This window comes from Carettochelys insculpta, chromosome 20 (genome assembly GCF_033958435.1).
Source record: "Carettochelys insculpta isolate YL-2023 chromosome 20, ASM3395843v1, whole genome shotgun sequence".
Taxonomy (NCBI): Eukaryota; Metazoa; Chordata; order Testudines; family Carettochelyidae; genus Carettochelys; species Carettochelys insculpta.
In genome coordinates, this window is record NC_134156.1 from 21,480,910 (window position 1) to 21,552,998 (window position 72,089).

The 72,089-nt window shown below is 44.3% G+C and overlaps 1 protein-coding gene across 1 annotated transcript; it reads left to right on the forward strand.

The window, feature by feature from the left end:
* The first annotated feature begins 3,798 nt into the window (after positions 1-3,798).
* Positions 3,799-53,097, forward strand: KCNJ16 (potassium inwardly rectifying channel subfamily J member 16). The gene is made up of 2 exons (XM_075014760.1): positions 3,799-3,929; positions 49,474-53,097. Exon 2 carries the CDS (start codon positions 49,593-49,595, stop codon positions 50,772-50,774), a length of 1,182 nt encoding a protein of 393 aa, XP_074870861.1. The 5' UTR covers positions 3,799-3,929; positions 49,474-49,592; the 3' UTR covers positions 50,775-53,097.
* Positions 53,098-72,089: the final 18,992 nt, after the last annotated feature.

Consider the following 72,089-nt stretch of genomic DNA (forward strand, 5'->3'; position numbering starts at 1 on the left):
ATTGTTTTGTATTTTCTTTTGATTTTAGGCGGGACGGGCTGGTTCAGTAATGCACGGAAGCACATGCCTAAATTTAAACAGGGGCTGTTCTGTTGAAGTCAGTAAGGTTATTCATAGTCTTAAAGTTATGCCTGTCGAACTGGGGCCTTAATGACATTGGAGTGAGGGGCACAGCAGAAAGGAGATGAGTTAATTGGGTAAAACAGTGAAAGGGGACCTTTGTGGAAGCCTTTAATACAGTGGAAGGATGGTCCAATGGTTAGGGAGCTAGCCTCAGACGTGAGAGAGTGGAATTAATTCCCTGCTCTGCCACTGACTTACTTGATGACCTTGGGTGACTCTCTCTGCACCTTTATTTTCCATCTGTAAATTAGGTGTAATAGCTCTTTTGTATCTCCGGATCTGTTAACACTTAGCAGAGAGCAGAGCACGTAGCAAGCCTCTCCTCTGGGTATAAACAGAGGAGAGGCACTGCTTAGGTGCGTGGGCTAAAATCATACCAGACTCTCAGAGTACATGCATTACCTGGCCTTCTACATTGTCCTAGTAGTGTATCCCTTGCCTACACTGCCACAGGGAAAGTCTCAGACAGGAGGAAAAGGTTCTGGCAGTGGGGAACTTCCAGATCCTTTCTCCACTGCTTCCCTGCCCCCAAAGCCTTCCACTGCCACTTGTAGCTACTGTCCACAATATGGACATAGACTGTCTTTTCTTGTGGTGTGTAGCTACACTTACCTTCATCCCACTGTCAATATAGACAAGGCTTCACAGGGTTCCTGTGAGGATAAGTACAGTAAAATTATGGGCCTCTCACATACCATGGTAATTATTTTTACCCCACTCATCTCAGGTTGATAGACTAGAGCCTAATGGAACATGTGCATTCTTTCATGGGTTTTATGAACCATCCTTTAGCATTTAATATCATAGTTCTGCTGTAGAATTCTACTGGAGAGCTGAAAAAACAACAGTAGAAAAGAGTCCACTCTCTATTAAATGGTCTGAATGTCTAGACCGCGGTCAGCAACCCGCCGCATGGGTGCCAAGAGTAGCACACGAGCCAATTTTCACCAGCACATGAGGCGGGGGGAGCTCAGCCCCTCCCACATGCAGATGGGAGCTTGCTCAAAGCCATTCCATGTATGGCTTTACAAAAGACCAGCTAACGCTACCAACTACCAAATGTTAAGGCTCTGCATCTTCATTTATTTATTACTGAAGCTGTTGGAAATAGAATTGTTACCGACTCTAAAAAGTGGCACCAGTGCTCAGACCGTACATAGCGGTCCCAAGGTCAAATGTCAGCACTCTGTGTTGGAAAGGTGGCTGACCCCTGCTTTAACAAGTAAGATTTTAGCCCAGCTGCGGAATTCTATGAGGGGATTTAAAAAAATAGTAGAAAAGGGTCCACTCTATTAAATGGTTGAAATGTCTGGAATAATTCATACCAAGCCCTGTGATGTTTGCCTAGTACACCAGTGGTTCACCCCCATGGCATTGAATAGGATTTCTCCTTCGGGATATACTAGAGGAATGAAAGGCAGGTGTGGAGGGTGGGAAGAGATGGGATCAAGGAGGGAGGGAAAGGTGAAAGGGAGGCAGGCCCGCCCACGTGGGTGGGCAAAGGGGACAAGTGCTATGGGGCCCTGGGATTCAAAGGGGCCCGGGGCTCCTGGCCGTAGCTGCTGCTGCTTTGGTGGCTGGATTCCTTTGACCTTTACATCTCTGACAGCAGCACTGAGAGGATGCAGCACCCCTTCCACCTGAGGCCACGCCCCACCTGCCTCCACCCCTACATCTTGCCCAGGGTCTCAGGAAAGCTGTGGACTTGCATAAAGGTCAAGGAGAAGACGACTGAGGCCAGACAGCAATTGGAGATTGGAGAGGGGAGAAGGGGATCAGACAAATAGCCAATGGCACAAAACCTCCCCCTGGCTTCATTTCCAAGAAGTGTGTTATATAAACGTTGCTGATACTCCATTCAGTGAGATGGGGACAGTCATCAGGATCTGTTAACACTTAGCAGTAAGCAGAGGAGAATAGAATTCTGTGTTCCCAACTTTAAGATGATTCGGTGTTGTCCCTCGAGCACGCAGCAATATGCAGCAATTAAACCCTTAATAGGCCATGCAAATTTTAATTATTACTTGTTTTAGTGTCAAAACCTGCCCACATGAGAGAGAGTCTTTGGTTCCATTGGAGCCTGAAATAAGGGCTAACACATTTCTGTAGAGCCCCAAATATTAAACAGACATTTATTTGTTTTGAGCTGACTAGATTTTAGATACACATAAATCAAATTGTGTAATGGAAGAAAAATCTCCTCCATATGTTGGAAAGCTGAAATGAGGCACTAATGCTAAGTGATAAAAGTTCACAGCTGCAATAAAAGATGATTAGAGTATTAGTTTAACATTATGCAGAATACAACTGATTGTCATCTTTGTTCAAGCCAAGCAAGGACTGCTTTTCCACTGGGGAGGCCCCTGTGTTTCAGCAGCATTCCCTGTCCGGCTCCTAATGTTCTCAGGTTTCCACTTATTCAAAGCAAAAGCTAAGCATTGTCAATTTTTTCGTCAGTGAGAAGGAAGTTGAATAACACTTGACTCTAGTAGACAAAACAAGACTATGCTCAGACTAACTGGAAACATCTAGAGTTTAAAATTACCTGGTAGAGAAGGGGGGGAAAAATCAAAGCCGTGTCAGGAATGAAATATTCCCTCCCTAGTCTCTTTTTATACTAACCAAGGTAGGATTAGGTTTCCACTGACAAAAGAAATAATACATGTAGAGCATGTGTGTGAGTACATGTGCATGTGAGAAGTACATGTGCATAGTGAGAGACAGTTCTTGTCTCAAAGAATTGATCATCTAAATAGACAACATAAAGGGTGAGAGAAAGATCGGATCAGTGGTTATTTTTGGGCTTCCCTGTAGCGTGGATGTGTTATTCTGGAGTAGTTTATTTTGGAATAATAAATCCAGAATAAATTATTCTGGAATAACTCTGTAGTGTAGACGTACCCTCAGTGAACATCATTAAGACTATGCCTAGACAGGGAAACTGTTGGTAGGGAATTATCAGGAGAGGCTTTCCTAGCATTTGGCCCATCCACACAGGGTCAAATGTCAGAAAACCCCTTTCGGTAGAGACATCCCTTCTTCCTTGTGGAATGAGGTGTACAGAGATGTTGACAGGATGCTCCCGGCAGATCAGTCTGGATGCATGCTCTGTTGACAAAACTTTCAGTCGACAGAAGTTTTGTCAACAGAAGCCTGCAATTTAGACATAGCCTAAAGGTTGAGAAAAGTTTCCAGAGTGAACAGAAGATTCTCTCCCTCTCTGGAGAGAGAAGGGAGTGAAAGGGTGCCTTTTTGAGACTCTCTTGAAACATTTTGCACACCCCAACTTGTACTGGTCCATATGTAACACCATATAATATTTCATCTGCCCATCTGAAAGAAGGCTAACACCCACTGAAATTCTACCTTACCCTGGGAACAAAAGATCCTGAAAAAAGACAACATACAAACTTTAAGTGCCTTAGTCCAATAATAATAGTTCCAGAAGCATTTGCCAACCAACCCTGCCTGTAAACATTTGCAATATCACTTCTATAATGAATGGTATTTCTTAGATTCAACAACCTTAACAATTCTGTAGCCCATGTTTGAAGAGCAGATGAGGAAATAAATAAGCATGTTGCTGAGTGGCTGTCACCTGTTTTTCAAGATGCCAGCAGCTAGCTAAGTAGATCCTTGGGGTTAGAGTGTAGGAGCAAATTGGGGTAAATGTTTAACTTGAATCTTTGGAGTGTGCAGCTTTTGCCTTTCTTTATTAACCCAGCTTCTTCATAGTTGCACAACTGCAGGCACGCGGATACCAACAGAGCACTTGATATAACTTGCTTATGGAAGAATGAACAAAGGTAAGGAGGTTTATGTTTTATATTGCTATCATACCTGCAAACTGTAGAGATGCCTCAAGTTTGCCCGTTGGCTTTTCCTAGCAGTGCAGCCCGGCATGTAGAAAACAATCTCATTATTGTTTAAGGTAGAAGCACAAAAGCACAGCCTAGTAATGTTAAAAGTTTCAGAATGAAGGACAATTTTATGTTGCTCTGATCATATTTTCTACCTTTTGGGTAAGTTGGCTCGGGTAATTTTAAGTCATGCCACAGTGTTGTCTGAAATATCTCATTTGTGAAGCAACAGAGACAGCAAGAAATGCTGCCCGGAGTTGTGAATTGTTGTCCTTGAGATTGTGTGGTTAAAACAGGGAATTTTGAATTTTTTTTTCTGAAAATACTGATATGTTGAAACCAAAACTAATCATAAAACCCTGGAATTTAAAAAAAAAATGGTTTGAAAAGTTTTACTACAGTCCAAACATCTGGCCTGACATTTTTGAATCAGAGAGTTTTGATTTTTTTTTCAGTTGAAATGATTTATTCTTTCAGAATTTTAGTAGCTTTACAACAGAAAAGTTTTAAAAGAAAAGCTTTGAAATTGGAAGGAAGCATTTCAAAATTAATGAAATGAAATATACTGATTCTTCTGAACTATTTCCTGCCCCCTCCCCACTGGCTTTTGGTTCCTGAACATTTTCATGGTTTTAACTTTTAATTCCAATTTGGACTGGGAGCAATTTTGAAATGTCAATAATTCTCACAGGAGGGGAAAATCACTTCCAGCCAGCCTTATTTGTGGCAGCATCTCATAGAGGCTGTCTATATTATGGAGTTATTTCGAAATAAGATATATCGAAACAGCTCTTTCTGAAATATCTTCTTTTGAAATAACACAGGTACACACAAAATGCATTTCAAAATAGCACCCAGCTATTTCCAAATAGCATTTTCCGACACATGGCGCAATATTGAAACAGTGCCATTGGATACCATTATGGCTTGTTTCAAAATATCTGTTTTGAAAGAGGTGTTTTTCCTCCTGCAAGGAGGTTTACCAATTTAGAAATAATGGATTTGCTATTTCAAAATAGTGCACAGTGTAGATGCTTGCAAAGTTACTTCAAACTAATGGCTGTCATTGCAAAATAACTGTGTAGTGGAGATGTAGCCTGAACGTCCTTTGGCTGCTTATTTTTTTTTTTACAGCAGGTCCCTGGAAAGACCAAGGTGTTTTTATGTGAATTCAATTTATATCATATTGTTTGAAGTGAATAGTAACAATGAACTCTTTAAATGTCAAATTACATGATTACAATGATCTCTTCTGCCATATTATCTGTGGAAAATCATCTACACGTACATGTATACACCTCACACACGTTTGCACAGATTTTTTTTCCCGCCCCTATTGTCTTGTCCACCAAAAATGATACCCTGTATTTTCCTTTCCCTGCTTCTCTCACTACTGTCTTAATAGATCTCCTCATTCAAAGAGATGACCTTATTACTTCTGTTGTGTTAAGGTTTCAGGTTTTCATCAGCCCCTCTGAAAAGCTCAAGCTAGCCTAATTGTTCTACTTCCTCCAGATGACTGTGTCCTTTTTGTGTTTTGTTCCCTTCTGTGGAGTTGTAGGTGTGGTGAGAGTGGTTCTTTGTGAGGAAAGCCAGCTGTTGATTCCTCTGCGTGGTACACAAAGGGCTAAAATGCTTGTATGTTGGGGCAGTACAAGTGTTCTTTTTGCATTGCTTGTGTGTATGGTATAGATTGGGGTAAGGGAACTCTTTACGTCAGGCCCATTTTTCATCCCTCCAATTAAGAGGGGCCCCCAATTGCTCTAATAGAATCCAAACAGATGGAAATTTCAGTTATGTTTATATGAAGAAAAAAAAACTTTTGGAATGTGTAAGAAAATAAATCTGTAGAATGTAAAAACTATTAACCGGTATTAAAATGTGAATACACCTACATAAAACCAGTAACAATGTTTCAACTTATTTCATGAGATGGATGAGCTTGAGACCCAGCAGCTGATCATACTGTGCCCCCTTTATGAAATTTCAAAGCCTTCCTGAGGGAGGCTGCCCCCTACTTTGCTCACCCCTGACATAGATCAGCTGAGAGCAAGTGTGAGGCTAAGAGAGCAGGGAAAGGTGTAGAGGGATCTTTGCAAAATTAAGGTAGTTAAAGAAAATTCTGTTAATAACCAAAGAGCTAGAGTTTCTTTTTAATAGAAGGCAAATTTTAAGAAACTCATGGAGAAATGGATACCTCATCTACCCACTTGTCTCGACTCTACCGTAAATATTAGATAAGGTCCGGTGAACTGTTTATTATAATAATATAACAATTAAGTTGTTTGCAAACATTAACAAATTGAGAAAGAACCAGATTCTTCCATTCAAATTGCACAGTGCTTTATGGGGAAGTGGTGGTTCAGTGGTTTGAGCACCGATCTGCTAAACCCAGGGTGGTAAGCTCAGTCTTTGAGGGGGGCTACCGGGGGGAGGTATAGCTTAGTGGTTTGAGCATTGGCCTCCTAAATATGCAGCTGTGAGCTCAATCCTTGCGGAGGCCATTTAGGAATTGGGACAAATAGATGTCAGTGAGGGTGCTTGGTCCTGCCAAGAGGGCAGGGGAGTGGACTAGATGATCTGCTGAGGTCTTTTCCAGTTCTAGGAGATGTGTATCTCCAATAATTCAATTTATGGCTATGTCTACACTAGCACCCTCTTTCAAAAGGGGGATGCTAATGAGGCGCTGCAATGAATATGCAGTGCCTCATTAGCATAACAGCAGCTGCAGCACTTCAAAAAAACCTCCTTTGACTGCATGTGGCTCATCTACAGAGGGTCCTTTTTTTGAAACCACATTCACACAGGCAGTCTAGGGCAAGTTGAGAACAGCAGTCAGCCTCTAATTCTTACTATTAGACAGTTTCTTATTCCTTCAAAGAGGAGTCAGGAAGGAATCTCCCCTCTCTGTCGTCTCCTTGACATCCCATCTCACAATGCACTCTCAGGAGTGACTTACCCTTTTCTTAAGCTACTGGGCACTGCTTGTGAGAGTTTAATGATTTAGTTGAATGACAACAGCACTCACAACTTGCTGAGCGTGGTCCCCACTCACAGAGGAGATGGATTATCGGTCTGACCCCTAAGTTCTTACCTTCCTAGCGATCAAAACCAGGGAGCAGAGATAGTCTCCTTGCTCTGTTTGTATGGTATCTAGCTCACTGGAGTCCTGCCACATGATTGCAGCTCTGAAGTGCTACAGTAATGTAAATATATACACAACAAATAGTACTTTCAAGCTTCTTTGAAAACAGAGCAAAGTTTCACAAGCACATTATAGAATATAAACAAATCCCTTTACAAAAGCTCTGTGAGCCATAACGTTTCATAATCTTCACAGTTAAGGAACTATTTCTCATATCTTGCCCCTGTAAACATTGAAAATGTCAGTTTGTGAGGAGAGGGAGGGGGAAAATATCATCTGACTCACGTCAGCTATTCTAAGTGCACTGACCTGTTTTTCGGTGCTTGCAAGGGCAGAAAGTACAATTGCTATGAACTCCGGGGTCTAGTTTGGACTGGACAGAAAATTACCTTGATCAGTGCAAGGAAGGTAGCCTAAGGAGTGGGGAATGGGACTACAGGCCAGTCTCTGGTCTGATCTGTGCTTGTAATTTAGTTAGCAGTAAGAATTGTCGTGATCATGGAGAGAGGATAATGTACAGTTGCTATGGTGAATAATACAGGTGGTACTAACAAGGCCACATCGGGCAGAATTCTGAGACTTCTACATTGAATAGTGTGGAAATGTGCTTCTGGATCATAAGCATTAAATGTAAGGAGTCAACCTGTGGCCCGACATGAAGAAAGAAATCAGAATCTGGAGGAAAAAAGTAATGCATAATGACATGAATTTTCAAGAACCTCTTGGATGTCTCATGGATTTAGCTTAGTCCTAGTCTGTTCACCAAATAAGTGTTAAGGCAGTTGCAGAGATCTGGACCATGAAATGCTACCTGTTGTAAAATAGCTGAATTCAGATGTTGCAATCCTCCGAGAGGTTACACAATCAAAACAGGTTTTCTGGAAGAGTGCGAGTCATGGCAACAGACTAAGGAACCTCCTGTCTATTTAAACATCTCTTAGATCTGTACAGGTGCACGATGCTTGCTGTTTGAGATGCGTTAGTGGAGCTCAGTTTATTTACTGATGATTTTATACAACCTGGAAATTCAGCAAAGCACCTGAGCACGTGCTGAACTTTAAGCAGGAATGCCTAGCCACTAAAATGCACACACACAGAAGGACACTGCATGTGCACACGATTGGCTGAATGGAAGGCTCAGCAGAACACTCAGGCACAGATGGGTTATTCTGAATTTGAATTTCCATCTGACCCTTAAATGTGTAATTTCTCTGGAGCAATGGAGAAACAGAAGGGGACTGAGGGAAATTTTGCCCTGCTGCTGTCTGGACTGTACTTGGTCTGTGGGTTGCAAGTCACTCTTTGTGCTTGTAGGCCATGTGCACTTCAGAGAATTTTAGAAAAGCATTCCCCATGAATGGGAAATAATTTTGGATGAGGGGCAACGCCAAGATTTTGGTAAGTGGTCTGTAGAGGTGGTGTGGGGTCTGGGATGGAGGTTGGGTGTAGAAGAGAGCTCTGGGAAAAGGTTTCAGGTGCAGAAGAAGGTGTGGGGTCTGAGAAGGAGTTTGGGTGAAGGAGGGGGTTGTGACCTGGAACAGAGGATTGGAATGCAGAGTATGGGTGCATGAGAGGAGTCCGGCCTGTGGGAGGGATGCAGGGTCTGGGAAGAAGATGTGACCTGGGACAAGGGGATGGATGGGTGCAGAGGGTTTGGATGGTGACCTGAGGCCAGGACTCGGAGGAGTAACAGGAGGCGGGGTGCCAGAGGCAGGCTCTGGTTAGGAGGTGGTCCCCTAGGCAGCTTCCAGCCAGCAGCCCAGCAGGTCCCTGCCTGTCGCTGCCCCAGGCCACTCAAAGCAGCAAGCTACTGGGGCCACATACCTTTTGGCACTGCACACACCTTGCTGGAGGATGGGGAGGAGAGACTTCACATGCTTCCTGTTTCTGGCCCATGGGAATGGCAAGGATTGTGTTGGGGATGGGTGCAGTGCAGGAGGTATTTCCCCTATCCTGCCCTGCCAGTGGAATGCAGTGCCTGGAGGTATGTGGCCACAGGATCTGGCTGCTTTGAGTGGGCTGGGGCTGCAGCAGGCAGGGAGCCTGCCTCAGCATCTGGGCAGGTTGCAGGCTGGATCCAAAGGTTTGGCAAGCCGGATCTGGCCCATGTTCTGTATTTTGCCCACCCCTGTGCTGGCTTTAGCTCAGCTTCACCAGTGGGAGCCACAGGATAGATAATAAGAACATAAGACTGGCCATACTGGGTGAGACCAAAGGTTCTTCTAGCCCAATATGCTGTCTCCCAACAGTGGCCAGTGCTAGGGACCTCAGAGGAAATTAATAAACAGAATAATTAATCATCAAGTGATTCCTCCCCTGTCACCTATTCCCAGCTCCTGGCAGTCAGAAGCTAGGAACACCATCCTTGCCTACCCTGGCTAATAGCTCCCATAATGTGTAGTCTTTTTCATGCTGCATGAACTCCACTTAATCAGCAGCAATATAAACCATAAGCATGGAGGAAGGCTTTCTCTAGCACCATTAATCCATCTTGGCTCATTGGCATTCATTTAATTAAAAGGGGAAAAAATTAAATGACGCCTTCTTTACCTGCCTTAAGGGTCTCACACCTCACGTGCTCTGTAGCCCTGGATTCAGTTGGATAATAGCAATATACCATGGTAAAATATTAACATAAAATAATATCTGCTGCTCCAAAAATGCTGGGGTTTCTTTTACAGGAAATCTAGTCATGTTAAAATAAATGGAATTATATTCATTTTCATTTTTTAAAGCCAGCAAATTCCTAAAGAGGATTTATCCAGTTGCTACAATGTGCTTAAGGTCTTATAGCACACGCTCAAATACAGTTTTGTTAGCGGCTGGAGGATCTGGCATACGGCATCATCTGGGTAAATCTGCTCAGTGCTGCTTTGCTCTGGTCAATGAGGATTTTTTCATCTTAAGCTTTATTCCTGGGACCATATGTGGTCCTGCTTTTTCCAGAGCTGGTTCAGTTTTATTACACAGAAGGGGTGGATGAGCATTTCTTGCCACCTGGGCTGACAGTCATCACAGGCACCAGGGCAAGGTGTGTGTGCAGGGAAAACTCTGCACACTTGGAAGGGGTGGGGCTTTGTTTGGAAGGGGTGGGGCTTTGTGTGGAAGGGGTGGGGCCTCAAGATGTCAGCCCTTAGCACTGCCCAGAATGTAGCATGGCCCTCTTATACTCTCCCAGGTCTTAGAGTGATATGGACTGGCACGCAGGAGCTCTGGTAGCAATTCAGAGGAATTCAGGGCTTTGGTCACTGCTCCAGCCACAGTGGTGGTGGCTGGGAACTTGACCCCTTTGAATTGTCAGGTCCTGGAGCAATTGCTCCCTTTGCCTTTTTCCTCCCCACATCAGTAGGCCCACTTCTTGATGGCACATTTCGCTAAAGACAGCAGGGAAGAGTAATCTTGTGGTGAAGTCACTGGGCTGTGGCTCTGCAGTGCGGGGTTTGAAAACAAACGCCCTAACCATTTTGCAAACCGTTTTCATTAATCATCCAAATGTCTCAGCCACAAAAGTTCTTACTCTTCAGGCAAAAGCGGTGCAGAGAGAAAACATGAAAAGCAGCAACAGAACCCAAATACGTGCTAAAAAGCTTACTGGGGTCAATGAACTCCAACCTAGTGGACTCATAATTATCAATCATTCATAAACCGCAACTGGGGTTTCCTGGTGTTTACAAGGTCATAACCATCTCCGGTTCAGAATCAGAAGATCTATGAATAGTTCAAACTTTCCTCTGTGCAGCTGGGGCCTTTGATCTCGCTATTATGTGTCAAGCGATTAGCAGATGGTAGCTCACTCGACAGTGCATAGATTCAAAAAGCTGGATTTTGCATTACTAGAGGTGGGGGATTTGAATATTTCCCTCTCGATCAAAGGGGTACAATAATTTTTGATGGGGTTTGGTAAGTAGTCAAGGGCTCTTTCTTCCATGATATTAATGGAGGAGGTGTGGGGTCTGGGATGGAGGTTGGGTGCCGAAGGAAGTCTGAGGTAAGGCTTGGAGTGCAGGAGTGAGGTCTGGGAGGGAGTCTGAGTGAAGGAGGGGGTTGTGACCTGGGACAAGGGATTGGGGTGCAGAATCCAGGAAGGGAAATGGGTGCAGTAGAGGAATCTGATCTGGAGGAAGTGTGTGGGCGGAGGTCTGGGAAGGCGTTATGACTTGGAGAGGAGGATTGAGGTGCTGTTATAGGTGCAGAAGCAGGGGTGTAGGAGGGTTTGGGTCATGACACGGGGTATGGATACAGAAAGGGGAGCAGAAGGTTGGAGAGGGAGGGGCTGGAGGGCTAGGTGCAGGCTCTGACCAGGAGCTGCTTACTGAGGTAGCTCCCTCTCTGCCCCACCCCCACATGCAGCTCAAAGCAGCGCACTGCAGGGGCTGTACGCACTGCACACCACCAGCTGTGGAGGGGAGGAGGCGGGTGTTGTGTGCTGCCGGCACTGCAAGCACAGCCCAGGCAGCTCCCATTGTCCAGTTTCCAGCCAATGGGAACTGCAAGATCGTGCTGGAGGCAGCGGCAGTGCATGGAGTCCCCTCCTATCCCTGGATTTGTGGCATGCAGAGAGCACATGGCCCCCACAGCCAGCCAATTTGAGTGGTGTGTGGGGCAAAGGCAGAAGGTAGGGAGCTTGCCCAGTGCTCCCACTGGACTGTGGGAAGGTGGCAGTGGGCCAGATCTAGTGGTGTGGTGGGCTGGATGCAGCCCACGGCCCACATTTTCCCCGCCAGTGCCCTAGACTGTTCCCAGGAAAGCCACCTCACACTTTTGTTGCCAATGTCCATTGTTGTCTGGCACATTGTTCAACAGTCATATGACCCTTCTGATCCCACATCTGTCTCAGCTGCCCCATGAGAGGTTACATACAATTCAGGACAGCAATAATACATAAATCATTCATTTAATGCAACTGATCCCAAAATATTCAAACTTAACTCGAGAGCATCTTGTAGGGATATGGCAGGAAATTGCCATATCTTTCCCCTTTCCCCTTAAAGAAGTGTGCATGGGGGCATAATTAGAATACTTGGCTGGCACCATAATGGCATCCATTGACTTACTTCCTGGATGGGTTTATCCCCTGGATGGCTTTTCTGCCATAGCCTTTCATAATTTCACAGTTCTGTTGTTCAGATAATAAACATACGAGCAGCAAGCCAGCCTACCTGCTTCAAAAATCTGTCCTGTGTGGCTTGAACAACCATCCTGTACAATTTCTGCTTGTGAACCTATGAGATGGAACGCCCACATGTCCCTTCTCACCCCATGTACTCCAGACCCTGTCTGAGAACGTGAGACCTGAATTTCCCCTCCAAGGTGGTTTCTAGAGCGTGTGCGTGTTACTGCATGCCTCACAGGATTGGCTGGACAAAAAAGGGTTGATGTTCTCCATCACCCCTGGAAATATCACAAGCAGCAGTTTTTTTGACAACTGGAAGAATTCAGGTAGGGTTGGTGTAACCCACACACCTAGGTGTGGGTCACTGTCCCATGTCGTGGCACCTAGACCACTTACACAGAGCTGAAATAAGTCTTCTCTACAGCCTAAGCTATGAGGAAGCTGGCTTTTAGCTCCAAGTGTAGAGGTGCCTGAAGAAAGGTCCCAGGTTTGAGTCTACCTGTGAGCAGTTACAGTGGCTCCTTGTGAGGCAGCTGTCAACCATGCAGTACTTTTAAAAGCAGAAGGTTCAAATAAGGGAGGACAGGAAGGACTAATGCTCCCCATACCTTTAGGATGGCCTGTTGTCCCCCCACATTAAGTCAAAGTGAGCAAAACGTGATCTTTTGAGCACGAGTTTAATGCCTGTCATGTCTCCCCCTTCAAGAAGTACCTATAGCCCTGGCCCACAATAATACATAAGACATTTAACTAATACAATGGATACCAAGGATAGGTTTACTTAATTCCATAAATTCTCCCGAGAACATGACAGGAGAGAGAACAAAGGGCACTCATGGATGTTCCTGCAAAGATGGGCTTCAATGAGCAATGGACTAAGTCCCATTCACCTTGAAAAATCTACCCTCTATTGGTAATTGATTTAACCCTCACTGTGCCACAGGAGTTGGATAAGATTTTGGTCTTCTTGAGAGGAGTTGGTCTCTTGCAAGGTTAGAGAGTGAATGAAGTTTGCTAAACCACTTCATGCCAGTCAGAGCACGGAACTTCTCTGAGAGCTCTGGAGCAAAGGAAAATAGGAAAATTAAACACAGATTAGAGAGGGCCAACTCAATTAATATTCTGCAGTCTAGTCTTCTGAATAGCATATATTTGCCTTTCACTAATGATCCTTGCCAAGCGCACAGGTCTGGCTTGATAGAACCGGTTCAAGAAGATAGTATTTATATTTTGAGTATAAGTAGCAGGCACTTATTAGTAGGCACCACATGTTTTTATGGGACTTCACTTGATAACCCATATCAATTTCCATCGCTAAGCAAACAGCTTCACATTATTCTTATATTCTGAAACATAAAGCAAATAACACACCAAGCTGCAAACTGCAAATAAGGTTAAAATTTAAATCTATTGTAATCAGAACTGAACGCTGGCCCAGAGATGCACGATAGTGGTTTTCCAGAATCCCATGATCTTGATTTCCAAAATTATACTGTTATTCTTAGGGAGCTCAGGTTACTTTCCATGACTGTTTTTTATCGAACATGTTTAAAAGATAGACTTGTGTGTGTGTCTGTGTGTGTGTCTATGTGTGTGTGAGAGACAGAATGGCTTAAATATAAGTGGGAAACTTTTGTCCCATTTGATAAGCTCAGAGAAACATCTTTTTAAAAAAAATATTACTCTGTTCTCCATAATACCATACTCTGTCAAACAGACACAGAAGTTGCAAAATTAAAATAAGGAACTCCCTTTAAGGGACTGGGTTTCTCTTCTCCAATAAACTTCTCCATCAGAATTTGGGATTTCTTTCTCAAATAAGACACTGTGTTTCTTCTCATTCCTGTCAGAAAGGATATTCCTTTTGGCAACACATGAATATATTCTAAATAATAGTAACTTAAGAGAAAATGAGGATTATATCTAGGTCTTAATTTTCAACAGGGCCTTAGCTGGCTTCCATTTTTGCCAGATCAATGTTGCTCATGAATATTTTTTGTGGGCACAGATAGACAGCTTAACATGCAATCTCTAATATTTCTCACTCTGATGAATAAAAGGCTCAGCTAATCTTTTACTGTCACCAAAAAATTGCACATACCAGCCTTGTCTACACTAGGAATTTCTTTCAAATGATATTTCGAAAGAAGGGAGCTCTTTCGAAAGATCCCATGGAGCATCTGCACACAAAAAGTGTTCTTTCAAAAGTAAATCGAAAGAATGTGGTACTCCTTTCGAAATCACTCTTTCTTTCCTGTTTTAGGAAGAGTGCCCCTTTTGAAAGCTTCGTTCAAAAGAAAACATGTGTAGATGCTCCGCAGGCCCTTTTTTTCCCCAAAAAAGCAGGCCTCATGGGTCCTGATTTTTCGATCCCTGCTCTGCTTTTTTGAAAGAGCAGGGGCTGTGCGGATGCTCACTTTTGAAAGGGCAGATCACTCTTTTGAGCCACTTTTTTGTGTGTGGTCTAACTTTCGAAAGTAGTTTTTTCGAAAGATCTCTTTAGTGTAGACGTATCCATAGGGTATGTCTACACAGCAAAGTTATTTCAGAATAACGTCCCTTATTCCGAAATAACTTTGCCAGCATCTACACAATGCAGCTACTCTTTTGAATTAATTTCAGAATAAGGGATGGCTTATTTCCAATTTGGCAAACCTCACTGTATGAGGAATAGTGCCTGTTTCAAGCTAAATATTTCAGAATAGGGTCTGTGTAGACAGGGGAACAGGGGCTATTTCAAAATAAGCCATAGCTTATTTCAAAATAACTCTGCTGTTTAGACATAGAATTTTGGATCACAGACCCTGGAAGCAGCACTTCCTGGGGCTCTAATCTGAAATAGGCACTGTTGTGTGTGGACACACTATTGCAGAATAAGTTTTGCTTGTTTCGGAGCTTCCCTGTTGTGTGGATGCCTTATTCTGGAATAGTTTATTTTGGAATAACAAGTCTGGAATGAGATATTCCAGGATAACTTCACCATGCAGACATACCCATAGAAATGGAATGTGACTTGATATGCGTTGGAAAAATGGAGCCCTAACATTCAAAGACACTTCAGAGGTTTCCTGTTGTCTATACAGGAGTCCAACAGAATTGCCAGGCTCCTGGGCAAAGCATCAGAGGACACTGGATGCACACTTCTGTAAGGGATAGGGCCTTGGGTGGCAGGGCAGGGCTGGGAGCAGTCAGCTGTTGGTGCCTCCCAGATGGTGCTGTGCCCCCCTCCCACATCCAGCCTGCAGTGCTATCTGGAGCACACTGCCTCAACCTCCGGTAGTAACTTAAAGGGCTCAGGGGTCTGGTCACTGCTGCTGTTGCAGTATTGGTGGTGGCAGCCAGAAGCTCCAGACCCTTTTGAATCACTGCCCCCTGGGGCAGTTGCCCTCTTTGTCTCCCCTCGTCATGCTGGCAGGCCAGTATCTACATGCCAAGCAGAAATTAAGGTGCCAAGGGCGCAGGACTGGGTCCCCAAACCACAGTTTGTTCAACTTAGTTATCTTCATTTGCAGTGAATCCCATTGGATAAAGGGGAGAAAATTTAATCAACATTATTTTAGAAAAGACTTTGCTTAATGAATATTAACAAAATGACAAAAAAGCAAAACGTATTTTACTTTGCGTAAAATCTTTCACAGATAACAAAATAAGTGGCTAGTTTGGCCATGTTACTGGAACATTTATAATTTGTGGCATTTCCCCCATTTTTTCTGCAGTGATCTGCATTTGGTGCTAGGATTACAGACATTTAATTGGAGATCAGGTTTGCAAAAACTCCCCCAACCCCAACCAGTGTACTTGTTTTCAGGTGCAAAAACGTATGAAACTTAGATCCGAAAAGGTTTCTTTCCTTCACAGATTTAAAAGAGTTTTGTTTTGAGATTTAGAAGAGTGAGAGACTCCTTCTTGGTCTGGGGGACCAACAAAAAGCAATCAACAACCTAAGAAAATGGATGTTGTTAGTTTTAAAACACACCTGGTTTCGCTTTAATCCTTAACATGCAAGCAATCAGTGACATTAACTAGGATGAGAAACTTGCAGAATTTCCTTGTTATCAGTTTGTTGTTTCATCTTCGAGGTCACACTGTTTCTGGCTGAAAAGAGACCTACATTTTCTGAACAACCCTGTGCTTTATTGGTCTTTGCTCATGCTGTGCTTTTGTGGTGCTGAATGGATAGCGCCCACTCAAAAACAACAGTGAGGTTCCTCTCTTTATCTTAATGAGGTCCAGTACCTAGGAGTACATGAACTTTGTGTTTGCTAAACCACAATGATTATTCAGCCTATTAAACAGCACCAGAGGGATGAAAATAGAACACATGTCTACTAGTAGCTCTCCTGTCATTCAGCTCTATCTTTCAGGTGACATGTAAAACTGAGATCCTGAACCCATGGGGTCTGTAAAGCCTCCAGGCCTTTTTCTAAAAGCAAAGTTATTGAAACATTTCTCCCCTTTCCTGCCAAGTCTAAAGTCCATCCTGGGTAATTGCATCCTGCTGACCTCCATTCCTGTCACTTGATTTAATTGATGGTCCTGTTAATTATTATTGAATGTTTATATTATAGTAGTGCTTACGGGCACCAGTCCGGGATTGGGGCCTTATTGTTCTACTGTACAAATATGGCACAGTGACATGGGCTCAGCCCGGATTGCTGACCATCTAATGAGCATCCCACCTTTGTATCCTAAACTGCTGCATGTGTAACCCCACACCTAGGTGTGATTCAGTGTCCCACCTAGGCCACTTACACAGAGGCTGGCTCTCATGTACAGCCTTAGCTGAGGGCCAGTTAGCTTTCAGCTCAAACTGTGACAACTTCTGCATTAAGCTTCAGAGGTCCCTGGTTTGAGTCTGCCTGTGGCTGGTTCACATGGTGACATCAGATATGATTAATCAACTGCACTCCATTTATAATTTATACTTGGGATAAGACCTGCATCATGCTGTTATTAGGAAAGTTCAACTATGCAAAATAATAGACTCAGTATAAGGAGCTAGATTGTGGCTGGCCCAGTGCAGGGAGAAGGGAAGGGATAGGTCCTTCTGCTTTCACCCCTACACACCCCGCCCCTGCCCGGCAGCACTGGACCACCCAAAAGGTGTGATTGGGTACATGGGGAGGGCACAGCATGGCCCTGCCCCAGTACTTACTGGTCAGTGGAGCTGGCTGGATGTAGAAGGAGCAGATGCTGCAGTCTCTGAAGAAGTGTTGAAGAGGCTTCGCTCCCCTCTGTGGCCTGGTGAGCTCTGGGAGACATCAGGAGAGACTGCTCAGCACAGCTCATGGGGAATCACCATGATTTGGGCTCCTTAGCTCCCTTAGGCACACTGGAGAAACACTCCCTCATTCTGTGTTGCTGAGAACTGATGCCTCTTGGAGCTCCTGGAGTTGGCGACACAGTTTGTCAGGGTCAGCTTCTGTCTGCTTGTCTGCTCCACTGCGCTGTGACACGTTCCTACTGAGGTTGCTTGCTTTCTGTTCCCCCTCTGCCACTCTCAGGGAGCAAGGGAAAGCTGTGGCTCATTTGCCTTGCTCTTCCTCCTGGCTGCCCTTCTCAATCCCTGACAGCGGCATTGGTTGGAATGAGGAAGTGGGGGTCAGCCGCCCTCCCCCCAAAGGGAACACTTGCCTCCTACGCTCTCGCGTCCACACACCAACCACCTGCCCTAACTCCTGCACTCCTCCCCACACATCCCAGATCTCTGTCCTGAGCCTGTCTTCACACCCCCTGTGCCTGCCACATCTCAACCTGCTGCCCTGAGCCCACCCACACCCCTGCTCCCTGGACTCCACCCCACATTTAAATTTCTTACAGGCACAGTCATATCACACACTCACACACACACACACACACACACACACACACACACACACACACTGAATTTCTTGTACTGAGCTCCCCCCCACTCCCTGCCCCCCACCAGTGTGTGGGTGGGTCTTAATACAACAGCACCTGTAAGAAATTTAATTTACTCTCACAGCAGGACATAGGATATAAAATATAGAACTACAGGGAGTGGGGAGGAGATTTCCATTTTTGATGCACTAGAATAAACCAACCCTTCAACAGGGGCTAAATTTATTCAATCATTGCCATTGTCTTTCCAAGGCTAAAGCACATGAATACTGCACTAGCAAAGTGAACTGAGAGGGACTCCATGGCACATAATGTCCCAACTCAGGAGATCAGTGTTTAATTTTCCAGTGGCTTGATGTCTACAAAGATTTTCAGGGGAGAAATGAGAACAAATTCATTCTGTGACACGTCTATTTCCATTTTATGCACCCATCCTCACAGTGAGGCCAATTCAGTAGTCACAAAGGGGTCATCTGTGTTGAGATACATTTATTAATTTACTCAAATATGACACAAATGCTGGGTTTTTAAAGCAGATATTACTCAATTTCTTAGGTATTAGTACATGTTGAACGTCTCTAATCCAGCACACTCAGGACCTGACCTGGGCCAAACAAGAGAATTTGCCAGCTCATAGGAGGTCAATATTGTCTCACAGCATTACCAACACTTCCACTGCTTACTTAGGCTCAGAAAAGACATTTAGGGGTAATTTACAGCTAAGTAACAGCAGAGGACACTGAAAGCCAGGACTGCTGGCTGTAAGCAAACTTTACAGGACCATGGGAATCTTGGTGACACCGATAGTAAATGGTAATCTGGCTAACTGAAATCATGCCAGATTATGGATGTTGCCGGATGATAGAGTTCCAGATTAGAGAAGTTCAACCTGTAGGTAATCGCTCGTACTATCGGGTGCCTGTTTGGTAAACTATGCAAAATGACTTACTAGTCCACCTCTATGTCACGTAAATCAATCCACTGATTTGGAACAGATCTGGCGTTGGGGATCTCCATTAGGGTAATATACGAGCATCTTGGAAGTATTCATTAATTTTACCCTCCCAAACGCCCTTCGAGGCAGAGTTTTATTATTATTTGTAATATGCAGCAGGGGAACAGATGGTGCACATCACACTGTGGCTCAGCCAATGTTTGAACCCATCTCACCACAGTCCCAGTCCAATGTTTATCTGCCTTCAATCTGATTTCCATAGAAAAGTTAATTCAGGCAGCGCAAGTAGCATGTGGCAGGTCAAGTGTAAAGACCTTCTGGCTTACAGGCTGGGATGACAAGGGTGTGAGTCATCTGACAATTCTGCATCATCACCAGAAGCTCCAGGGGGGACTGGAGGGAACCTCTGAAACTAGATACTACAGAAGTGTTGCCCAACAGGGCCTCAGTGATGGTGTGACTGAATGGACCATGTATTTTACAAGGAGTTGTCTGAGCAATGATGCAGACCTCGTGACCTTGTTGGGCTACAGACCCAAGGCATTAGATTCCAGACCCCAATCCTAATTCCCCCAGATTGCACTCCTTGTCTCCTGACCACCTCTTAGTAACCAGCCCAGACTTCCTAACATCCAGCACAGCTCAGCCTTAGCTTCACTACTTGTATCCTGACTGCAGCTGGGTAACTGACATGTACCAGCTGCCCATAGTTCAGCCCTGGGTTCCAATATGGGGTGCTCTTGGGTGGAACTCTGATGCACAAGAGACCTTAAAAAGAATGAATGAGCTATTCTAGATGTTGAACTTCTCTAATCCAGAACTCTCTCGTCTGGCAACATCTGTAATCTGGAATAAGTTTAGTGAGCTGGATGACCACATATCATGAATGCAGCCAAGTTTCCCATGATCCCATAAAGATTGCTTACGGCCACCAGTCCTGGCTTTCAATGCTCTGGGCTGTTATTTAGCTCTAATTTATCTCCAAATGTCTTCTAAGAGCCCAGTAAGCAGTGGAAGTGTTGGTAATGCTGCTGGACCATATTGACCTCCCTTGGTCCAGCAAATTCTCTCATTCAGCAGAAGACTAGTCCTGAGGGTGCTGGACCAGAGAGGTCCAATCTGTAAAAGGTTGAGGAAATGGATCATGATTCTGAGACACTCAAAACTGCATACAGAGGGACAAGGAGCATGAAGTAATATCTTTTATTGGACCATCCTCTGCTGGTGGAGGACACAAGTTTTTGAGCTACAGAGAGCTTATCTTCAGGTCTGGGGAAGCTAGTCAGAGTGTTGCAGCTAAGTTCAAAATGGAGTAGATTGCTTACCATAAGTAGCTAACACATACTCTAAGAGACAGAAGTGTCATGAGAGAAGTTAAATTAGAAAAAGGAATTTGTGTACTGGGAAATACACTCAAAGCCACTGGAGAGTGAGCAGAAGAATGGAAAACTGAATTTGCATGGGTGGCAGTGAAATGTTGGGAGAAGTATTATGAGCTCAATAATTAAGTACCTATGTGGAAGGGAAAGTGTGTCCTGGGCTTCCTGTATGCTTGCAAAGAGTGGGTCTTAGGGAGATGGAAGAAGAGAAGACACAGGTAGTAGAAAAAATATATTGAGGAGAATAGCAGGCAAGTTGATGATAGACAGGGTACACATGGAAAACATGAGGTGGAAGATGCATTTTGGATTTTCAGTGGCTGAAGAGAGCAGGTTGGAGGTGGGATAGATAGGTGATAAGAATGGGAGAAGAATTACCAGAAAAGGAAGCATGGAAGGATGAAGACAGCAGGAAAGATGGCAGATTGCAGGATTCTAACAAAAAGAAGAAAGGTGAGCAGAAAAATAAAGACCCTTCATTTCAGAAGAGCAGACTTCAACTCCTTGAGAGAACTGATGGGCAGGATCCCCTGGGAAGCTAATATGAAGGGGAAAGGAGTACAGGTGAACTCACAATATTTTAAAGTAGTCTTACTGAAGGCACAGGAACAAACCATCCCGATGTGCAGTAAGAAAAGCAAACACGATAGGCAACCAGCTTGGCTTACAAGGGTCATCCTTGGTGAGCTTAAACTCAAAAAGGATGCGTATAAGAAGTGGAAACTTGGACAGATGACTAAAGAGGAATATAAATATATATCTGGAGAATGCCAGGGGGTAATCAGGCAAGTGAAAGCACAATTAGAATTGCAGCTAGCAATTAATGTGCAGGGCAACAAGAAGCATTTAACAGGCATGTTAACAATAAAAAAGGATATCAGGGAGGGTGTTGAGGCCATTACTGGATGAGGAAGGTAAGCTGGTGACAGATGATGTGGGAAAAGCTGTAGTGCTCAATGCTTTTTTTTGCCTCAGTCTTCACGGACAAGGTCAGCTCCCAGACTATGGCACTTGGCAATGCAGTATGGGAAGCCCTCAGTGGGGAAAGAATGGGTAAAGAACTATTTAGAAAATCTAGACATCCACATATCCATGGGTCCAGATTTAATGCATCCAGGGGTACTGAGGGAATTGGCAGATGTCATTGCAGAGCCTTTGGCTATTATCTTTGAAAATTGTGGAGATTGGGAGAGGTCCCAGATGAATGGCTCAATGTCTGGTTGGTGGTCAGTTTCAAGTGGGTGCCCCAAGGATCAGTTCTAGGGCTGGTATTGTTCAACATCTTTACTAATGACCTGCATGAGGGGATGGATTGCACCCTCCACAAATTTTCAGATGACACTAAGCTAGGGGGACAGGAAGATATGTTGGAAGGTAGAGATAGGGTCCAGGGTGACCTAGATAAATAGGAGGATTGGGCCAAAAGAAATCTGATGAGGTTCAACAAGGACAAGTGCAGAGTCCTGCACTTGGGATGGAATAATCCCAAGCATTGTCACAGGCTGGATATCGACCGGTTAAGTAGCAGTGCAGCAAAAAAGAACCTGGGGATTATGGTGGATGAGAGGCTGGATATGGGTCAACAGTGTACCCTTATAGCCAAGAAGGCTAATGACGTATTGGGGTGCATTAGGAGAAGCATTTCCAGCAGATCTAGAGAAGTTATTATTCCCCTCTATTTGGCACTAGTGAGCCCTTTTCTGGAGTATTGCATATAGTTCTGGGCCTCCTGTTTAGAAAGGATATGGATGCATTAGAGCAGGTCCAGCAGAAGGCAGTAAAAATGATTAGGGGTCTGGAGCACATGACCTATGAGGAGAAGCTGAGGAACTTGGGCTTATTTAGTTTGCAGAAGAGAAGACTGAGGGGCAATTTGATAGCAGCCTTCAACTTCCTGAAGGGGGGCTCTAAAGAGCATGGAAAGGAGCGACTCTCAGTAGTGACAGATGGCAGACTGAGGAGCCATGGTCTGAACTTACAGAGGGAGAGGTGTAGTTGGATATTAGGAAAAAACTGTTTCACCAGGAGAGTGGTGAAGCACTGGAATGCTTTACCTAGACAGGTGGTGGAAGCTCCTTCCCTACAGGTTTTTAAGTCCCAGCTAGACAAAGTCCTGGCTGGGATTATTAGTTAGGGTTGATCCTGATTCAGGAAGGGGGCTGGACTAGATGGCCTCCTAAGGTTCCTTCCAGCCCTAGTATTCTATGATTCTATGAAAGAACATGCAAGACTGAGGATGTAATGGCAACACTGGCAAAACAAGTTGGTTGAGAAAATGATGGGAACTTTGAGACCTACAAACTCACGTCATAGACAAGAAAGAGTTGGGAAGGACCATTAGCAACTCAGACACCATGTAAACAGAAAAAGGAATCTAGAAGTGAAGTGTCTTGTAGAAACCCTCTCCACAGCTGGCACAATTCACAGAAAGTGTAGTTGAAAGCAGAACTACTTTCATATTTATATTTAGGCTCATACCTCTGAGCACTGCAGGAAGGAAAGACATGGATTATAATTGCTTTGTTTGCAAAACTCACTCCTTTTTTTGAAGAATTGAGCTTGTGTGTATTCTGAAAGTGCCCTTTCTTTATAATGTGAAATAAGGATATTGGGCTACCTCTGACTCTGGATTTTCTTATAAGAACAGTAGATGGGAATGGAACTCCCCACTTCCCTGATATTCTTCCATGTCAAATCAAAGTCCAGGTGCTATACAAGCCCATTTCCTGCCTTCGCAGTTTTATTTTTCCCAGGCCTATAGTTCCCCCACGGGAAACTAGGAGAAATGCTCGTTTCATTTTTTTTTCTCTTTTATTAAAGTAACAGCTCTGGCCATTTAAACAATCAAGCACATGTTCTTAGGCCGTCTGCACCTTCTGCTCTCCATAAATGGTGATGTGGGTAAGAAAAACTATGGAGGAAAGTAAGGAAATGACATTAACCTTTTCCATCTGATAAATAAGGGCTCTATTCAACTGCAATAATCCACATCCTTCCCCAGAGATCCAGTTAATTGAATACCTAAGGGCACAGTTCATTTACAATTATTTCCACAGCGGCTGGCAGATTTCTTGGTGAATTATTCAAGTCCAGGTCTGAAGTAGTTTCCTGATGAAATTGTGGATGAGGAAACAGGTTTTATAGATTTCCCAGTAACCTACTTCTCCTGCTAGTAGGGCCCAGGGATTCATCCAGCTCCCACAGGATTTATGACTAGCAGTTGTGCCCATTGAAGACAATGGGAGCAGAACTGGATCAATGATCCATTGGACCGCATGCTATGCTGTCCTTGCTTATAGAGAATGCATCCCTTGTTGCAACCACGATGCACCTGCAGTTCATGGAAAGTAAGGGGAAAAGGAAGCCTACAAAAGGTGGAAAACTGAAGTGTTTGTGAGTGTGGACTGTTTGCAGGCAATCCACAAATGCAGGCTCAGGTGCACCGACGTCCACGTGTTAAAGAAATAGTGGTTTGAATGGGAGGTGATGGCAAGAGGATTTGTGTTGGGCAATCACTGCTGCACTCTCCCTACGTGCCCCACAGTGCAACACACTCCTATAGGCTTAAACACATCCTTGCTCTGGAAAAGATCCAATTTCTTTTATTCTTGCAGCATATAGATTTCTCTGGTCAGGTTCATGCTTGCTCAGGTATATAAACAATAAACAGCAACAGAAAGAGAAAAGTATATATATATGATGGGATTTTCAAAGGATCCTAAGTAGTGTTCCTGGAAAGCTGAGTGCACAGGTGGCCACTCAAAAGAGATTCAGAGATTTGATGGTGCACATCCCCATATACCTTGATGAACATAATAAAATGTATTATGCCTGTGGATGAAAAAGTTAGAAGGAACTCTGATCCTTTATATACAGAGATATATCTATCTCACAGAGCTGAAAGGGACCTTGAAAGGTCATTGTGTCCAGCTCACTGGAGTGACAGCAAGACCTACCATCATCCCTGACAGATGTGGTTTTTTTTTTCAACGTAATTGTCCTGGATTCCTAAATGGTCCCTTCAAGGACTGAACTCACAAGCCTGCATTTAGAAGGCCAACATGCAAATCACTGAGCTATCCTTCCCCAATCGGTTAAGCATGATTGAAAATCTTATTGAAAATAAATGGAAAGCCCATTGAAATGAAAGGGACTCATTCCCTTCACTTAAAAGGATTTTGGATTGTGCCCATAGATGACAGGATAAGGGCATTAAAAATAAATATATGAAACAAACTAATGATGTGGTCTAAATCCAGGTGTCAAGCACTTTTATGTCTCCACAGCTAGCCTGTGGATGGATTGTGAGATTGGACTGAACTGACTAGCAAGCAAGAGAAACATTTAGGTGTAAATAAGAATTCGTACCTCCATGTGTCATGTTGTTTCCAAATTGATTTTAAAATCCCACAGCAACTTTGTTTACAAAGAATTCTGGGCCAGAGCCTCAGACGCAGTAATTGGCAGGGAGCAGTCAATGGAGTTATGTCAGGATCTGGCGGCCTAAATGTAAACCCTGCAGTGTCAGGGCTGGCTGAGCATCCAAATCAGTAATTAATTCAGGGCATTTTCTCCTTTCAAATCTATATCAGAACTCAAGGGAGAGCATGAGACAGTTTTCTGAGGGGGAAAATACAGGAAAAAGTATATAAGATGACAGGAATGGAAATAAAATTTTGAATAAACCAAAAAACAAGGTTGTATATTGAAGTTATGTATTGGGTGAAGAATGGAGCTGAATTGCCTCTCGGACAACAGCCATGGCAGCCTTCAACTACCCAAAGAGGAATTACAAAGAACATGAAGGGAGGCTGTTCTCAGTAGTGATGGATGGCAGAATGAAGAGCAATGGCCTCAGGTTACAATTGGGGATGGTCTAGGTTAGATATTAGGAGAAGCTATTCCCCAGGAGGGGAGTGAAGCACTGGAATATGTTACCTAGAGAGGTGGTGGGATCTCCATCCCTAGATGTTTTTAAGTCCTGGCTTGACCAAGTCCTGGCTGGGATGATTTAGTTGGGGTTGATCCTGCTTTGAGCAGGGGGCTGGACCTGATGACCTCCTGAGGTCTCTTCCAGCCCTAGGATTCCATGAGATGGGTCTGCCAATGGGGGCCCAAAAGGGGCAATTGCCCCAGGGCCCAGTGTTTCTATGGGGCCTGGAGCTCCGCACACTTCTGCTACTATCTTGGCAGAAATGGCAGTCAGAGCTCTGGGCCCCTTTAAATAGCTGCAGCAATACTGCTGCATGCTGCTGTGTGCGTGTCTTGGGGTCGGGGCTACAGTGCTGCAGTCTGGGTGGTGCTGAGGGCTGAATGTCCTAAGCCCCACTCTTTCTCCCTTGGCCACACTCCTTCTGGGGCACAGAGCCAGGCCCCCCTCCTGCCCGGCCCCGAGGCCTGTGGTGGCTGCCGGCCCCGCAGCTCTCAGATATAGCGCTGCGTTGATTTTATGCATCACACAAGAGGTTCATATAGATTGGAGAGGGCAAAATATAGCCCGTGAACTGGATCTGGCCTGCCACAGCCCAGCAGGAGCCTTGGACAGGCTTCCTGGCTTCCACAAACCTGCATACTGTTCAACGCGGACAGCTGCGAGGAGCCAAGTGCTCTGCATGCCACAAACCCTGAGGGGGAGGCTTTGCACACAGCACCTGTCCCCTGCGCAATGTCACAGCTCCCATGAGCTGGAAATCAGGGCCTCGCAGTGCACACAGCACCTGGCCCCCACAGCTGGCTGCTTTGCGTGGCATGTGGGGGTACGGAAAGCAGGGAGCCTGCCTGAGGCTGCTGGCTGAAGCCGCCTAGGTGTTGACAGAATCTGTCAAAAAAAAGTTGTGTGGACACTCCAGTTGGGGGTGGGGGGTGGGCTCTGTTGACATACAGGGATGCTGAGTCACTGGACAGTCCAGTCTTCTATGCTTCTGATGGGCCATTCTGTCGAGACCGTGGCCAGACAGTCTGGCTGCTGTCAACAGAGCGGATTGACAGAGTGATCCACTTTCATGTGTGACCACGATCTGTTGACAGAAGTTTTTCCAGAAGATATCTTCCGACAGTAACTTATGTCGGCAGATCACTGTAGTGTTGACATAGCCAACCAGAGCAGTGTTAGAAGGGATATTAAATCTGATGGCTTAAGGTCTAAGCCAAGCCATGGCTCTTAGAGAGCAAAATGAGGCTGAACATGAGGACAGATTACCCCACATGTGCCTGCAGGGTTCTTACACCCTCTTCTGCAGTCTCTGATGACAGCAGCATGAGAAGCAAAAGAGGTGGGTCTTGGGTCTGATGAAGTCTGGCATATCCTATGTTCCTGTCTATGGCTATGGCTACACTACAGCCCTATTTTGAAATAAGACATTTAAAAAGCAGTAATTTTGAAATACCTTAAAATAATACAATGAAGAGACTTCTCTGGAAGCAAAAACAGCCATGTAGATTGGCCTCCTTTGAAAACAAACCCCATTTTTGAAAGAGCCCTTCTTCCTATTTCATTTCAGGGGTTTGTTTTCAAAGGAACCCTGTCTACACAGGTGCTTTAGCATCCAGAAAAGCCTCTTCCAGAACTGCGATTGTGAGAATATGCAAATGACGCATGAGATATGTAAATCCACACTTCATTTGCATTTTCAATCTCATTCATTTGCATTCTACTTCCGAAAGCGGAATGCAGAGCAGCCATACCCTGTCGTAATAGCATCTGCTTTGAAATAGGAGTCATGAAATAGGAGATATTCCTCTCACTTTGAGGGTTGTAAATTTTGAAATAACGCACACGCTATTTCAAATTTATCTCGAAAATAGCATGTGTGTAGTGTAGACGACAGCTCCGTTATTCAAAACAAGTGCTGTTATTTCGAAATAAGTGGGTAGTGTGGCCACAGCCTTCCTGTCTGTCTGATTCTGAGGAGGTTTATCCAGCTTCTCTTTCTGAAAGAGGATCAGCGCTCAGGTGAAGCACGACTGATAATGTAATTTCTTAAATTACGAGGGCCAGTCAATGGAGATACTTTTAACTCATTACAGCAGGAATTGAAGGTTGCAAAATTCTGAGCAAGTTATTGGATGAAATGACCAGAAGGCTGAAGAGTCCATCTGTCCTGAAGCTTGACTTAGGTCTGTTTCTAGCCAACCAGGCCTGCCGACAGAGGAGGAGGAGGAACAAAGAGGGAAACTACCCTAGGGCCAAATGATTCAATAGAGTCTGTGGCTCCGGATGACACTTCCACAGCAGTGACAGTGGCCGAAGCCTTGGGGCCTTTAAATCTCTGCCACAATGCACTCCAGGCAGCTGAGAGGAGATGCAATGCATTCTGGGCAGTGCAGAGGGCAGGCTGCGCTCAGCCTCGCCCCTTCCATCCGAGGCTCTGCCCCATCCAGGAGCATGGATCTGTCCCTCCCTGCTCAACCTTTGCCCAGGAGCCCAGCAGGCTGTCGGCCCTGCTGGAGCCAACCAATGATTCCGTTAAGTGGGTAGAGAGGGGACTGGCAGTGGATGACTTGTATGCAGGAATTGGCTCATTTTGGCTGGACGACGGACATGGGCATGTGTGGGGCTGTTGTTGATTCCTCAGTGGCAAAACGTCCCCCAGAGTCCAGAAGACAAAGTCAGCTGAGAAAGGAGCGAAAATGCAGCTCTCCCAGCGCACCTCCACCTGCGTGTGTGTGTCTGCATTCTGTTACAGACTTGACTCTCCAGCAGCAGCTGTCCAATAGTTACTTTGCGGCGCTGAAGCCTGTTAGAGTGGGAGGGGCATTCCCTCTGCCTTAAACCTGGCCGGACAGGGCTCGAATGGAGGAGGGGAGAATACTTCCGTCAAAGACAACAGAGGTCTTTGTTTACCAAGCACTCAGAAGGACTGGAAAGTAACGTACAATATCTTTCCTGAGGGATGTGCTCTCTAAGAAGCAAGGGATTTCCTTTCCTCCCCCTTTGTTTACTGTTTGCACTTTGGCTACCAAGGCCTCCCTATTTAAAACAACCTGTCTGGTGCATCTGCCGCATCACTGTGTTTGGGGGTGGGTGAAAGAGCAACAGTCCAGTTCTCAAAGAAGGCAGAAGAAGCCAAGTCTTGGAGCAGGGCTGCTCAAACTGTGGTCTATCTGCTGACAGTCTGTGTTGAACAGACTGATCACGTAGTACTGGCTCCTCCTCCTTGTTCCCAGCTACTAACCTGCATTAACAACAAGAAGGCCTGTGGCACCTTATTGACTAACAGATATTTTGGAGCAGAAGCTTTCGTGGGCAGAGACCATCTGATGAAGTGGGTCTTTGCCCACGAAAGCTTATGCTCCAAAATATCTGTTAGTCTATAAGGTGCCACAGGACTTCTTATTGTTCTCATTGATACAGACTAACACAGCTACCTCTCTGATAAACTGCATTAAAAGGCTTTAAATACACATGGCGCATGGTCCTCAGAGAACTCTTACTTATAACGCTTGGTGACCACTATGACGGTAGGAGATTGTGAAGGACAGGAGAGGTAATTGTTGTGACTGCAAATCAAAGGGAACATGTCCCAGAGATAATCCGTTCCACTAAAATGCAGCCCTCAGGATGACAAAATAGTATGAGAGGGTTATTAACCTAATATTTTTGGAGCGGGCAGTATCACAAGGACATTTTATGATAAGCTTTTCGGGTGGTATTTTGTCACCTCCATTTTCTATTCCCACATGAAACTTGGAAATGTGGTGGCCCATGCTATGAAAAATGGACTTTCTCTCTCTCTTTCAGACACACCTGCCTACAACTGCAAACAAGTTCAGCAGGAGCATCAGATTTTATCCGATTTTAGAAAGTTGAGGTTTAGATCTGGTTTGATGAGGGACAAATGTATAGTTGTGTCTGGTATTGAAATTAGGCTGTTCACATGCAATAAAAAAGACAAAACACAGGTATGAGGAGCCTTAGCACTCAGAATCAGCGGTCACAGCAACAGTCAAGAGTGGAATGTGGCCCCACTTGTGTGATAACATATCAAGGTATGTTCGGGGTAAAAGAACCAAACCAAAGCAGTATAATACAAATTATCTGTGATTTACTGCCACTCTGTCTTTAAGCTGACCTTGTGCCTGCAGATTCAGCCCCTGGTGACAACATAACAATGAAAGTTACATGAAATGTGTATGGTGGACATATTGTAAAACATTGGCATTTGTTCTGTTTTTCAAATCAAGCTGAGATACTGTCTGCCTCAGCATGTTGTTAGCAAGGTCCTCCCAGTGGGTGAAATTCAATCTTTTTTGCACAAAACCTGAACTAATGCACTTTGGGCTAAGAACAATGCATGTTGCTGGGAATTGCGGCATTTAAGCACTGCTGCGCACAGTGTTCCAACACTTACGCTATTTAGAGGCTTACATTTCATTTTCAAAATGGATTTAGGCTCTTAGCCAAAATTAGTCTAATTTAGGACACAAAAAAAGAGATTTAGGGTTCTAAATCAGTTAGGCACTGCAACACTGAGCTCCGCAACGAACTAAATGCCTCTAAAATCTGAGTCTAAGGGCTTAATTTTGCAAGGCTCTGAGCACTCAGACCATGGTGTGAAATAGAGGCTTAACTTTAAACGTGGGATTAGCTCCCCTAGATTTCCCTTATCTGCTAAGTTAATCACACACATAAGAACTGTGCTGGCTCTGGGACAGAGTGTTCAGAACCATTGCACAATTGAACCCTAAATTCATGATGGACAGAGAAAAGAATCCAACTTCTAAGCCATGGGCAGAAGGTTTTTTTTTACCTGCTGCGGTCATTTTTCCAGTTCCCTAAGCAAGGTCTAGAGAAACAGTGTGATTGTGAAACTAGTTATTATGTCCTCTCCTTTGTGCATTGGCCAGAAGTATAACTGGGTTAAAAAAAAAGAACCGGGTACATTTTTGAAGAAGCTACGTCCATGAACGTTAGCTAAGAAAGTCAGTGACACAAACCCATTTTTAGGGTGATAGGAAAGCTTGATCAGAAGGTGGAAGTGGAAGAAAGGGTTGCATCATGTCATAATTGTCCTGTTCCACAATTTCCCCCTGAATGTTTGGTACAGACCACTATCAGAGACACCATATTGGGCAAGATGGACCAAGGTCAAACAGAATGTGGCAGCTCTTATGTTCTTCCAAGGTATGGCAGTTGTACAAAGCCCCATTCCATCGTATGCAAGATCTGTCAGGCTCTGTCTATCTCTTGTTCTGTCTACTGAAGAGGTTTATAGAAAAATATATCATTCCATAGTGAAACCCTGGCACCACCAAAGTCAATGGGCATTGTGCCACTGGCTGAAACGAAGGCAAGATTTCACAGATAGTGTATAAGTTCATAGCACATCAGTCTTTCCTCTATGCCACATTCGCATCATGTTAAGGGCTGTCTGCGGTCCCTTCACACGTGACACTTACACTAGACACATAACAACATTGGGGATAGCCTCATTCCGGGGCATTGATGTTCAAACCATTTCAATTTGGGAGGAGGTTAGATCTCCACATGGTGATTGACCCAACTGTAAATAAAGAGTATGATTATTTACTATTATTATTATTATCCCACAAGATCTTCACAGGCCTCCCAAACTAAATAAATGTATCTACTTCTATGGCAAAATACATGATATGCAAGAGTGGGAGAAAGGGTTTTTTTTGTTTCGTTTTTTTTTTTAAACTAAGAACAGCAGGGAAATTTCTGTATGCTTAGAAAAGGAAAGAAGAAAACCCCTCTCCCAGTATGAATGCAAACCATGCAATGGCGCTTTGAACTTCTTGTGAAGAAATGAGGCCTTCAGTTTTATCCACAGTGGAAGCACAAAAGGCTGGTTTTATTTCTTTAGGGATTTGAACGTGCAAACCTAGGAGTGCAGTTACGCTGCAGCTCTCTGTCAACAGAAGTCACCGTCGGAAGAGATTTCCTGACAAAATCGTTGACAGAGTGTGGCCACACACAAGAGCAAATCAAGAGAGGGCATCGCTCTGTTGTCAGAGCAGCAGGACTGCCCAGCTGTTCTTGCGACAAAACAGGCACCCGGAAGTACAGCGGACAGGCCGGCCCATTGTTGTGGGTGCCCTGTCTGTTGAGAGAATCCCCCTGGGGGTGTTTACACAGCTGTTGTGTTGACAGAAATCTGTCAATGCAGGTGTTGTGCCTCAAAGTTTTGAGGCAGAATGCTGCTGCTGAAAGTGCTGAGGTTTGTCGACACACTGTCGACAAAACCCATTTGGTGTATAAACGTGCGGCATGTTTTGTCAACAAAACCCATTTTGTTGACAAAACTCTCTAGTGTAACCTTAGCCTGGGAGTTATGTTTTCCAAACATAAGGCTCAGCATCTAACTTGAATAAAACAGGATGAGTGGACCCTTTTACATCACTTATTGTTCAATAGACCCTTGACTTGTCTAGCAGAAACTTTTAGGCAGATACAGCTTTTTTTCATTTTGACTTGATCTAAAAAGCAGAACCTCCTAATCATGAGTCCCTGGCATGCCTTTCCCTTTCACTGTTGATATGAGGTTTCCATTACAATAAAGCTTCAAGTGAGCAGCAACAGGGGGAGTTTCTCTCATTAGGATTGATATGCTGTTAAGAAGAACAACTGAGGCTGACAATAACCCAACCTGTTTCTGTCTTCCTCTGAGGGAAATGGGTTTTGAGTTTTGTGAGGGTGTTCATAAACAGCTTTGGGTGTGTAAGGAGGAGAATGACCTCAGAATTGAACTTAACATTGGAGAACAAAGAGATCTGGACTCCTGATTTGAAAAACACCCAAGGACCAAATCAATGCCATAAAGTCATGGATGTCAACACACGTCACAATGATGTTTGATTCCACTTGTTGTCACTTTTGTCTTGACACACCAAATTCCTTTCTTAATCGCTACACAGCTGTCAAGCTTTTTAACCCATGTTTCTGTCAACAATTAGTTCCAAGATAACTTCATCCCTCTAGTGTTCATATGGGCTGAAGATTCATCCTTTCTTCTTTCCTCAGGATACTTTCTGACGTCATCCTTCCCTGATTGTTTTTCCATTGTTACAGTGTCTCTGGCTCCTTCCAAGCTGCTTTCTAGTCTCCCATTATCTGTGCTTCCTGCAGTAAACACTAACTGCAATCAAATGACAGCTGCCCCTAAACAAAGGAATTCAAGGTCAGCAAACCCTTTGCTTACTCAGGTTGCTTCTTCACATCCTTCACAGGTTACATTTCTTAGGAACTTTAAACCCCCTTTGACCATGGAATGAATACAAACTTGAGCTGTGCACAGTGAATACTTTCAGATCCTGTCTCTGAGCTTTGCTAAGCCTTGAAGCAGGTCTCAGGGTTAGTGAAAGTGAGTCAGGAAATTCTTCATTAATATTTTGAGTGACCTTGGATGGATTTACATGTCAAAACTACATGAGACTCAGAAGTGCCTCTTTGGCTTTTGGCATTTGTTCAAATACAAAAGTCAATGGAAAAAAATCTAGGCACACATAGTTTGGAAACAAAATATAGATGGGGAACTAAGAGAAATAAATGATAAAACCTGCCCCTAATGCTGTTTGACTGCAACTCACTTTGATTTCCATTGATGCCAAAATTTTTGTCCACTGTTCATTTGGTTCTGGCCTAATCTTAACTGGAGTTTAGCAATATTCAAAATAAAAAAGGACGTTTTTCTACACACAGCTCATAGTAGGCCTGTGGAACTCCTTGCCAGAGGAGGTTGTGAAGACCAAGACTTTAAAAGGGTTCAAAAAAGAACTAGATAAATTCATGGTTATGTCCATCAATGGTTATTAGCCAAGATGGGTAGAAATGGTGTCCTCAGACTCCGTCAGAGGTTGGAAATGTCTGCCAGGAGAGAGATTGCTTTGGTGATTACCTATTCTGTTCATTCCCTATGGAGCATCAAGCATTGGATTCTGTCAGAAGACATGATACTGTGCTAGATGGACCTTTGGTCTGACCCAGTGCAGCCATTCTTACGTTCATTGCAAGCAGAACTTTTAGACATTGCAGTTATGTAGAGGTCAGTACAAGAATGCAAGGGCATGCTATGATCACTTGTGAGCATACACTGGAAAGTTAATCTGTGCTAGGATAAACAGTGATAATTAACTTTTATAGCTCAACTGTACCCATAAGGAAACAAGAGGAGCTGTTTCCTGAAACATACCTGAGGAGTTGTTTTGACAATAAGACCAGCCTTGTTGTAGTTTCTACTGATTTTCTCACAAGAAATCAGACTTTTATTTGACACACTTTAGTTAACATCCTGATAAGATCTGTTCATTTTGTTTGCTGGTTTGCCTTTGATGAATGAAATGAGAAAAGCATGGCCGTCTGAAGGAATTACTAACATCTCAAAATTATGCATCCGACCAAGTGGGGCTTTGCCCACAAAAGCTTATACTCCAATAAATCTGTTAGCCTATAGGTGCCACAGGACTCCTAGTGTTTATCTCAAAATTAGCAAAGCCTCCCTTCTGTAGCTCACTTGACAAAATTGCTAAGTGAAAGTCCTCCAAGAAAAGATTAACTTGGAGGGTCATATCGCTTGGGCACAAAGAGAGGAACATCCAGCACGTATTTAATAACCAGCCCCTGGGACCCCCGTACACTCTCTCACTTTTGTTTTTAAAGGCAGAATTGACTTGCTGTTTGGAAATGGGCCGGTCACTTTTGGAGACAGCTAGTTATTTTGGACAGAAAATAACATCTTAATTTTCACAGACACAGCTGTTTAGTATTCTGCTTCCATGGCCTGGGATAGGGCTGGGACAGAGAACTGCTGGATCCCTCCACTGATTCACTGTGAGAGACCTTCTGCAAGTTTTTAACCTCTTTGGCTCCAGTTTGAAAAAGCATTTTAGTATGTGCTTCAGTTTATCTCTATGAGGTGCTTAAAGTTAAGCATCTGCTTGTGTGCTTTTCTTGAACTGATGCCCAGTATCTTAGGTTTGGTCTGCACTAGGCTGGTAAGTTTACTGCCAGTACGTAATTCTAGTTATGGCAATTGCATAGCTAGAATCAACTTATGTGCAATTGACTTACCTGGATGTCTACACATAGGGAGGTCAATGGGAGAAACTCTTCCATCAATCTCCCTTACTCCTCATAATACTGAGGAGTACAGGGGTCAACTGCTGACTCCAGATAATTTGATTTCATGTGTCCCTAGCAGGCACACAAAATCAAACCTGGAAATCAGGTAGTTGGGCTGGAAATGGGAGGGACCATGGGCTATAATGGCAGATTAAAAAGAGGGACTAGGCAGGACTGGGATGCAAAAGCAAATCAGTATCTTCGATGCCTATATACAAATGCAGGAAGTACGGATAATAAGCAGAAAGCACTTGAAATCCTAATAAACAAACATAACCATGACATAACTGGTATCACAGATACTTCGTGGAATAATACTGGTGATTGGAAAATACAACTGACTCAGGAAGGATAGTGAAGGTAAACAGGGAGGAGGTGTTTAATATGTGCAGTGCAAGTGGAATATGATACTATATCTATGCGTTGATAGTGTTGCTAATAAATTCTTATTCACATGTATTGCATTTCTTGAATTATTGTTTTTTTTCTTTTTTTACTGAATTCAAAAAAATGGCTTTCCTTGCTAGTTGGGTCGCTGACCTTTGATCTGGATGGTGCTTGGTCCTGCTGTGAAGGCAGAGCACTGGACTGGATGACCTCTTGGGGTCCTTTCCAGTCCCATTATTCCGTGATTCTGTGTTATTTTTCCTCCATGTACAAGTTGGCTTTCTTGGCTTTGGGTATTCACACTTCAGCAGCGGCCTCTGTTTCATAGTTTCATAGTTTAAAGTCAGAAGGGATCAAAAGATCATCAAGTCAGATCTCCAGTATAACCTAGGCCATTAAATTACGCCCAAAAACCCCTATATTCAGACTAATGAGATAAGTTAGATGGTTTACACTAGACCTTACAGTCGACTGCAGATACTTCAATTCTAACTATGCAATTGCTGTAGCTAGAATTGCATATCTGCAGTTGACTGTAAGGTCTGTCCGCACTGAGGGAGGTCAATGGGAACATTTCTCCCATTGACCTCCTTTATTCCTTAGCAAGAGCGGGAATTGACTGCGGATCTCAAAAGGTGTTGCCTTATATATTAAAATGGTGCACCTGGACTGAGGTGGAGATGGATGCAGGAGACAGAAATGTTGAGAGTCTCCGGGTTAGGTCAAAAACGGTCAAAAAACAAGGGTGATGTCCCAGACTTTGAGATCACATATCAGTTGCTATTTAGATATGAGTTGCTCATTTTTGAGTGTTTAGACAATCATCATTTATCGAAAGTAATCAGGAGGGGTGTTTTCTACTTTGCAATTATAGCAGTGGAAGCCACAAAGAAGTCCCTAAAGAGCCACAGGTTGAAGACAGGGGTCCCTGACAGATGTTTGCCTAACCTGCTCTTAAAAACCTCCAATGATGGAGGTTCCACCAACTCCTGAGGCAATTTATTCTAGTGCTTAACCACCCTGACAGTTAGGAAGTTTTTCCTTACGTCCAACCTAAGCCTTGTTTGCTGCAATCTAAGTGCATTGCTTCTTCCTAAACAACATAGGCTATGGTTGCTTTTACACTCGCCCCCTCCCATTGGAGGTGACATGGTAATGAGGCAATTCGAAGCAGGCTAATGAGGTGCTAATGTGCATATTCAGTGACTCATTAGCATAATGGCAGCCAGGCAAATTTCAAAGTGCAGACTTCGAATTGCAGATTGACAGTCAAAATGGAGGCAGCTTTGAAATAAGCGCCCCACTTCAACATTCCCTTACTCCCACAAAACTAGATTGGAGATTTTCTGGAATAGCCTATTTCGAAATAGTGTGTCTGTTTTGGAATAGGCGCTACTCCTAATGGAATGAGGTTTACAGAATTCAAAATAAGTCATCTGCTATTTCAAAATTATTTTGAAATGGCAGCTTTGTTGTTTAGACTCTTGCAAAGTTATTTTGGAATAGCGGCTCTTATTCCAAAATAACTTTGCTGTGTAGACACACTTATAGGGATTAATAAACCAACATACTGGAGCACAAAATTTGATCCCTCTCATTTCAGTTTGCAGAACTACAGTTGTTAATAACAATTAGAGAATCATCCTATCCTTTTCTTAAAAAAAGCCAGATACATTGTTTGACTCAATATGGAGCCAGTACTTAATCTTAACCTCTGACTGGGGAATTAGGCTGGAAAGGTTAGACAACAAGTTTTCTGGTGAGATTTCCTAATAAATTAGATCAGCCTGAATGGGATTAGCTTTGTTTACCTGCTTTAGTTTTGTTTTCTCTCTCTTCCTCTTTCTCCACCCTTCCATTTGCTCCCTGAACTGAAGAAATATACATTTTACAACTCCACTCTATTTCAGTTTTGAAAATATAAAGGCCATGCTGATTCTATCAGCCTCTTATTTCATTAGGTGGGCCCGGACTGCTTCTGGGAGTTGTAATAAGATTCACATTAAGGTCATAGATCTGTGAAACTGAGATCAGTAGTAACCAAACATTGTTGCCATCTGAAGCTGTCTGGTTGTTTGCAGAAATCAGTCTTTGCTGTTGGTCCATCTTTTAATGACCTTCACACAAAAGTAAAGCAAAACACTGAGCAAGGGTTTCAAAAATGACAAGTGAGGTTTGATTGCTGAGCCTGAGACAACATAAAAGGGGACGTGGTTTTTAGACAGCACTTTCTGAAAACCAGACCCTTTAAACTTCTCTCAGGTGGGGCATCTGAACATGGAAGTTCCCAAATCATGAGGTGCTTCTGAAAAGGTTGGCCACTACTGCAAAACAGCATGCTTGTTGGCAGAAAGGTGCTGGATTTCATGACCCAGGGAATAGACCCAGAAAGGGTTCTCTTCAGAAAAAGTTAAGCCTCGAGTTCTGAGAAATGTTTACTGTGAAACATGAAACCACAGGACACTTGCTTCATTTCAAGTTTCATTAGAAACTCAGTCCAGATCATGAACCATTGGTGCAAAAACCTTGGCCCAGTCCTGAGCCAGCTTGGTTTGATTTATTACTTTGTAACCTGTATGTCTCAGAAGCCGCGTCTACACTAGCCGGCTATTTCGAAGTAGCCGTGCCAACTTCGAAATAGCGCAAGCCGCGTCTACGTGTGCCAAGAGCTATTTGGAAGTTGAAATCGACGTAAGGCAGAGAGACGTCGAAGTTGCTATCCTCATGAGGAGATGGGAATAGCGCCCTACTTCGACGTTGAACGTCAAAGTAGGGCACGTCTAGACGATCTGCGTCCCGCAACATCGAAATAGCGGTGTCCTCCATGGCAGCCATCAGCTGAGTGGTTGAGAGACGCTCTGTCCAGCCCCTGAGCTCTGTGGTCGCTGCGTGCAGCAGCCCCTTAAAGCTCCCCGCCCCCTTATTTCCTGTGCAGGAAGCTGAGAGCTCATGCAGGCAGAAGCACAACCACGTGCACAGCCTGCACGGACCTCAGCAGCCCCAATCTATGACCCTGCACCCCATGGCATCCAGCCAGCCCCCCAAGCGCCCACAGGGCACTCCCCCAAGGGGGCCCAGGGCTCCCAGCCTGTCAGCCAGCAGGGAAAGAGGCAGCGGGGCCCCTCCTGGACAGAGGCTGAGATCCAGGACCTGCTGGGGCTCTGGGGCAAGGAGGAGGTGCTCCAGGTAATGGGGAGCAAGAGGTGGAACGTGGATGCGTTCGCTCGGCTGGCCGAGGGCCTGGCTGCACGGGGTCACCCTGCTCGCACTCCTGACCACGTCAGGAGTAAGGTGAAGGAGCTGCAGCAGGGTTATGCCCGGGCCCGGGATGCAGCCAGCCGATCTGGGGCCGCCCCCACCTCTTGCCCCTTTTACAGGGAGCTTAGGTCCATCCTAGACCCCCGGTACACCTCCTCCCCCCCGGCCACTCTTGACACATTGGCCAACAAGCCCCAGCAGGCCCCGGAGATGGAGTCTGCCCCGGAGGCAAGCCCTGTACCCCAGGGGCCCCCCCAGAAGCCCATCCCTGGGACACCGGAGGAGGAGGAGGGGGAGTCCTCCAGCAACAGGGAGCTCCGCATTGCCCTCCCATCCCGCAGCTCCAGCAGGGTGTCCACCCAATGGGTGTCCCCCGAACATGGGAGCGGACCCTCAGGTATGTACCCCCCATGGTGCACACCCCTGGGGTTAAGGGGCGGGGACAAGAGACATGACCAGGGCCCTCCACACGCCCAGATGACCATGGCCCCAAGGACAGCAGTGGCATGTCCCTCAGAAGAGTGCATCAGCCCCTGCCCCCCAGCAGGACAGCGCCATGCCCCATCCCTGGGGATGGAGGGAGCGGAACCTAGGGTCCCCCGTAGGGGGGGACACCCATCATCATCATCACCATCTCCGGGGGACAGGGATGGGGAACCAGCAGCAGAGGGGTGGGGGGACAAGGGCCACGGGTCAGGGCCAACACTAACGGCTGTCTCCACTCTTGTTCCCCCCTGTGTTCTGCAGCTGCACCATCGGAGGGCCTGGAGAGCGCCGGCGAGGTGTCCGTGGTCCCGGAGAGCCCACCAGGGCCATCCCAGCAGGCCAGCCCCTCGGCGGAGCACAGACCAGCCCCGGGATGAGGCCGACAGAGGAGGAGCCACCCGCGGCTAGAGCTCCAGAAGCGAGAGCTGGCCTGGTGCCAGGAGGCTTGGGGGGCCTTCATGCGCACATTCCAACAGATTGAGCAGCACCTGGCCCCCCTGCCGCTCTGCCCGCCACGCCACCCGCTGCTCTGCCCGCTGCTTCACCTGCCGTCCCTCCACCGTCTGCCACCCTGAGGGGGGACCATGGGCCTGCGGACACTGGCCGGCCCTATTTGCCAGTTCTCCCGGCCCCCACCCAGCCTCGACCAGGGCTCCGGCCGAGACGTGGGTCATGCCCCCCAACACCAGGCACTGGACAATAGGGTGCGGGGCCGAGGATGTTGCCCCCCCCTTTGTACATATTCCCCCCATATTTGTAAATAGTTTTTGTTCTGCCCCCCCACATGTACATAGTTCCCACCTTCCTTCTGTTAATAATAACGTTGCACTGTTTTGTTTAAAAAAACATTTCCATTTATTTGAAAGAAAAGTGTGGGGGTGTGTGTGCTCTCGGGTGCTCTGTGGTGTGGGCGTGGGGGCAGGGAGTGTTGTGGAGGATGGGAGGGTGCAGTGGGTGACTCACCAGCAGCTGGCCCTGCCAGCATTCACCCCGCAGCCTGGTCAAAATGGGCCCGCAGGGCCTCCTGGACCCAGATCCCCTCAGGGTCGACCTGGCGACTGGGGGCAGCGGGTGGCTGGACGTCAGCCCTGCCAGCCTCCACAGCCCAGCCCCGGAAGAAGGCCTCTCCCTTGCTCTCCACCAGGTTGTGGAGTGCGCTGCACGCGCCCACAACGTGGGGGATGTTGGTGAGGCTTCCATCCAGGCGGGTGAGGAAACTCCTCCAGCACCCTTTGAGGCAGCCGAAAGTCCGCTCGACCACCTGGCACGCATGGTTCAAGCGCGTGTTGAACCGCTTCTGGCTGGCTGTGACGTGGCCCATGTAGGGGTGCATGAGCCAGGGCCAGAGGGGGTACGCTGCGTCTGCGACAACACAGAGGGGCAGGGTGGTGACCCCCACAGGGATCTCCCACTGGGGGAAGTAGGTCCCCGCCTCCAGCTGGCGGCACAGGCCTGAATTTCTGAACACCCGGGCGTCATGGGTACCGCCAGGCCAGCCGACACAAATGTCCAAGAGGCAGCCCCGGCTGTCCACCAAGGCCTGCAGGACCACGGAATGGTATCCCTTCCTATTGAGGAAACATCCTCCGCTGTGTTCCGGGGCACGGATGGGGATATGGGTCCCATCCAGAGCCCCAAAGCAATTTGGGAAGCCCAGGCTGGCAAACCCCGCGATGGCGGCATCCGGGTCCCCAAGCCGCACGAGCCTGTGGAGGAGCAGGGCATTGATTGCGTGGACGACCTGCAGGGGAAGGACATGAGAGAGCACCGGTGAGGGGTGTTCAGGGTGTGTCCGGCCCTCCCCACAGGGCTCCCCCTGTCCCCACAGGGCTCCCCTCCCTCCCCACAGGGCTCCCCCATCCCCCTGGGTCCTCTTACCTCCATGAGGACAGCTCTGACGGTGGCCTTGCCCACGCCAAACTGCTGCCCTATGGATCGGTAGCTGTCTGGAGTGGCCAGCTTCCAGACAGCGATGCTGACCCGTTTCTCTACTGGCAGGGCACGTCACATGGGGGTGTCCTGGTGCCGTAAGGCAGGGGTGAGCCACTGGCAGAGCTCCAGGAATGTCTGTCGGCTCATCTGGAAGTTCCGGAGCCAGCGGTCGTTGTCCCACTCGCCAAGCACCAGCCGCTCCCACCAGTCTGTGCTCATGGGGTATCTCCACAGCCGGCAGCATGTGAGGTGGGGGCGGACTGGGAGGGCAGCAAGGTCTGGGGCTGCTTCCTCATCCCCTGGGGTCAGCTCCTCTTCCACAAATAAAAGATGGTCAGCTGCCTCCTGCATGGCACTGAGCAGGGCAGCCACTGGTCCTGCAGGGGCGGGTGTGTGGGCCTCTGGCTGCTGCTGCTGCTGTTGCTGCTGCTGCTGGGGTTCCATGCTGCTTACACGGGGTGTGCGGGCTTGTGGCTCTGCAGACCGCGTGCTGTGCAGGCTGAGTGTGTCTGGGAGGGGCCCTTTAAGGGAGTGGCTAGCTGTTGCCCCGGAAGTGCTAGTCCGCTTTGTGACCCTGTCTGCTGCTGTTCCTGGCACCCTTATTTCGATTTGGGCCACTTTGGTGTGTAGACGCTCCCCTACAGCGCCTACTTCAATGTAGCGCTGCCCAACGTCGACGTTGAATGTCGACGGCACCAGCCCTGGAGGACGTGTAGACGCTATTCATTGAAATAGCTTATTTCGATTTCGCTACATCGAAATAAGCTATTTCAATGTAGCGTCCCAGTGTAGACTTAGCTAGAAAGATGGAAGACTACGGAAAATTCAGCAGATCTGACTGAGTATGAGGGCTTTGTTGGAGATAAGAAGGTCAAATTCACAACTGGAAGTGCGAACATTTACAAGAACGCTTAGGTTCAGGGATGGTACCCATTCACCCACTAGGTGAGATTTCGACCTGGGGCAAACTCACACAGTCTATTTGCTTGAAGCCCTGTGAACCAAAATTATTGAACTTGCACAGCTCTCATTAAGGGGCATGGATGGAGCAGGGCCTGAAGGAAGCTTTCTTTGATGTTGGCCATGTGTTACCTGTTCTACAGTGATTGAAGGAATTCGATTAATATTAATATTGAATAGGGGAGCCCTAAAAGCACTTATTTCAGTTCTCTGCCCTTTAACATAGGTATGCAATAAGAAATCAGTGGCTCAGTTTTCCCCCATGGGGGCCCCTGTTCGTCCTGATGGCCATAATGCTGATTTATTTTAACTAAGGCCACAATACTCATGTGCTCATGCCATATCTCACCTCTCTTCTTCCATTGCAGCAAAATAGCCAACCTATAGAACAGCTCTGGCTCTGCTGCTCTGCAGTCTTTAAGAGATGGGAGCTAGATCCGTTCTCAAGCAGAGGGGCCGTACCCTCAGCTTATGTAAGTCATTGGACTTGATCTTTGGCTTCTGTCGACCTAAGCCAATTTACAGTTGTGCCCTGTGGAACCTGGGGTACTCAGAGTTCCAGCCATATTCTTTTCAGAGATTCTTAATCCTATTTCGTGTTCAGGGTGCAGGAATATTCATCATTTAAATTTAATTTTGTACATGAGACCCTGTGTTCTTCATGGGTACACCGGGGTGTTTGCACAGGGTTGAAAATATGGGGATTTCCACAAGGAGAGAACTCTGCCCACACTACTTTATCTCTGGGCAAGGGAAGAGCACATAGTACACCAAAGAAGAGGGAAGTTCCTTGAGAATGTGGGGACAGAGGAACAGGAGGGGAAGGAAAAATAAGCATTAAGGCTTACTGGTGAAGGTGGTTACAGGGGCAGTTGGCTCCAGACTGGGCAGGATGGTCCTGCATGGTTTCTACAGGCACAAGGGATCCTGGTTTTACTTGGATGAATTAAATGTCAATATATTTGTTGCTGTGAGTTGTTCCAATGCTGATTACAGCACCGCTGCATGACTTGAAAATCTGCACAACCTTTTGCTGTTCTGTGCTATTTATGTCTGCCTGTTAAAATGTTTAATAAACACTTTTCTATTGATATTTTAAGGTTTCTTTCTGTTATTGAGGTTTGGAATGGGTAGTCCAAGAATGATTTTACTTTCTTATGTCCAACTAAAAAACAAGCTTTGAACACGCCAGGATCTATTTCTTTGGGTTTTTTTTAAAAGGAACAGTTGTTAAATATATAAAATGAGGTAGAAAAAAAGTCATCATTTATAAGATGCTACTGCTAGAATTAATACAAATAAATGAACAAACATTTGTTCCACCCAAGACTGTTGCCAGTTGGTATGTTGCAGTCTTACCAGCTTGCATTAACTTTGAATGAACCTTCCAAGCTGAAGAGCAAAATGAGGACACACACTTTATATGAAAGAGAAATGAGAATAATTTGATTTGGAAAACTTCATTCCATTGACTTCAGAACAATTATTCTGAATTTCAATTACTCACTATAGCTCATGACTCTGGTCTGGATCCTGTTCTCCCAGATTTCCATGTTAAAAGACACATTAACTTCACTCATCTAGGATCAACTGCTTAGGTCCTGATCCAGTAAAGTACATAATTTTATCGGGAGTAGTTCCACAAAAAATTAATGCCAGTGTCTCATATCCTTAAAGTTAATTACATTCGTAACTGGATAGTAAGTTAAACGTAGCTCACTGATTAGAGGACGCCATCACTGGCTGGGATCAGTGTTCCCTCAAATTTTTTTCTGTCCATGCACGGAATAAATTTTATTATGTGCACAGAGGTTTGTGCAGATGTCAACCACCATTCTGTGGGCACTGTGGGCACTCTGCTAATCAATTGATTGGCACTTGAATGTCTCTTGGGTTACTACCCAAGCACTCAGCTTCCAGGGATTGTGACTGATTGTGACTTGAGAAGAGGGGAGAATTTGAATGTAAAAGGAATCATGCCAGAGAAGAATATGATGGTGGGTGTAATGGTAACAATGATGCCTGAGCCAGGAGTGGGCAGGACATTATCTGGAAGAGGGAGTTTTTTAGACTTTCTTTGGTGGTTGAGGAGGACAGGGTGGGTAAGACACAAGATACCTGAGTTGCTGTGGTAGCAATGGAAAAGTAAGGTGAGAAATTAGTGAGATAAAAGCCTACTAGAGCACATGAATAGGTGAAAACTTTTAGACATCCAGGAATAAATCACAGTACCTTCCTGTGCAGGGAGAAGTAAATGTCTCATAGCACAAGAATAATCACAAATCAGGTCTCATGTTAGATTCTTTTATCTGTAAGAGATTTGGCTTTTTTTTTTTTGTTTTCAAAAGAGGAACTATTGTATAAATCAGATCCAAACCAGTACTAAATGTTGCAGCTCTTCACATTACTTGTCTCTGATCTGAAAATCTTCCAGGGTTACACAACAACGTTCAAACCTGGAAAATTTTCAGACCCACCCCCCCAACATATGGTGAAAGTGTGATGTGATTGCTAAGCCAATGCTAGAATGAGACTCATTGAATGTATCAGGGTTAGTGAGAGAGTAACTAATTTTCAGGTTTTTGATTATTTTCTTTTCTATTTAATCTGATTCTCAGAATAGAACTATTTTGGAACAAAAATTTTCACATTGTTTTGCTTAATATTTTACAACCAGACTGCTGACTGACATTTCGTTGAACAACTGTTTACCCCTACTAGTTTACATAAAGATGAGGAAATAGATTCATGATGGGTGTAAAAGCAACTAATAGGGTATTAGCTGAAGGTGCTACAATAAGATTGATTTAAAATGATATTTCCATGCTCAATAAATTTAAAATTACAGGGTTTAGTTGGAACTCGTGTTTACAGAGAGCCTCCAAGCCCTTAAATTGAATGCTCCATGTTCCAAAGCTATTACTTCTCTGAGCAAGCTGACAAAATTCAAACAAGAGTTCAGATCGTGCTCACATCAAAATGGGAGATGGCCAAAGAAGGCTCAGAAACAGTTAGAACCTTCCAGTATCGTCATCCAATTTTGATACACTTTTTCGTATCTCAGAATAGCTCCAATTTGGTTCATTTTTTCCCCTTTGTCTGCTTTTTCATACTTCTCTTCTGACTTGGGTTCCACTGAAGAGGTAATAATAATAATGATATATACAAAACAGTGTTATTTCTTCTTAAGTTTAAATTATTCACTTCCTGGCCTGGGAGTCTGAAGATCCAGCTCTATGCTTGGATCTGCCATTGACTTTCCTGTAAGCTAAAAAAGTTATTTCACTTCTATGCCTTTCTCTCCCTCCTGCCTTTTGTCTTTCTTGTGAAGTAAGAGCATAGATTTTCAAATACACTCGTGTGAGGTTGGCGCCCAGCCCCTAGCATTATAGCTATTTTAGAAGCCGTCTCTTAAATTTGGGTCTTGATTTGGGTTCACATAACTAATGAGAGTTCTGATCTCCAGCCTGATTTTTGGACCCCTGCAGTTGTCACAGAAGCTTTGAATCAAGGTCTGGAGCTAGGGATGTTTACCTGCAGGGAATTTCTATCCCTTCTGAAATTTGTCCATTTTTAGCAGCAGTTTTCTTTCCTTCCTTCCAAGAAGGAAAGTTGCTCAGCAAGTTTCTTGTAAATTTCAACACACTTCCTGCACTGATGAAGAGAGCAAAATGGTTGTCTGGAGAGAGGAGGAGGAATAAAGGAAGAAGAGCATCATGATGTTCATGCTCATGGCCAGGAACACAAAAAGAGTCAGTGTGATAGCAAAAAAATCTTGCTCCTTGGTAATATCTGAGATTCATTTGCAGCAACTGATCCATGAACTTTAATGAAAGGAGCATGTCTCAGAATCAGTTCTTTTTCAGTTAATCTTTACAAACCTCTAGCCCAGCTCATAGAACTTGATGTGGCTTTTCAGACAAGGACAAAGAAATTGCATTCTCCTCCTTCTAGGAGGAGAATTATACAGGATCATAGAAATACAGGGCTGTAGTGTTCTCAGTGGGTCATCAAGTCTACCCCTGATGCTGAAGCAGAGAGCAAAACAGGCAGGTTTAAAAGATTTGGGATCACAAGTTCCATTGTTGGTCAATGGGATGTATGCTCCTAACTCATGTAGATTCTTTTCAAAATGCAAATTATAACATAATGTTATAATTATGACATTATCCTACAAAGGGCATAATGACGTAGTGGTTTTGGCCCAGAACCAGGAGCTATTGATAGCTGCATTCAGAGCCTAGCTCTGTCTTTGATTATTATTGGAAAGTCATGTGTTTTCTTTGTATCTCTGTGTCCCCACTAGTAAAAATGGGATGAAATACTGTATCATCAGTTGACATAATTTATTTACTACATGAAATTTGTTCATGGGTCATCCTTAAACTGTTTAGATGTGTTTCATACATGTGCTTCTGTTTAATCACATATCCAAGATATAGGGCATGATACCTAGAAATACGTAAATGATCTAGGGCGGGTCTGCAACCTGCAGCTCTGGAGCCATATGTGGCATTTTAAGGTCTGCTTTGTGGCTATCAATGGTATAATTGCAAAGTAAAAAAAAAACTCTCTTGATTATTTTCAATATTTTGGTGAACACCTAAAAGTCAAACAATGAGCAACTCAAACCTCGATAGCAAATGATATGTGATCTTGAAATGCTGGATAACTCCTCCTTTAATATGTGCAGTGCATTGTAGGTATGTGTGTACACTGTTCTTGAAACAGGACTTGCAAAATGTGTGATTTGACTTTTTTTATTATGGACTGTCTGATATTCACTTGCATTGCAGCTCTTGAATTATTGAGTTTTTTATCAAATTTAAAAAAAAAAAAGGCTTTTTCTGCTTTTTGGTTGCTGACCCCTCATCTGGGAGTTTAAATTGCAAAACATTCAATGGAGTTTTGGCTGCTAAGTCACATGGCTGTTTATGAAAATCATACCTCCAGTTTTGTGGTATGTCTTCATGATAATGTAAGAATACTTGCATACAAATATTCATAAGTGCACAGATGTTGACATTTGTACCTCCGTAGAGGCCTGTACTGAATTCAAAGTCTCATTGTGCTAGGACCCACATAAGCATATGTCAAATACTGGTCCTTGCAGCTCACACATTGCTACAAAATCCAAGCTCTTAAGGAGAAAAGTGTTGCCGGCACCATTAGAATGTGAGAGGGTGCCAATGGAATGCCATATTTAAAACATGATGATTTTCTGTTGGAACCAGTAAAGAAGAGAATTAGCTCAGTAGCCCTTGATTTATAAACTATTTTGGTATTCTTACAGACCCATGACATTTGTGGTTTCTTAAGGAACTATTGTTTGAACCAGTCAACAAGAAAAACAATTAACCGTTTTTTGTTCAAAATTATATTGACCTTTGATTAAATGTTGCCTCATTTTCACACCAAACATAATGGAATTTTTTCCAAATGAGAAAATCATTTTCAACTTTTGTTTGTTGTTCAAAGGCAACATTAAATGTTTGGTCAAAAGTCTGCAATGGACAGCACTATAATGGATGTTGAAAGCCATAGGTTAAGCTTAGCAAACAAACGCTTGTGTTTTTCAATAAAGGCCACATTCTGAGACTATGACTCCATGGCTACGTCTACACGTGAAGCCTACATCGAAGTAGCCTATTTCGATGTGGTGACATCGAAATAGGCTATTTCGATGAATAACGTCTACACGTCCTCCAGGGCTGGCAATGTCGATGTTCAACTTCGACGTTGCGAGGCACCACATCGAAATAGGCACTGCGAGGGAACGTCTACACGCCAAAGTAGCACACATCGAAATAAGGGTGCCAGGCACAGCTGCAGACAGGGTCACAGGGCAGACTCAACAGCAAGCCGCTCCCTTAAAGGGCCCCTCCCAGACACAGTTGCACTAAACAACACAAGATACACAGAGCCTACAACTGGTTGCAGACCCTATGCCTGAAGCATGGATCTCCAGCTGCCGCAGCAGCAGCCAGAAGCCCTGGGCTAAGGGCTGCTGCCCACGGTGACCATAGAGCCCCGCAGGGGCTGGAGAGAGAGCATCTCTCAACCCCCTAGCTGATGGCTGCCATGGAGGACCCGGCAATTTCGATGTTGTGGGACGCGGATTGTCTACACGGTCCCTACTTCGACGTTGAACGTCGAAGTAGGGCGCTATTCCGATCCCCTCATGAGGTTAGGGACTTCGACGTCTCGCCGCCTAACTTCAAAGTTAGTGCCGCTACTTCGAAGTAGCGTGCACGTGTAGACACAGCTTAGATGTCACATTCATTTGTGTGCCACAAATAATTAAATAATGCTCCCTCCCCCCAAAAAGGTAAAAGAGACAAAACAAGTAAATAAAAGAAGGAAGAAAAAGAAACTATATTTGGCTTTGAAGTGTTCTTGGAATAGTGTCTAAGCATGCCTATCATTATTCCTCAAATAGAAGAATTCTTGGTCCGTTAATTTAGCTTATCTAGTATTGTGCTCTATTGGACAATTTCTTCTGTACCCTGAATCTTATGTTGTCATTTGCACTTTGCACTCATGCACGATAAAGAGTTGCTGCTCAATACCCAAGCTGGTTGGTCAATGCCTTAATTTTTTTTTTCTTTCCATGGAAAAGTTTAACTTTTCATTGGAAAACCTAATGCTAAACATTTTGTTTGAAAACTGTAAGAAAAGCTGCGGCAGATGGGGGAAAGAATGTTATTTTTTGGTTAAAAAATCATTTTTTTGAGAAGGGCAGTGACTTCCTATGAAGAATATTGTTCAGCTGAAAACTCAGGTTTCTGTAAAAATAAAATTATGCTAGATATTTTTCAGGCAGCCCTACAATCAACTCTGATTTGTCATGTTTCAAACCCCTTCTGCATAGTTATAAATGACCATGAAATGGGCCAGGCATCACTTTGTCGGTACCTCAATTTCTCTGTTATTACACGTTGCAATGCTTACAGGCTCCTATTGTCCTCTGATTTAACCCAGTTTTACAGCAGTCTAGCCCCACTGATGTTAATGGATTTACCCGATTTACAGCAATGCGAGGCAAGAGTGCGGCTCGCTGATGTCAAGTATATGACACAGTCTTCTTAGCCCTAAGTAGGAAGAATTTGAACTCTTTTAGCAATATTGCTAGCAGAATTTTGCAAAGCTATGGAAGAAAAACCATGGAACTCAAACATAGTTGTCCTAAAGACTGGTGGGCAATCAAGAGTTTAGATTAAATGTGTGAAATTCTCTCACATGTTGGTAGAACACTTTGAATGATGTTTCAGGTCTAAGTTGTCTTTTAAGTTACGCAATTATAAATCCAAAGTACATCTATTGACTTCAACTGAGTTTCTCAGGATTTGCAGCCATGGGTCTGAGAGCAGAAGTTGACCCTCAGAATGAAATTTTGAAATCCAGGTGCTTACATTTGTGCTCAGTGGGTTGTTTCAGTTGACACTTAGCACTTTACCAGGTATCAGCATGTTGGTAAACTTCGCTGAGTACCTCAATCTGTAATTGGGCAACCAGATTCAGATTTCCAAGCTTGGCAACTCAATACATCCCTTTAAGAAAATCTGTTTTTGAATTCATTCATTCCATTTCTTTGTTCAAAAGGTCCACCTGCAGGTGCTTCTCATTCCAATCAAGTCTTGATGGTAATTCATCCAAGCCAAAGGCTACTAGTGAGAACATTCAGGAATATAGCATATAAAATAAAGAAAACAAATATTTGTTGTTGTCCATTTTGACTGAATACAAAATCTTAAAATAATTAGGAAATTGCCAGCAAGGTTTATTTTACAAGTACAGACTTGAGTGATGCTTTCTGAGGTGAGAGGTGTAATAAACAGTTACTGCAACCACATAGGCAATGCGTTTAGGTATCTGGGAAAGTCCAGCATAGGCAATCAAAACTGAACTTTCTTCTCTTCTTTTTTGTTTGTAGATTTCAAATAAAGAGCAAGAACAATTAGCTCTTGGAACCATGGACATGTCCAAAAACTGAGGCCACTGAGCTGACACAAGACAGATGATGGAGCTCGTGATCACTAGAGGCTTGTGAACATGCAAGGAAATAAGCTCAGCTACCAAAACTCATCCTCTGGAGGCACCACAATGGGGGCAAAAAAAATGCATAAGAGATTTCTCCACAAGGATGGCACCTGCAACGTGTATTTCAAACATATCTTTGGAGAATGGGAGAGTTACGTGGCCGATATTTTCACCACGTTAGTGGACATCAAATGGCGCCATATGTTTGTGATATTCTCTTTATCTTACATCCTTTCTTGGCTGTTCTTTGGCTTAATCTTTTGGTTTATAGCTATGCAACATGGCGATTTAGTACAGCATGAAGAAATAACCCCTTGTGTTGCTAAGGTACATAGCTTCACAGGGGCATTCTTATTCTCACTCGAAACCCAAACAACCATAGGCTATGGCTTTCGTTGCGTCACCGAAGAGTGCTCTGTAGCCATTGTCATGGTGATCCTACAGTCAGTATTAAGCTGTGTGATTGACACATTCATTATTGGAGCCGCCTTGGCTAAAATGGCTACAGCTCGAAAGAGAGCTCAGACCATCCGCTTCAGCTACTATGCCACAGTAGGCCTAAGAGATGATAAACTTTGCCTCATGTGGCGTGTCGGTGACTTCCGGCCAAACCACATGGTTGAAGGCACAGTAAGGGCTCAGCTTCTCCGCTATGTGGAAGATAAGGAAGGAAGAATGACAATGGAATACAAGGACTTGAAGTTACTAAATGACCAGATCTTACTTGTTACACCAGTGACCATTGTACACGAAATTGACTGTGACAGCCCTTTATATGGCCTAGATCGGAAAGCTTTGGCCAAAGACAGCTTTGAAATCTTGGTTACATTTGTCTACACTGGTGATTCCACTGGAACTTCACACCAGTCAAGAAGTTCCTATGTCCCCCGAGAAATCCTTTGGGGACACAGGTTTAAGGATGTCCTGCAGTTGAGGAAAAAATATTATAACGTGGATTGCCTACAGTTTGAGGAAACCACAGAAGTTTATGTTCCCTATTGCAGCGCAAAACAATTGGATTGGAAGGAACATGAATGGAACAGACCTGTGAAAACCATGGACCGGGGAACATGTACATCAACCCTGGAGGTCAGAGATACAACATTTAAGGCAGTTGCCCTCATCAGCAGTTCTGAAGATGTAGAAGATCTAATGAAACCTGCCAAACAAGATTCTAGGGAACTGCCTTATTAGAAAGGGCCACTGACCTTAAATAGAATCATAGCCAGTTCCAAGATCTAGCTATTCATTGCAATTAAAATTACTGCCCCCACTCTTCCCTAAGCAGCCTGCAAAATATAAGCAAGGTGAAACAGCATACAAAACAATTATTTACATAATAAATCAAATTCTAGGTATATATTAATCTAATCAGAGGAGGAAAACAACATAATGGACTGCATAGGTAGGTTTTTCAAAGCTATCTAATTTATTTGGATGGCTGATTCCCAAATTAATGGGAGTGGGGTATCCATAATCTCACTGTGGCATTGAAAATACTAAACTATTCTTCCACTCAAAACTCAAGCATGTATTACCTTTTGGATCTCAATATTTTAGATGACTTTTTTTTTTTTGGTAAATTCTTGTTAAAATTTCTGCAGAAATTTGATTGCTTCAAAATTAGCGTATATAGTGGGAGGATCTTTTGAACATTCATTCATGTTTTTAAAGGAAAAATCATAATAGAGTAGTGAGAACATATCTGTAAGGTGTACATAAGTGCTGAATTCTGCCAAGATTATTTGCACAGCTCAGGAAGTGAAAACCCAAGAGCTGTAAAAACAAACAGTATCACTGCCTTGCTTTTGTATTTGTTCCCTCTTTATCTGATCCCTTCGATGTTCTGGATCCTATTCTGAACCCTTGATGTAGATTTCTTTGTTAATCTGGATTTCACTGGAGTCCACCTGTTATCACTTCTGCATTATCTACAGATCACGCATGCTAAAATTGATATAGTTCCTTGCACGGGATACCTTTCAAGCAGGAAAAGGTGTTTCTGGAAACAGAGCTATTAAACTATACTCTTTGCAAATACATTGAAACCACTTGGGGATTTTTCATTTTCTCCTTCTTACAGCTGGTCTGGTAAACACCTACATGTATAAATTTATCCATGTGTAATGCTCACAGACCCAGGTTGCTAGCCCCAGGGATAGAGCCTGCAAGCATAGGCTCTAAAGCCCTGCACTCCACCATGTGAGCTGAAGGCCAACTGGCTCTCAGCTGAGGCTGTAGAGCAGAGACTTCACTTCCCCCAGATGAGGTCTCAGTGCCTCTGGGAACTGCATGCTTCCTTGGGCTGAGGAAGCACATCCCAAGCTTCTGAGACCTTCCAGCAGTTCTTCCCAGCCAATGCACCAGTTGTAACACTCACAGACCTGGGTTCCTAGCCCCAGGTATAGAATCTGTAAGCATAGGGTCTAAAGCCCTGCACTCTACCACTTGAGCTAAAGGCCAGCTAGCTCTCAGCCCAGGCTGTAGAGCAGAGACTTCACTCACCCCAGATGCCTCTGGGTACTACACATGTAACAAAGCAATTTCTGTATGTAAACGTTAAAGGAAGAGGGCTTTATAAATCGAATTTCATTGTATACAAGTTCATAATAAGCAGATTACCCTTTTCTGGAAATGTCTACTGCTAATGAAATCCAGAATACTGTCATATACATTGAGCTGTAGATACAGATATAGATGAGTCTGTGTCTGTATGTACAGTACAAGAATGTGTGTTTTGGGCCATAAGCCAGCTGATGTGGATGAGGAGGAAACTTCTTGTGTGGGCAGGTTAATGCATAACACTCCACCCAAGCAATTATTATAGATTTATCTGAAGCAGCTAAGGCTAGCCATTGTTGGAGACGGGACTGTAGCTCAATGTCTTTCAGACTGGGAGTTGTGACCCAAACAGGGGATCACAAGTCTATTGTAAAGGAGTCATGAGATCACAAAATTATTCCCTGAGGGAGCAGAAAAGGGATACAGCAGCTGCCATGCCACTTTCTATCATGCCACACTTACTTCTGTGTTGCTGCTGGCAGTGGCACTGCCTTCGGAGCTGGGCATCTGGCCAGCAGCTGCTACTCTCCGGCACCCAGCTCTAAAGGCAGTACTGCCATGACCAGCAGCAGCACAGAAGTAGTGGTGACCCCCAGGGTTATGTACTTATAAGGATGTACAATAATTTGCTACCAGTTTTGGGTGTGTATGTGGGGGCCATCATAGCCTGAAATATTTTCAAAGGGGGACCAGACAAAGGGGGGAAAAAAACAGCCTGAGAATGCTTGCTATAGATGAATTTTTAGTCTGATCCTCCAGTTTGGCTATTCCAATGTTTCTCTGTTTGTTGTTTTCACTGAATTTTTCAGAGTATATAAAAAGATATATATACTTAAACTGGGGAATGTGTGCAATGGCTTTCCATTAACAAAGACACAGGAACAAAGAAATGAATAAAGGGAGAGTATAGTCTACTGGCATGCACAACCACTAGTTCCTTTAATCTTTGCATCCATGTCCAGAGTTTTTCTATGTGTGGAATACATTTTTATGTGCACCGAGACATACAAATTACCACATCCACAGAAGCACAAAATCTAGTTGTCAGTGCTCTGCTAATCAGATGGGCAGCAAATGATTCTGAGTGGCCACCCAAGTGCTCAGCTTACAGGGAACACAGCACAGAACCCAGGATGGAAAATTGCAACCGTGAGTCAGAGAGCTTGCAGCTTCCTTGTCTTGTGTGCTGAGATACCACAGAAAGATTTGTAAAGCACAAGACAGAACAGCTGTGGGATAAGCATTTAAAAATAAAAATGAAGCCCTTGACCTTATAAATAAATTCACTGGGGAAGCCACAACCTGAAGCTATAGATGACTGCCAGTGTACATCCCCTCCCCCTTCATCTAAAGTGACCAACCAAAATTCACACTTATTTAATCTGGTGCCACTAGTCTAAGAAGCATATTAAGCCCCAGAGTTTTGGCTGTTGAAGCCGCTTTGACAGCAGAACTAGTGGGGTTGCACTACATAAGAGTAACCACAGATAGGCAGTTCAAACCTGACAGAGCTGTGCATGACCCTCTACAGTTCGTGCTACAAACCAGCTGACTTCCAGCTAAGGCTGTAGAGGACACTCTGTCTTCTCTCTCTAAGTGCTACTACATGGGACAGTGAACCCTGTTGGTGTGTGGGTTACATAACCTCATGGACTAGATGAAGGTGGGAAGGGATACAGAACCTCTGTCCACTATGGAGTCCCATTCCACACAAACTTCCTGTCTGATGTCATGAAGTGGGTGGAGCATGTCTGGTTTCTGTTTGAATCTTCCATCCTCCCTCCCATAATGGAACTGCGCAAACTTTTGGTTTGCCTGCTTCAGTGTGAATGGTATTGCAGCCTGGTGGTGGTTCAGAAGGTGGGCTTTTCCTTCCCTTGCTGCTCTGTATATCATTCCTGTGGCAGTCTGGGCATTCAATGATGAATGTGTCCCCAGAAAAGCTCCATGCTCACCCATCCCCAAAGCAAAGCTGTGCAAAAAGATATGTATATAATCAGCAGAAAAATAAGCATAAGTTCTGCACCCAAAGCTACTGAAAATAATGCAAGTCTGTTCACTCAGTGATTTGGCCCACAAAGAGCTAGGCTGTGTCTTTTAGATATGGTGCGGTGTTGGGGGCAGGCAGAATTATTTGTCGAACAGGAACTTCCCCAAGGCAATATGCCTGACTTTTGTCGAGTTGTGAAGAAAGGACTCGGGTGGGGAATGCAGCTTCTCTCCAACTGTTTGCAAGGATGCTGCACATGCTCTTTGCACAGATGAGACCCTCTGCAGATGAGTGCAGTAAGGTGAAAGACTATATGCTACCCAACATGGAATATACAGGACTAGGAGAGACTGGCTGCATCAGCAGAGAGCAGACTGTGCTCTGAACTGGACAGACAGTTTGCCTGTTCCCTGTCTCTTCCCTGTATTTCCCTTCCTCTTCTTGGTGGTCACTCAATAATGGGTAGGATGTCTTCATGTCACGCTCCTATTTGTGAGTCTGTTGGTGGCTGACCAGCCCAATACTGGAGCAGCAGGGCTTATCACAGAAGGGGCAGGTGTTGATAGCTGTTGGAGGGGTTTGGGGCAGTTTTTGCTGCTCTTTTTTTCTTCTCTGCCTCTCCTCATCTTCACTGTGACAGGCCCCTTCAAATTGTGCCACCCCCTCACATAAACAGATGCCTGAGGTACATCTTTTGCATTAAATGGCAAGACTTTGTCACAAATGAGGAGCTTTGGAACAGAGCAGGACAAGTACCACTTGATGTTCAAATTAAGAGAAGAAAGTGGGGATGGCTAGGCCACACACTCAGAAAACCATCCTCCAGCATAGTCCGTCAAGCTCTCACATGGAACCCCCAAGGCAAAAGAGGAAGATCTCAGACGACGTGGAGAAGACCTACTGAGACTGAGGGAGAGGAACTGGGGTACTCCTGGAGTCAGCTAGAAGTTTTGTCTCAAGACAGAGTGAAGTGGAAGAGACTTGTAGATGACCTAAGCTTGACTCAGAGTACAAGGGTCAGCACGTCCATATATCACTTCCATTGTCCCCCAACATTCCTCTGTCCTTCCAACTCAGAAAACAGAATCCATTTTGGGAGCTGCTGATTGGACATCCAAACCATGTGACCAGTCCAACAAAGTGATTGATGAATGATAATAGCTTCAATGCTGGCCTTCAAATGATGCTTGTATGTTGTCCAGGTTTCACATGTGTACAGTATTATTGGAACAAACACTGCTTGGTATACAAGGAGCTTAGTCCTGGGATAGATGTCCCAGTTCTCAAGACCCTTTGTCTCAATCAGCCGAAAACGGAGTTTGCATGGCTCAGCCAATTCTGGATTTCGCCATCAATGTCGGCTTAGTAGAAAGATATCTTCCAAGGTATGGGAAATGCTCCCTGCTTCAGTGTAAGCCTAATGGACTGGAATCATTGGCAGGAGGTAACGAACCTGTGACCATAGGTACTAAAGTCATGTGCTCAACCACATGAGCTAAAGGTCAGCTGGGTCTCAGCCAAGGATGTAGAGCAGAGACTTCCTTCTCCATTATCAGTGGTCTTGGTACCTCTGTGGCTAAACCATGTTATGTCATTTTTTTTATTACAGCAGGGCATGCCTGATAATGTGAAGTGTCGCCTTGCAAGCACAAAGCTCTTTGGTCTGCAGTGCTCTTTTGTTCTCCACATATCATCAGTACAAGCTGAATCTCAGTTATTTTCTCCCCAGGCTCAGAAGTATTGTTCTCAAGTCAAGGTTAGTTTACGATACAGGGAACATAATAAGAGATTATTGTTAAAAATCCCTTTTTCCAGATCCGCCCGCCACCACTCATTCAGCTGTTGGCGTTTCCTTTCCCAATATGTATCATTTAGTACATATTTTATGTGAACTCAGTCTTCAGATGGGGAACATAATGTATAATCCCTTTGTTTACTCCTCATTTCTAAACACTGTTCAGGAGGTCTGACTTTGGCTACCAGTTAACCTGAAGCTATACAGTCATTTCAGCAAAGCACTCTCCACTGAAGGTGGATTGGTAGGAACATGACCCAGTTGTAAAGTTTACAGATGTTTTTTCTAAAAGTTTCTGCTTTTTTTAGTTAGGGAGGATGCAGACAGAAGGGGGTTGGTAGGAGGCTGACAATTTTAGGCAACCTTATAGCAACTCACTCATCCTCAAATCAACAAGAAAGCAAATGAAACAACATGTGGAGTAAAAACAAATCCAGAGACTAAGAAGCAATCCTTGCATAGATGTAACCCACTCACCTACTGAGTGTGATTCACTGACTTATGTAGTGGCACTAAGAGTTGGTCTACACTAGGCAGCTAAGTCAATTATAGATAAGCATTTCTAGCTACGGCAATTGTGTAGCTAGAATCAACATATTAGCAATCGACTTACCTGGTTGTCTTCACAGAGGGAGGTCAATGGGATAAACTATTCTGTTGATGTTCCTTACTCCTTGTGATATTGAGAAGTACAGGAGTCAACTGTTGACCCCAGATAGTTCGATTTTGCACATCTCTACCAGGCACATGAAATGGAATTCCAGAAGATTGACCCTCACAGGACTGACCTTCTGTGTAGTCTATCCATACCCTTAGACCACATACAGAAAGAAAGAATGAGTTTCTACAGCCTTAGCTGAGAGCCAGAAGGTGTTTAGTTCAAGCAGTAGAGACTGGTGCTTCAGAGGTCCCAGGTTCTGCTCTGTCAGTGAGCATTACGTAGAGATGAGAGGCACAATGAATATTTTGGATCTGATTTTTGTTCAACTGTGCTCATTCCCCTTCCCCCACCCACCCAAAAAAAATTACAGATTCTGGTTCCAAAACTTATTTCTTATAGAGTCAAATCCAGATTCTACTAGAGTTGACTGGAAGGAAATCAAAGAAGCAGTATGCAGATTTGGTTCTAAATTGGAAAATTCAGATCTGTATTTTGATCACAGACAAATGCAGAACTCGTTTCTGATTCTTGAATGTCTCAAGGTGTCAGTATTCATCTTCAATTCTTAATCGGTTGTTTATTTTGTCACCCACACTCACCTGATGCACTGCATTTTCCATAAAACCCCCAAATCACCTCAGAACTCATTCAGGTCCATTTCAAACTCAAACCTCACTCTGAGCTTGTCAGAAAGATTCCCAAGACATCAGGCCACACATGGGCCCAGAATGGAATCAAACTGGTATGACTGAGATTCTGAGGTAAATAGTTGGGCTTTTTGGTTTTCAGGTGAAAATCAGTCCCTTCACTTTCCTTCACTGTGGAAATCCCCATGTGGACTGGAAGAGAACCAAAGTTTTGCCCACATGAAGTGGTCCAAATACATTTTATGGAGCTCTCACAGAACTTCATATGACTAGCACAGCTTAGGTAGGTTGTCAGTGGATGGTGGACATCCAGGACTGGTAGGCCTCTGCCTCCATTTACAGACAACAGAGGTGAAAAATCAAATCCCTTGGGTTGCTCTTTGGCACTGGCACATTGTAAAGATGAAGGGTTTGACACACAAAAATAGTCATCTGACAGGAGCTGAGACACAGCCAGGGAGATATATTTTTGGACATCTGTGCGCCACCTTGTGGCCATAAAAGGACACAGGTCTGAGCAGTCATTGAGTGTTCTGGCCCCACCCTGCTTCATGACTGATGCTGAGGTATTCAATGAAACATTTCTGGAGATTACCTACTAGAAAAGGGCTGGAGATTAAAATAACTCCAACAGCTCAACCCAGAGAACCCATCTCTTCTTTCTATTGATCTTAGCGATTTCTGACAGGCCCATCTCTACAAAATCTGAATACAATGGTAGCATTCATTTGACACTATTACAATTTAGGACACATGGGGCATTTTAAATATTCAGAGTAATGTACAAGCATCAACTAACTTATTGTCCAGATATACTCATGCCCTACATAAAAAAAGTGTTTTTGTAACTATCACTGTGACAGCACAATTCTATGACAATGCCCAAATACAGGATTAGAATTCAGGACTTCCTAAACCTCACACTGGTGCTCAAATCAGTTAGACCTCCCCACCGCAAATCAAACCTCAATGAATAAATGATATTGCTATAAATTTGGATTCTACACATGTTCAGTCCCTTAGAATTATACTGTATTATTCCTCTTATATATAGAAGCAGAACTGGAGGGTTGCTTAATTTGCCACCATAGGTTTATATAACCAGTCAAAACTGGCTTCGCTCCATTGGGGACCTTCCTAATAGAGCAACAACCTATTTATGGCCTAAGATATTTATTTCAGTGGGTATCAATGACGAGAAGTAAAACACTGCCAGTCTTTTTGGCTCTGCATATGGGAGTGCAAGGGTTAGAGCGATACTCCATTAAATACAAATATAAACCATCACTATGTGCCTATAGCTGTAAATCAGACAGAAGAATAGGGAAGACTCTGAAATGCCCAATAATCACTTCACTCCCAATGCTCTCTTTACCAGGCATAATTCAGCTCAAAATTTCAAACGAGTGCCTTTGTGCTTTCTTCCTTGCTGCCTGGGACAAGCTCCCTGTAAACACTGGCAGGGCAACCCCCTCGTCGTCCTCCAGATCCCTCCTGTGGTGCAGCAAGAGTGCTGAAGCAATTTTTAAAGTGGAGATGTTGAGAGGCAAACTGGACCAAACTGGAAAACCTGCATATAATGGAAGGTTCTTCAAACCGGGGGTGCTGAAGCCCCCGTCCCCTAGTTCCAGCTCTCTGACATAGTCAGGCCAGAGGGCTGCAATAGAAGGGTAAAAGGCCCACTGCTTTATATACTAGGGCTGGGGAGGCCAGACAGTTAGAGGCTAAGAGCCATAATAGCTGTGGATAGAGTGCAAAGAGACACAAGTATTTGTTTTTATACATCTATACAGCTATCTATAGCGATAGATAGATAGATAGATAGATAATATGTGTCTCAATGCCCTCCCCCTCTCTCAGACCAGGCACTCCTAGCACTCTTGCTCTCACCCAATGCACCTACCTCTTTCCCAGAGTCAGGCACCCCCAGCCTCCCTGCTCTAACCTAATGCCCTCCCCCTCTCGCAGAGCCCCCAGCCCCATCACACACACTCTAAGCCAATGCCGGAGGCTCTCCAGAGCCGCTGCCACCATGCACTTCTCCCCCTAAGTGCTGAGGCGCATGTGCAGAGCAGTGGTGAGCACTCCAGGCATGCGGCTCCAAGTTGGAGCTGCGTTTCACTGCTCCGAGAGCCGCATGTGGCTCGAGAGCCGTGGGTTACCCACCCCTGAGCTAGGGAATCAATTTACTGCAGGTCAGTCAGGATCAGCTGAAAAGGAGGTGTCAAAGGCAGGTAAGGATCAGGTGATTCCACATCAGGGCTGTCAAAGACCTTTTTAAGCCCTCCCTTCTTAGGAGAAGGGAGAAGCACCTGGAGCCTCTGGAACATAGTACATTCCACACCCATGCAGTCACTTAACTGGAGACAGCAGGGGAACGAGCAGGTTTAGAAGCAGTGTTTGGGCTCCCTACCCCAAAGGAAGGCAATTAGCCTAAACTCCTGCTCAGGGAAAGGCTGATTTTACCCAAGTCCCATACTGCCAAATAGGGGAAGAAGTGCAGAGGCTGGCAGGGCGAAGAATTGCCCTTGTCACACTCCTTAAAACTCTCCCGTACGATGGTGCCCAGAGAACACTTGACAATGGTCAGGCAGCTGGCACCAAAATTTCTCACGTGGAGCTGTACTGTCTTGTTTTCTTGTGTACCCATCACCTGTTATGGTTGCCTGGTGTCTTTCATCTGAAATTTGGATTGTAAGCTTGTCCTGGCAAGGACCAGTTTTTATGGTGCATTTGTACAGCACCAAACGCAAGGAGGTCTGGGGTCTATGACTGTTATCTCCACATGCTATCATAGCAGAAAAATGAACCACAACACAAAGACAGTCAGGCCAAAGTCCCAGTCATGCTGCCAATCTACAGTGACAGAGCAATGATCATGTAAGATATGAGCAGCATTCATTCCCAGCATTGTTGTTTGATAGACAGCTGTTGTGGGTGTGCCATAGTTGTGGTCCTTTCCAGACTATTGTAACCCTTGCAGGAGTCTGAACCCAAGTCCTGCTTAAGCATATAATTTAGCTTCAGGGGCCCATGAAGTGGGAGGGGGCTCCCAGCAACTGCCCTGTTTCTCACCCTAAAATGTTATTCTGGTATTTGTCCATACTGTGAACTCCCTTGGGGTCACCACACCCAGGCTGAAAAACACTAATCTAAATGAGCTGATGTACCCTGGGAAGACCATGGGTCCTGTGTGCCCCCCAGGTGTGAACCACTGTGCTAGAGGGTTTTATGTTTCATAAGAAATATGGTTACCTTTAGTGGATTTAAAAGCTCCCGCAGCCTGAAATGAAATGGGAAAGCCAGAAAAGAAAGAGATCCATATATCGTAGGGGGAAAAACTCCTTCTCAGCTGAATATTTGAGTAGAATTTGCTGTGCTTATTAATACTGCCTGAAAGACCCCCCACCACCATTGTTAACCGGGCTGCTCAGAGAGTCAAGCACAGCACAGTAGTTTGTGCCTAGGAAGGCAGATTCTGGTAAGCAACTCACCGGTTAATAACCATGTCTATAGGTTGAAATCCCCTCTCTGTGACTGGCTGGTCACCAGCCTGTTCATGGAGATAGGAATCTCCTTTCTGCTCAGTTTTGTTGTATATGTTTGTGGGTACTGCAGTGTGTTGAGTCCCACCAACTCCCAGGACAACAGCATCTACTCTTGGAGGGCTTTCTCTGGCTCTTCTTGTTCTCCTCCGCCCAGCACTTCTAGCGCCCAGGCCTGTCAGTGAGTGGGTGCAAAAGGGCAGTTGCCCTGGGGCAAGGCAATTCAAAGGGGTCTGAGGCTCACCCCTGCTGCTGCCACAACTGCTTCAGCAGTGGCAGCTGGAGCCCTGGGCCCTTAAAATTGCAGCCACAGCCCCATGCCATGTGCTGGAGAACCTGGGATGCACACTCCAGACAGAGCTCAGAGGATGGCACAGTCTGGAAAGTGTCAAGGGCTGGCTGCTCCAGCCCTACCCTTTCCATCCAAGTCTCCACCCCTTCCAGGAGCGTGGAGTACCACCCCCGCCTTGCCTAGGTGCCTAGCAAGGCTGTCGGCTCAACTGCTGGCACTTGAAAGGAACAGTCTTCCGTTAGAACGGCTAATATAAACGAGGCACCAGGATCACTTTCAAAACTGCACATTGTATCTACCATTTCAGAGCATTGGTAAAATGCAGTAGGAGATGCAGTCATCTTAGCGTGGAAGTGTGTGTGAGACCGAGAAATAGTCGCACTGCCCTATTTAATTTGGCTTTATTACAATGAAACAGTGAGGGCTAAGTTAACCTCAGATTTCACTCCCCAGAAATATGTGCTTTTTCACCGTCAGTGAATTTGGTCTGGTGTAATTACTGTAGGACTAAGTTTACCAGAGCTGATGAGAGCACTGGAACGGCATAAGTATATAAAGGGAAGAGTCACAGATAGCTGATCTGTAAATATGGATCCCTTTTTGAAGACCAGAAGAATAGAGACTAGAAGAACTCCTCTCTTGACCTAGCTGTCTATGACAGAATTAGCCTGGCTTAACTAGAGCACTCAGGGGTGAGTTTTTCACTTCCCTGACTCCAGACTCCAAAGAGAAACTGCAGAGCTGCATTTCATCTGCAAATTTGACACCCTCAGATCAGGATTAAACAAAGACTGTGAATGGCTAGCAAAATACAAAAAGCAGTTTCTCCTCTCTTGGTGTTCACACCTCCAGATCAACTGCTGGTAGTAGGCCTCACCCTCCATGACTGAGTTAACCTCGTTATCTCCAGCCTTGCTCTGGCCTGCCTATTTATACCCGCCTCTGCAAATTTCCACTACCTGCATCTGACGAAGTGGGTCTTTGCCCATGACAGCTTATGCTCATACATTTCTGTTAGTCTGTAAGGTGTCACAGGACCCCTCATTGCTTTCACTTTCCTGAGAGGCATAGCTAGGTCGAACTACTTTTTAATGGAGACCAGGCCTGAGTCCCTGCTTGTGCTGTGTTTCCTGCTTGTCTTGCCATCTGCTTTGCTAGTGAAACAATACCCAGCAAACCCCTCTACCCACTGAGTTCTAATTTCTGGCTAGGCTCACCCAGCCCTTTGTCTGAGGCTGGCGCTGCTCTAAAGAAATCTGTTTCCCATGGCCATAAAATGAATAAAACTCATTTGCCATATAACTTTACACAAATAATGCTTCAGCCAGCCCACAGATCAAATGATGTGACTAGGGCATCAGGCTTGACTGGTTCTCTGTCTCTCATCCTTTGTCTATGATCCTGGCCATCACCAGGTGTGCTAGAGCAGTGGCTTTCAAACTTTTCAGACTACCGTTCCCCTTTCAGAAATCTGATTTGTCTTGCATACTCCAAGTTCCCCTCACTTCAAAACAACTTGCTTACAAAATGAGACATAAAAATACAAAATTGCTGTCATGCATGCTTACCGAAAAATTGCTTCCTTTCTCATTTTTGGTCTACAATTATAAAAAAAAAATAGGATGGAATGTAAATATTGTATTCACACTTCTGTGCCTGGTATAAACAAGTTATTATCAGTGTGAAATGTTGGTGGATACTCATTTTGCTGATGTTTTAGATGTAGTTTGTTGTAAAATTAGGCAAATGTGTAGATGAGTTGAGGAAATCCCTAGAACACCTCACTGTATGCCGGGGGGGCGGGGGGGCGGTAACATATCTCCCTTGCTGAGACTGACTGTCCTATAATATTTGCTAAATCAGAATAGCCTGCATTTCAGGTTCAGAGTTCTGCATAGTCACTCTTCCAGGCCCTAGTACAGGAAAGCACTTAAGCATCTGTGTAAGTCCATTCCTATTCAAGGAGTGCTAAACTAGAGGTACTGTAAATAGAGGTATGTGTGGAGGGGAGTGCTGCAGAATCCCCAGATTTTGGGTGTCCTGGTCCCACACTTCTGCCACATGGAGTCTTGGCCACCTGGCATCCCAGCAGCTGGGCCTGGCAGCTACCCATTCTGCTGCTGGCCACGGATCTCATCTGGCTGTCAGGCCCACACCCAGGGCCACCACTACGAATCCAAGGTCCCATCCAGACACCAGTCCTTCATAGGAGGTCCCACATGCTGGTTCTATCTGTAGCGGGTAATAAGAGACATGGCAATGGGGGTAGGGAGTAGCTCAATAGCAACACTCCAAAAACTGTTCTAGCACCACTGTAGTTTACCCAGTTGGTTAAGTGCTGTGCTGAATAAGACTGGTTTCCTGAAGCCAGGCACCAGTAGAGAATCAAAACTTAGGGTATGATCCATTTTATCAATTTAATCCAGCTTTTGAATGCTTGCAAGAATGCTTGCAAAAGTTTAGAAAAGGGAAGACATAGAGGGGACATGATAGCGGTTTTCAAGTACCTAATACAAGGTTATGAGGAGGAGGGAGAAAAATTGTTCTTCTTGGCCTCTGAGAATAGGAAAAGGAGCAATGGGCTTAAACTGCTGCAAGGGAGGTTTAGATTGGCTAGTAGAAAAAACTTCCCAACTGTCAGATTGGTTAAACACTAGAATAAATTGCCAGGGATGCTGTGGACACTCCATCGCTGGAGATATTTAACAGCAGACTAGCTAGTATCTATCAGGGATGATCAAGACAATGTTTACTCCTCCCATGAGGGCAAAGGACTGGACTTAATGACCTCTCGAGGTCCCTTCCATTTCTAGTGTTCTGTGATTTTACGATGATAAAATGATGATGGTAGACGTATTTAGGATACACTTCAAGAATGCCACTAAAATGATTTTCACCTCAAGTAATCACCTGGAAAAAGACGATGATAGTAATCTATAGAAACATTACACAGAACAATAGAGAAAGAAATCCCATCCAGCAGCATGAACCCCAGAACACTGAAGAAAAGACCAAAATAAGTGGTGGAAACTGGTGGATGCCCTGTGCATCTGAGTCCTAGTCTACACTAGAGGGGTTATTTTGAAATAACCCTCTTTGTTTTGAAAAAATGGGTTGTCCATGCATGCTAGATGACCCATTATTTCAAGATAACTGGAAGCTATTTTGCAATAATGTAGATGATTTTGAGAGCAGTAAGTGCCTATTTTGACATAAGTGTTTCGATCACCTCATAATCACAGCTTATCCTCTGGCTTCTCTATTGTGTGGACACATTATTCCAGAATAGTTTATTTGGGAATAACAACTCTGGAATAAATTGTTCTGGCATAACTCTGTATTGTAGACATGCCTTCAATATTTTGGAGGACAAAGAAAGGAGAGATTCCTTTACAACAACAGAGCAAGATTCAGGATCCTAATGATCCTTATTCACAGTCGGCCATTTTGCTTCCTAATAAAGAAACAACACAATAAATGGATATTTTAATTTGCTTTATGGCCATGACCTAGAAAGAATTTCTCAGTACAATGTTATTTTGGTGCATCTTGGACATAGGACAAGGAAGCAGATTTGACTTAATTTATTCAGGATGATCCTTCTTTTTCTGTTTAAACCTTTGGATGCTTTCAGCTCAATTCCAACAGGCATTTTAATTATTCTGCAGACAATGTGGTGTCTTAAATCAGTCACAAGCGAGCATAATTGTTGACTTTCTGGCATTTCAGATGGCATTTGGTACGGGAGGGGGGCACACTCTTTTTCCTACCGAACAATGTTATGCCATCACCATTTTACATTATGCTAGATGTGGTATGTTGTAAGTACTACAGTAGATATAAAAACCTATAAAAAAAGATTGCCTATAAGCAATGTCCTGAGATGCACTGAAACAATTTCAGCTTTTCAATGTGCTTCATTTCACCATGGTCCTGGCCCTAGTGTTACTGAAATCAATCAATGTTTTGCCATGAACGTCAATGCAACCAGGGTTTCTACATCATCTTTCTGTTCAGGACTGCCAAAGATCACAACTAAGTGAGCCTGCACATGCTAAGGCAAGAAAAAAAAAGCCTGGTAAATTGCTTTAAAAGAAAAATATAGAACATGCCAGATATTTCCCACAGTTTGCTCTTAATTCTCTCCCCAGCCACTCCCTTTCCCATTTGAACTTGGTTGCCTGTCTGCCCACAATAACGCACATGCGTCATGACAGAGCAGTAGGAGTACTGGTGCATCAGCTCTTTTCTATCAGGAATTACTTTAGAGCCTCTGGCAAGTGATATAAGCCAGAGAGAGAAACCTCTTCCTACACTTAAAGATGGGAGGAGTGTTTATAAAGATTGCCCACTTCTCTGCTTCATCCAGATCAGAAAGCTCACTTACACAGTAGTTGAAGTGCTTTTTCCTGCCAGAAATTCAGGACCACTGTGACTAGTCACTGTCTCCCTAGTCCAATATCTTCAGTATGTCTATCAACAGCTTGGAGACACATTGCAATAGTCAAGAATTTGCAGTTGTGATTTAATTAGCTAACAGGGCACATTAAACAGGTCACCTGCTTGCATGTGAATTTCTAGTCACTGGATGACCCCCCCTGCTTGTGTTCAACATTTACATGAGAAAAACCCTGCAAACCAGGACAATGCAAGGATATCTCTTAAATTGTCCTGTTGGACAGAGGATGAGCCTGTCATTTTTTTATTAAAACTATTAGACCAGTACGCTAACAACTGAGATTCTATGGAAGACCGTGAAAGTGGGTCATGTGTAAATTGTTAACCCTTTTCCTTCTAGGAATTGTCAAGTTCTTCTATGTCATCTCCATGGGTATGTTCTCACTACTCTGACAAGTTTTATCAACTATTAACACCCCTTTCTCTTGATATACACAAAGAATGAAGATTGTGGAAGATAACTTACTACCTTTCAGACATACAAAAAAGTATGTCATATTAAACACTGACATTCTATGCCTGGTTTTTATGTACACAAAAGGTTCTTCAGACTTCCAAAGCAGCAGTAACCTTAGCATAAATGAGAAATAGGGACACTCTCTAGCTGTGTCTACACGTGCATGCTACTTCGAAGTAGCGGCACTAACTTCGAAATAGCACCCGTCGCGGCTACACGCGTTGGGCGCTATTTCGAAGTTAACTTCGACGTTAGGCGGCGAGACGTCGAAGTCGCTAACCTCATGAGGGGATCGGAATAGCGCCCTACTTCGACGTTCAACATCGAAGTAGGGACCGTGTAGACGATCCGCGTCCCGCAACGTCGAAATTGTGGGGTCCTCCATGGCAGCCATCAGCTGGGGGGTTGAGATACGCTGTCTCTCCAGCCCGTGCGGGGCTCTATGGTCACCGTGTGCAGCAGCCCTTAGCCCAGGGCTTCTGGCTGCTGCTGCTGCAGCGGGGGATTCATGCTGCATGCACAGAGTCTGCAACTCGTTGTCGGCTCTGTGGATCTTGTGGTGTTTAGTGCAAGTGTGTCTGGGAGGGGCCCTTTAAGGGAGCAGCTGGCTGTTGAGTCCGCCCTGTGACCCTGTCTGCAGCTGTGCCTGGCACCCTTATTTTGATGTGTGCTACTGTGGCGTGTAGACGTTCCCTCGCTGCGCCTATTTCGATGTGGTGCTGCGCAACGTCGATGTTGAACATCGACGTTGCCAGCCCTGGAGGACGTGTAGATGTTATTCATCGAAATAGCCTATTTCGATGTCGCCACATCGAAATAGGCTACTTCGATGTAGGCTTCACGTGTAGCCTCTGACTGCCTTATGCAGGAACCTCAAAACTGCAAATTCAGTCACAGTGTCTGTTCTACCCTTTGCAACAATAATGCAGGTTTTAGTGTAGACAAGATTCTGGGACTTCATCACCCCATGACTTAGCCCTGCTCACGGTGGTGTTGGAGAACACAGTGATAAAAAACAAAACACTACCAATGCCTGGCCCCTATTTGCACCATAACCATTAGCGTTGCTACTATTGGTGGAGTGAAATCATGTGTGTTTAGATGAGACTGTGGTGAATTAATATTTTAATTAAGGACTTAGCCCATTAGGGACCTCAATTCTGCATTTGGGACCTTAAATCAGAACCCAGGCATCTATAATGCGTATTTAGGAGTATATCCCTTAAAATTGTGTCAAGAAAATAACCCAATCCTACCATGACATGGGGGTAGAAACTAGAGGACCCAAGAGGGCCGCTTAACTTCCAACCCAAATGATTAGTCATGATTCTAAAGTATGAAGGTAGCCAAGATAGCATTAAGGTAGCATCACTACAAAGGGTGATGCAACAGGTGTGGGTACAGTCATTTATTCATAGGGAAGATGCAGTCTGAACCATGGTCAAAATGTAAGCTTCACGGTGAACAACTATGAGAGGGGTAGCAGTTTAAGTCAGTATCCACAAAAACAACAAGATGTCCTGTTGGAGACTAACAGATTTATTGGAGGGTAAGCTTTCCTGGGCAAAGACCCCCTTTGTCTATTGTCTCTGTTGTTGAGGGGGTCTGTTGCCCTCACTGTTGGCTTGTTAGTTTTGACTCATCAACTTAACCTTTCTTGGTCTTGTTTATTGCGCTGACAATGTGTTTTGCCCAGGTTTGCTGTGTTGGGAGCTAAAAATGCAGATTCATTTTTAAAACTGTGAAATAAGGCTGTTCCTTGGGGCGGGGGAGGGTGTTTCACCCAATTTTAGGTAACAGGACACACTGTAAGCTTCAGCCATCTTTGCAGTCCCAAGAAATCAAAATAACAAATAGGAAAGGCAGGTGCAGAGCTATTACATTTCCTAGGTTGTATTTCTGCCTCTCCTTATTAACAATCTGATTTTAAACTCATTATCACTCTGTCACTGTCTGTACATGTGCACATCCAATCTGCTTGCAGAATATATCCCCTCTACTTACAGAATGAGTCATTGATTTATATGTTGCTCATTTTGTAATTTCTGCTGTTAATATACCTTCTTTTTTTTCCTTACAGGACCCAGACATAAGACCGGTGAATAACCAGGAACATGCCAATGTCAAGATTGTACTAGAGAAGTAGCCGTGTTAGTCTGTAGCTTCACAAACAACAAGCAGTGTTGGGGAAACTTACAGACTAAAAATTATTAGATCATGAACTCTCATGGGTAAAAGAAAAGTTGGGTTTTACCCACCGGAGCTTATGATCTAATAAATGTGTTAGTCTCTAAGGTGTCACAGGACTGCTTGTTATATGTCAAGATTTTATTGTAAATGGGATAAGTATCTTTGGTGATTTTTTTCTAGCTGACCTAACAGAGCAGACAGGCTAACTTATGCAAATTTACATGAAGGGAATTGGAAATACTAACAAAAAAAATACTGTATGTAAAGCATCGCTTCTGATCACCTGTCTTGGTTCTCCACTGCCCCCTCTGGCTTTTAATAGAATTGCTCATGCAGGTAGGCTATTGTAGGAGATTCCCCATGGTAAAGGAGAAAGTGGTTCTCAGATGCCACGAAGAGAGAAGGAAAGCAAGAAAGAAATTAAAAAAAATTTCTTCTTGCTCCAAGAGCTGACTATTTTCCCCAATCAATCCATTCCATTATCTCACAACACAAAGAAGAAGATTTTTATTGTGCCTGTTCAAAGGACACTACGTAGAATGGAGTTGGTGCTCAGCTGCGTCTTGTAGACAACCAATATGAGAGAGAAAGAACTAACACAATGACAGAGAACTCTTCATGGCTGGGAAATAAACAAACTGCTTACCCTCAAGGGTTAAATTTTCAATTGCATCTAACTTTCTTCATCCTGTCTTTCGAGAAGAGATTTGCAACAGGAAAGGATTTTTTAGAAGCATTTTGTGTCACTTCAACTTCCCTGTGTGTAATAAGGAAGCTTGTCTTTCTGCTACTCACACAAGTCAGAGATGAATTGGTTAAGCATGGCAGAATCAAACAAGTGCTTGAATTGGGTTTCATTGCTAGGGCGGGTTTTCTCACCGTAGCTGCAACTCCCTTAAGAACTCTGAAAAGCACTAGCAGCAATACAATGTTGTTTTCTGCTTTTCTAATATTAGCCTTGTCTTTTGTTCAATATAAAACACTACTCTGGTCTAATCCTGCAAAGCTTTCCTCTGCATGAGTAATTCTGATTCATGCCAGCCAGTACAGATTTCATTGGGTCTGTTGCATAAGTAAGGATTCTTTCTGTTAGAGTTTGCAGGGGTCAAATTTGTTCAGTAATGTGTTGGGTACATCATGTAATGGTTTGTAGAACTCACATTACCATCTTCTAAACAAAGTTCCCCCCAATGTTTCACTCTGTTGCATATAATTACACCCACTTGAAAGATATTTTCATCCACACAGATCAAAATGTTACCATTCCCAGTTTGCAGGTTTATCTGTTTTAACTTTTATGTTTATTTTAATACTCAAATAAACAGAGATTTGGAAGAACTAACAAGGGTCCTCCTCCAATGTTAATATAGGTGCATAACTTGCTATTGTTTTTCTCTAATCACCCATAATCAATTATTTCAAAATCATACTATGTAACTAAAATCAATTATTCTTATTATAGAACTTGATTTTTACTAGATTTACCATGCAAAGGAAATGTGTTTCCAATTAATGGAGCAAACACTTCTTATTTTCTTATTAAAGAAGTATTACAAAGTGACCCAAAGTTTCAATGATTCATGACAGACAGCTGCATGATAGGTATTCATATTCATATTCATAAATGATCTAAAAAAAGGTAATCAGTGTGCTGGCTAAGTTTGCAGATAATACCAAATTACTAAAAATAACTAAGTTCAAAACTGACTGTGACAAGTTCCAAAGGATCTCACAAAAGTAGGTCTGCCTGAGCAAGAAAATGGTAGAAGAAATTCAAAGCTGACGAATGCAAAAAAATGCACACTGAAAAAATTATGCCAACTGTACATATGAAAGGATGAGGTCTAAATTAGCTGCTCGCATCCAAGAAAGAGACCTTGGAGTCATCATGGATAGTTCTCCATCCGTCAGAAAAGAAAATGGCAGATGAAATTCAAAATTGATTAGTGCGAAAAGTGGACTCTGGAAAAAATTATCCCAGCTCTATATATGAAAAAATGGGGTCTAAACTCAAGAAAGAGATGTTGGAGTCATCATGGATATCTACCAGCAGTTATAAAAAAGCTAAGAGAATGTTAGGAACCCTTAGGAAAGGAAGGCTAATAAGACAGAAAATATCACAATGCCACTATATAAATCTATGGTATGGTCACAACCCTGAATACTACATGACATTCTGCTCACCCTATACTGTATCAAACAAAACAAAACAAAACAAAATCAAACTCTAGAACTGGAAAAGTAAAGGGACAAGCTACAATAATCAGGTGTATGGAGCAGCTTCCTTACAAGGAGAGACTAACAACACTGGGACTATCCAGTTTACAAGAGAATGGTGTAGATTGGGGGTCAGCAACCTTTCTGAGATGGAGTGCTGAAATTTGACCTTTGCACCTCTATGTACAGTTTGAGTGCCAGTGACACTATTTAAAGTCACGAAGAGTCCTACTTATAACAGCTTCTTTAATAAATGAACTAAGAAGCAGAACTCTACTGTTTGGGGGGTGGTTGGTAGCATTACCTGATCTCTTGCTAATCCATAGGTGGCATGGCTTTGAGCAAGCGCCAGGTTGCTTGGGGGAGAAGCATTGGGTCTGAGCTTCTACCTTGTGTGCCAATGAAAATCAGGTTGCGTGCCACTATTGGAACCTGTGATGGGTATTGCTGACCCCTGGTGTAGAGAAACTGAATAAGGAAGTGCTTTTCACCCCTTACATATCATAAGAATAAGGGGTCTCTTAATGAAATGAATACACCTGCAGGTTTAAACTAAACAGTAGGGTTTTTTTACACAACACACTGTCAACCTGCAGAGCTCATTGCCAGGAAAGTCGTGAAGGCTTGAAATATAACTGGATTCAAAAATGAATTAGATAAGGCCACTGAGGCTAGATCCACTGATGGCGATTGGCTAAGATGGTCAGTGACACAATCCCATGCTCTGGGTGCTCCTAGGTCTCTGTTGACCGGAAGGAGGGACAGGATGACAGGTGATGGATCACTTAATAAACTGTCCTATTCTTCTCATTTCCTTGGAAGACTCTGGCATCAGTCACTGTTAGAAGACAGGACACTGAACTAGATGGGCTATTGGTTTGACCTCACGTGGCCATTCTTATCATCTAACTCTCTCTCTCTCCTTCATATCCCTGTGTAATGTGTAACTTGTATACACTGAAAGCAATAACTCATAGGGTGGGGATTCTTATAAAAATCGCTCATTTACTGAAATTGACTGCTTTATTAGTTGTTGCAATATTTGTGCTACTTCCCCCTTCTGAGAACAGGGAACACTTAATAAATCCCATAAAAAACCAGCCGAAGTCATAAGTGGCAAGTTTTAAAGGGCACTCACATATATAAATGTAGGACAAGTTAAAGTCTCCTGTAGGCCATTTAAACCCATTTTCCTTACAGGGTGAACCAAGATTGTGCAAGAGAGATGGGTTTTGTAAACCATTTTCAAATAGCTGGAGAAAACAGGCCAACTTTGTTGGTCTCACTTTAATGAATGGGGGCAGGAATGATGCGTGGTGTTTGGGAGGTGGGGTGGTGGGGTCATATGCTAGGAACATATTCTAGTATGCTCTATAGTTCTCCAGACTGCCTTGTGTGGGTCTCTCCACTCCTCCCACATCTGACCAGCAGATGGCCCAGTTGCTGGCCAAAATATCTGCTTGCCCCTTAGTGCTCAAAGCACCTGCTCACCATATGTTGCAATGACCACCATTTCTCTCCTAGGTGCAATTTAAGGTGCTAGTGATAATCTCTAAAACCTCTAAAGCTCTGGTTTGCCTGTGACTTCCCCCACTGTCATTTAACAGCCTGCCTTCCTCCATCTTTTTGCATTGCAACACAGGATGCTCTCTGATGCATTTCAGCTGCTAGTGTCAGGAACTCAGCTTTTGGAGG

Coding starts and splice junctions, on each gene's coding strand:
- KCNJ16 (XM_075014760.1), top strand. CDS start 49,593: ATGCAAGGAAATAAGCTCAGCTACCAAAACTCATCCTCTGGAGGCACC.